General features: G+C 41.4%; 1 protein-coding gene and 2 long non-coding RNA genes across 4 annotated transcripts in view; 2 read left to right on the forward strand and 1 right to left on the reverse strand.

The window, feature by feature from the left end:
- Nucleotides 1-29,898: 29,898 nt before the first annotated feature.
- On the reverse strand, nt 29,899-35,913 carry LOC143482025 (uncharacterized). Its single transcript, XR_013122124.1, has 4 exons — nt 35,077-35,913; nt 33,277-33,406; nt 32,235-32,528; nt 29,899-31,471 (listed from the first exon to the last, which is right to left on the reverse strand). It is a non-coding gene; the product is annotated as an uncharacterized LOC143482025 (long non-coding RNA).
- A 73-nt stretch (nt 35,914-35,986) lies between these two features.
- Nucleotides 35,987-44,162, forward strand: LOC143482024 (uncharacterized). 2 transcript variants are annotated; one of them, XR_013122123.1, is made up of 5 exons: nt 35,987-36,797; nt 38,359-38,488; nt 41,957-42,250; nt 43,206-43,345; nt 43,718-44,158. It is a non-coding gene; the product is annotated as an uncharacterized LOC143482024 (long non-coding RNA). The 2 variants fall into 2 exon arrangements; XR_013122122.1 differs by having other exon boundaries at nt 35,989-36,797; nt 43,206-44,162.
- A 20,570-nt stretch (nt 44,163-64,732) lies between these two features.
- Nucleotides 64,733-72,089, forward strand: part of odf2a (outer dense fiber of sperm tails 2a) — an 8,622-nt gene continuing 1,265 nt past the window's right edge. The window contains exons 1-19 of the mRNA XM_076980289.1: nt 64,733-65,054; nt 65,752-65,871; nt 66,059-66,163; nt 66,296-66,463; nt 67,281-67,468; nt 67,631-67,763; nt 67,952-68,083; nt 68,181-68,255; nt 68,370-68,441; nt 68,543-68,659; nt 68,819-69,004; nt 69,213-69,322; nt 69,481-69,616; nt 69,793-69,903; nt 70,123-70,386; nt 70,484-70,584; nt 71,153-71,315; nt 71,415-71,540; nt 72,058-72,089. The exon at nt 72,058-72,089 is cut by the window's right edge and continues 1,265 nt beyond it. Coding sequence (XP_076836404.1) covers nt 65,052-65,054; nt 65,752-65,871; nt 66,059-66,163; nt 66,296-66,463; nt 67,281-67,468; nt 67,631-67,763; nt 67,952-68,083; nt 68,181-68,255; nt 68,370-68,441; nt 68,543-68,659; nt 68,819-69,004; nt 69,213-69,322; nt 69,481-69,616; nt 69,793-69,903; nt 70,123-70,386; nt 70,484-70,584; nt 71,153-71,315; nt 71,415-71,540; nt 72,058-72,089 — 2,342 coding nt within the window. The 5' untranslated portion in view covers nt 64,733-65,051. The remainder of the gene's footprint in view (nt 65,055-65,751; nt 65,872-66,058; nt 66,164-66,295; nt 66,464-67,280; nt 67,469-67,630; nt 67,764-67,951; nt 68,084-68,180; nt 68,256-68,369; nt 68,442-68,542; nt 68,660-68,818; nt 69,005-69,212; nt 69,323-69,480; nt 69,617-69,792; nt 69,904-70,122; nt 70,387-70,483; nt 70,585-71,152; nt 71,316-71,414; nt 71,541-72,057) is intronic.

The following is a 72,089-nucleotide window of genomic DNA, read 5'->3' on the forward strand; positions in this document are numbered from 1 at the left end:
CTTACCTTCTGCACCAACAGCCGATGCAACATCCCATGCGTTGTCTTTCATTTTTTACATTCTTATAATTAGTCTGGTCTGAGAATCATATTAGTTGATCAAGTTTAAAAGGGCACGATTTAACCGAAAGGCTGCCTTCTACCTGTTCTTGGGTAATACTTAACTGAGAATGTTGGTGGAGAACTTTTCACTTCCCTTTTGAGGACCAAAATGCCGCAAGCGCACTGACAATATCTGCTCTTTAATTATAATTAAACACGGAGGTCTGTAAACTGTGATTTTCATGTTTTAGCTGAGCCATTTGTATAAGACAAATACTGAACATTCAATGATTAAACTATCATTCTGGGTTCGACATTCAGCATGAAAAAGAAACTGAGCATAATATAAATGTTTGTATTAATTTTTTGTATATAAATTTTATATAATCATATATAAAAATTATAAGAGGGAAGACTTGAGTGTGCCTGACCAGTATTACGGTTTAAAGTGTTACATATTTTTCTTCACAGACACTTCTGAAGAAATAGAGGACATTCTAGGTGCAGGGAAAAGGATTCGGGTTCCAAAGTTACTGGAGAGAAATCCTGTGGAGAGCCAGAGAAACTCAGAAAGGAAAGAAATTGAAGATACTGCTGTAAGTATATATGTGCATGCATATATATATATATATATATATATATATATATATATATATATATATATATATATATATGATAAGAGCAAGTGAGATGTTATGTGCTATTATTATTTGCAGATGTCACAAAAGGCAAGCATTATTGAGGGAAAGCGGGCCTCACTAATAGAAATTTTAAAAGAGCGGCAAAGCCAGAAAAGAATCCAGCCACTGTGTGCCTCTAATAGTCAATCAAAGAGGCAGAGGATTCTGCTGGATGATGAAACATCTAGTGGCAGTGATGATGAATTAATTGCCAAATCTGAATTTGATGAATTAAAGAAGAAGCACACAGTACTTGGGCATAAATATCAAGAAGCCATTAGTGAACTGGAACAACTGAGAAAATTGAACACTGAACTCCAAAAGTGTTTGGTCTCCAAAATCCTTCCTGGTAAGTTTGTAACACTCACCCTTCTTTCCTAAAAGGCTGCCTCACAAAACACAAAACAATCGTTATCATTTTATCTAAACTGGAATTTAAAGCTGTACTATTTATTGAATGTAATGACAGTGAATTACATTTAAGGTCTCATTTATGTTATAGAGAATAACAGCCTTCCTGATTTTATGGACACCCCTCAAACAATTAGTAAGACCTTTCAGTTATACTGCTATTACTATTACTGTTGTTATTATATTTTGAACATTATCTGTTTTGCTTGAGAAGGTGTTTGTGGTTTTGTTGCATATAACACTAACAGCTTGTTGCGTCTACCTATTGTCTAATAAAAAAGCCCTAGTTAATGTTCATTTAATCTGTGATACAAACTTGTACTGAAGATTTATTATCATTATATTATACATTTCAGGGCAATCCAACTTGTCACCCCCATTAAACACTTCTCAAGCAACAGTTGGTAAGTATATTGCTAATAAAACATGAATGACTTGGTTACACTTATACATTCATCCTATCTCTGATAAGAGATAAGAGACATGCACAATAATATTGTACTATTTAATCATTCTACAACTGTCATTTACCAAAAGTAAGGTAATAATTATTAAATTATTTTATATTTGCAGTAGAAATAAGTCAACAGAAAGAGCAAGCTTCAGAAGAAGAAAGGGTATTTTAGATTTAATTATAAATGTACAGTAACGGTGGTATTGTCTTTGATTATACTGATATGATTTACATATAATCATGAAATAAAATAAAATTTCACACAGACGCACATTGGTGAAGGAATTTACATCAATACAAATCAGTGGAAGAGAGTCCAAGGAAACAGCAAGGACAGCTTGTTTGTGAAGGAGCTGGCAGTGTGCATTTGGGGCACAAACATTTTGGCCAACCGGAGTCTGGAGGGTAAAAGTTGTCCAACAACAAAGACAACCCCCAGGCCCCCTCTAACCCCTCACAAATTAAGAGCACTAAAAAGTAAGTAAGAATGTTGATAAAGAATACTAATCTGAAAATGATGGAGGATATTACTGCTGCATGAAATATTACATGTGTCTCTTTTGGACCAGGACACTTGAATTTTATTAAAATTTCTCAATGACCTGCTAATAATCTTATACATATCTTCTGTGCAAAATGTTGACATTTAATAAAACTGTTCATAATAATAGTCATGTGGCCTTTGAGCAGGTTATCTAGTCTTCATATAGGCTAGAAGTTTATACCTCACATTTAGGAGTTTAGCTCCTCTGAGAAGGCCTATACATGCAAGTAAATGATTTGTACTTTGTTTCAAGTAAATAGTTTTTGAAGTCTTTAGAAAACTATATGATTTTATTGTTGTGCAGTAACATGCATATTTTATGCATATTAAAGTTTTCTCATGACATTTTGCTTTATTTTGTTTTGTTAAAGATTGCTTCCAAAAGTGGCTCGAGACAAAAAACCTGGAAGAGTTCGAGCTAAGGACCAGGGGTGGGTTTCCCGAAATGTTCGTAGCGCTAAGTACTTCTTAACCTCGTACGTTTCATACGAGGTTACGAAGTACTTGGCGCTACGAACGTTTCGGGAAACCCACCCCAGAGCAGGAAAATTTGGACGTTATGTTACAGAAAAAATCCAAGACATCAACAAAAAACAAAAAAAACAAAATCAATAAGTACATGATTTGTTATTTGATAAAATTATATTACTTGTTTAAAATGTCGTTTGTACAAATAGCATTTTATTAAAGCAGCTGTTATAATAATTTCTCAGTAAATTAAGAAAAATAAATATTTTTGAGTTGTCTTTTAAAATTGTCTTTGTTTCTTGCCTATTTTGCAAACTGGTCTATTAACAGTAAAGCATAGGTGTTAGGGCAGGTGTGCACATGTTTAAACATTCCCTGCTTGTTTTAGTGTTGCTCTCCTCCAGCATGCCTAATTTAATTGTCATTTAGGAAAACATCAAAATGTTCCAGACAGAAAATCCACGACCATGGTTGAGGCACATTGTATAATATTCTGGTCACTTGACAGTTCTGCAACAAGCTATCAAAGGTTAATTGTAAATTTAAAATACTAGTTATTTTACAGAATACCAGGTACAAGCTGGTTTTGGACAGTAAAACCACCCACCAGCAACAAGATGGTTTAAGATGGTGTAACCAGCTATAAACCAGCTACCACCTATGAACCAGCTAACAGCTGGTTTTGAATGGTTTAACCAGCTACCAGCTACAAACCAGCTACCAGGTTCCAAAACACAGCTTAAGCTGGTCAAGCTGGTTAACCAGCTTGACCAGCTTAAGATGGTATGAGCTGGTTTTTCCAGCAGGGCAGACTTTAAGCTGGTTTATACTTGAAGCCTGGTTTATACTTGACGCGCCGCGAGCGGCGCGAGGGTCCGCGCGGCGAAAATGACGTAATCGCTGAGGCTCCGCCCGTGCGCGTGTGCCTCGCGCGCTGTCGCTGCACGAGGTCGTGCACCTCTCGAATTTTTCAACTTCGCGCGCGCGCCGCGCTTCAGCGCGATCGACAAAGTCATGTTTGCAGGGTTCATACACCTATACAAGGTGGAATTAAAGCACTTGTACGGCACTTTCAAGGTCCATTTCAATATTTTCCAGCATGATAAACATAATTAAGTTAAATATTGACACGCCGCGAGCGGCGCGAGGGTCCGCGCGGCGAAAATTACGTAATCGCTGAGGCTCCGCCCGTGCGCGAGTGCCTCGCGCGGTCGTGCACCTCTAGAATTTTGTAACTTCGCGCGCGCTGCGCTTCAGCGCGATCGACAAAGTCATGTTTGCAGGGTTCATACACCTATACAAGGTGGAATTAAAGCACTTGTACGGCACTTTCAAGGTCCATTTCAATATTTTCCAGCATGATAAACATAATTAAGTTAAATATTGACGCGCCGCGAGCGGCGAGGGTCCGCGCGGCGAAAATGACGTAATTGCTGAGGCTCCGCCCGTGCGCGAGTGCCTCGCGCGCTGTCGCTGCGCGAGGTCGTGCACCTCTCTAATTTTGCAACTTCGCGCGCGCCGCGCTTCAGCGCCATCGACAAAGTCATGTTTGCAGGGTTCATACACCTATACAAGGTGGAATTAAAGCATTTGTACGGCACTTTCCCACTGCGCAAAGATACGTTGAAACGACGTCTTTTCCAAGTCATTTTTGCACGTCGGATTTTGGTCCCCTGAAGGTGCAGACTGTGACGCCAGATGACGTCTTTTTTCCGACGTCTTCTGCACGTCGTGTATCGACGACCCCGGGACGTCCGGATAAGGGCCATTTCTAGTCCAAATGAAGTCTTGTGTAGGTCTTTTTTGCGTAAAACGTTGACTCCTTTTAGACATCGTTTTTATAAGCCTACCAACAGCTATTTCTAAATAGAGCTGTAATATCGAAGGAAATGCTTTCTTAAAACACAATTTCCATGGGGATTCATAGTTTCTGTGCACAACTAGTGCCATTTTAGAAGGTAGCATTTTGTCCTGGTAAATTTTCCTAGCTTCCTTTCCGTCGCAGCAGATAACTGGAAACGTATACAAAAGTGTAAGGTTCAAATCTGCTGAGCCTAACGAACTTCAGAAAGATGAACGGGAACAATAAACAGGTCCGCCACCTTCTGGCACCAGTTACACACGTTACAATTGTATATGCTTTACAAATAAATCACATGAATGGCATTTCCAATTTCTTTCCACCTTCATTTTTATTGATCACTGGCCAAAACGCCAACTTATAAAAGTAGTAATGTCTGTGGTAAATTCCATCCAATACGTGAGTAGCTAGCTAGCCTTTTGGCTAACGTTAAAACGTAACAAACCTTACAAAAATCCATTACAAAAGTACAAGGTAATGTGATTATATCTATTGATCTGTTACTACAACATATAAACATTTTAGGTTAATATTTTGAGGTTTGTTAAAGACCAGTTGTTAATGTTACCTTGAAATCGCCAGTAAATAACTGTAAAAAGTAACGGATTTCTTTTTAATTTAAACTCCTAAATGCGCGAGGCAACTCGCTCGAGCTTTTTATGTAGGCTCACTTTTGTATCATAGTCAATTGATTGTATTTAACATAATAGTTATACATAAATATTATATATAAACAAATATTTTGATAATACATACATTTTCTTATACGTGTCTACATTAAATAATGTATAATAATATGGATTTATTACAGTTCACAGGCTGCACCATTGAGGACATGGAGTTTTAGGTTGACGGAGTCGAGCAAAAGTGTTTATCGCCCAAAAGACAAATTTTCTCATACCGCTTTACTCAACATTTAGAAATGTTCATTAATATAAAAAAAACAAATATTATGTATCATGTACATTTCTGTACCCTTCTTAGACGTCTCCGTGACGTTGAAATTCCGACGTTCAAGTGTTTAACTGCATATCGACGTCCAAGTGGGGTCATAGTTAGACGTCCAAATAACGGACCTAGTTTGCACGTCGAGTAGAAGTCCAGAATTGGTCTTGGACCGACGGACGCAATATAGACTTGATCTGCACGTCCATAAGACGTCTAATGTTTAGTGGGTTCAAGGTCCATTTCAATATTTTCCAGCTTGATAAACATAATTCAGTTAAATATTGACACGCCGCGAGCGGCGCGAGGGTCCGCGCGGCGAAAATTACGTAATCGCTGAGGCTCCGCCCGTGCGCGAGTGCCTCGCGCGGTCGTGCACCTGTCGAATTTTGTAACTTCGCGCGTGCGCTGCGCTTCAGCGCGATCGACAAAGTCATGTTTGCAGGGTTCATACACCTATACAAGGTGGAATTAAAGCACTTGTACGGCACTTTCAAGGTCCATTTCAATATTTTCCAGCATGATAAACATAATTAAGTTAAATATTAATACATATACTCGAAATGATTCAAAATAATTCGCTTTTTTATCACATTATTTGATGGTTGTTTATTTTCAAAACGCTCAATCTTAACGTCTTCACGTTCTCTCATGTTTCGTCCTGGAATTACAAGAGGCTCGTATTTGTTAACGTAATTTCAACATTTTAATGTACTTTAGCCTAAATTCCAGCACTTTTCAAACCTGAAACACAAAGCAACATTAAAATGCGTCAGGTAAATGTTCATGAATATATATACAGATAAAAACGGTCTGCAAGCGAGTTAAATTTAATTAGTGGTCGGCCGTTATCGGCGTTAACGGCCCACCACTAATATATATACACATATTCACACGCACGCACACACACACAGCATAATTATATATGTATGTGTCTGTGTGTCCTCATTATTGCTGGCTATAAAATCGCATCACCGTGTCATACTTTAATGTCCTGCACTGATGAGCTGCGCGAGCCTCAGAATTGTTCGAATGGAGGCTGCGTTCGAATACCATTACAAGTTTGTTAGCCACCTAGCTCTCTCATATTTTTCCTTGTTCTTTCCTTAAGATTTTTTCGCATTAATAAAATGTTTGCCTACGTACAATACATCGAAGACGGAGTAAAAAATATTGTACATATTAAAGACATCAAAAACTTTGACCCAAAAAATACAGAAGACTATTCTGCAGTACACGCATACTGGATTCTGTGGAAAGGGGAGTTATTCGCTGGCCAAATCTTGATGCTAAAAGGTAAGTAGCTAACGTTTTTATAATACAGAATAATAGTATATCGTATAATAATAACAATTCAACATTTTGTTTGACGTACGACGTGAGTTAAACTTGTCGCTATCTGATACAATTTGGCTACAAGTTACCCGAACCGGGATCTACAAAACATTACCTGTCGCAGCGATCAAAATCGTCCGTGGTCTGTTCATTAAATGTTACTTTGATCTGTCTGTATGAAGCTGTCTACACTGTCAAGACTGGATATTAGTTAGCAGGTTGTGCTACTCGTGTTACCATTAAGAGGGTTACTCAGCAACATCATCTACGAACCTAATAAGACCTAATAAGCCTTTATATAGTTAGTTGTGTCGCGTGCGGTAGCCTGGCGACCATGGACCACCTTGCTCGTTAAAATATATTTATAAAACAAAAGACTTACCTTCTGCACCAACAGCCGATGCAACATCCCATGCGTTGTCTTTCATTTTTTACATTCTTATAATTAGTCTGGTCTGAGAATCATATTAGTTGATCAAGTTTAAAAGGGCACGATTTAACCGAAAGGCTGCCTTCTACCTGTTCTTGGGTAATACTTAACTGAGAATGTTGGTGGAGAACTTTTCACTTCCCTTTTGAGGACCAAAATGCCGCAAGCGCACTGACAATATCTGCTCTTTAATTATAATTAAACACGGAGGTCTGTAAACTGTGATTTTCATGTTTTAGCTGAGCCATTTGTATAAGACAAATACTGAACATTCAATGATTAAACTATCATTCTGGGTTCGACACTCAGCATGAAAAAGAAACTGAGCATAATATAAATGTTTGTATTAATTTTTTGTATATAAATTTTATATAATCATATATAAAAATTATAAGAGGGAAGACTTGAGTGTGCCTGACCAGTATTACGGTTTAAAGTGTTACATATTTTTCTTCACAGACACTTCTGAAGAAATAGAGGACATTCTAGGTGCAGGGAAAAGGATTCGGGTTCCAAAGTTACTGGAGAGAAATCCTGTGGAGAGCCAGAGAAACTCAGAAAGGAAAGAAATTGAAGATACTGCTGTAAGTATATATGTGCATGCATATATATATATATATATATATATATATATATATATATATATATATATATATATATATATATGATAAGAGCAAGTGAGATGTTATGTGCTATTATTATTTGCAGATGTCACAAAAGGCAAGCATTATTGAGGGAAAGCGGGCCTCACTAATAGAAATTTTAAAAGAGCGGCAAAGCCAGAAAAGAATCCAGCCACTGTGTGCCTCTAATAGTCAATCAAAGAGGCAGAGGATTCTGCTGGATGATGAAACATCTAGTGGCAGTGATGATGAATTAATTGCCAAATCTGAATTTGATGAATTAAAGAAGAAGCACACAGTACTTGGGCATAAATATCAAGAAGCCATTAGTGAACTGGAACAACTGAGAAAATTGAACACTGAACTCCAAAAGTGTTTGGTCTCCAAAATCCTTCCTGGTAAGTTTGTAACACTCACCCTTCTTTCCTAAAAGGCTGCCTCACAAAACACAAAACAATCGTTATCATTTTATCTAAACTGGAATTTAAAGCTGTACTATTTATTGAATGTAATGACAGTGAATTACATTTAAAGTCTCATTTATGTTATAGAGAATAACAGCCTTCCTGATTTTATGGACACCCCTCAAACAATTAGTAAGACCTTTCAGTTATACTGCTATTACTATTACTGTTGTTATTATATTTTGAACATTATCTGTTTTGCTTGAGAAGGTGTTTGTGGTTTTGTTGCATATAACACTAACAGCTTGTTGCGTCTACCTATTGTCTAATAAAAAAGCCCTAGTTAATGTTCATTTAATCTGTGATACAAACTTGTACTGAAGATTTATTATCATTATATTATACATTTCAGGGCAATCCAACTTGTCACCCCCATTAAACACTTCTCAAGCAACAGTTGGTAAGTATATTGCTAATAAAACATGAATGACTTGGTTACACTTATACATTCATCCTATCTCTGATAAGAGATAAGAGACATGCACAATAATATTGTACTATTTAATCATTCTACAACTGTCATTTACCAAAAGTAAGGTAATAATTATTAAATTATTTTATATTTGCAGTAGAAATAAGTCAACAGAAAGAGCAAGCTTCAGAAGAAGAAAGGGTATTTTAGATTTAATTATAAATGTACAGTAACGGTGGTATTGTCTTTGATTATACTGATATGATTTACATATAATCATGAAATAAAATAAAATTTCACACAGACGCACATTGGTGAAGGAATTTACATCAATACAAATCAGTGGAAGAGAGTCCAAGGAAACAGCAAGGACAGCTTGTTTGTGAAGGAGCTGGCAGTGTGCATTTGGGGCACAAACATTTTGGCCAACCGGAGTCTGGAGGGTAAAAGTTGTCCAACAACAAAGACAACCCCCAGGCCCCCTCTAACCCCTCACAAATTAAGAGCACTAAAAAGTAAGTAAGAATGTTGATAAAGAATACTAATCTGAAAATGATGGAGGATATTACTGCTGCATGAAATATTACATGTGTCTCTTTTGGACCAGGACACTTGAATTTTATTAAAATTTCTCAATGACCTGCTAATAATCTTATACATATCTTCTGTGCAAAATGTTGACATTTAATAAAACTGTTCATAATAATAGTCATGTGGCCTTTGAGCAGGTTATCTAGTCTTCATATAGGCTAGAAGTTTATACCTCACATTTAGGAGTTTAGCTCCTCTGAGAAGGCCTATACATGCAAGTAAATGATTTGTACTTTGTTTCAAGTAAATAGTTTTTGAAGTCTTTAGAAAACTATATGATTTTATTGTTGTGCAGTAACATGCATATTTTATGCATATTAAAGTTTTCTCATGACATTTTGCTTTATTTTGTTTTGTTAAAGATTGCTTCCAAAAGTGGCTCGAGACAAAAAACCTGGAAGAGTTCGAGCTAAGGACCAGGGGTGGGTTTCCCGAAATGTTCGTAGCGCTAAGTACTTCTTAACCTCGTACGTTTCATACGAGGTTACGAAGTACTTGGCGCTACGAACGTTTCGGGAAACCCACCCCAGAGCAGGAAAATTTGGACGTTATGTTACAGAAAAAATCCAAGACATCAACAAAAAACAAAAAAAACAAAATCAATAAGTACATGATTTGTTATTTGATAAAATTATATTACTTGTTTAAAATGTCGTTTGTACAAATAGCATTTTATTAAAGCAGCTGTTATAATAATTTCTCAGTAAATTAAGAAAAATAAATATTTTTGAGTTGTCTTTTAAAATTGTCTTTGTTTCTTGCCTATTTTGCAAACTGGTCTATTAACAGTAAAGCATAGGTGTTAGGGCAGGTGATATATAAAATAGGATGGGGTACATGTAACTTTGTTATCAAAGCCGTCTTGACAGGTTTATTGCCCCCCAATAAAACTTTATGACCCCAATAAATTTTTATGGCCCCTCCCCCTTATCGTGTTCTGTACATAGTGGGGATGAGATCTAATAGTAATTGTTTTTTATCAGGAGTCCCTAAATGCTCCTCTTTGAAGTAGTGTGTGTGTGTGTGTGTGTGTGTGTGTGTGTGTGTGTGTGTGTGTGTGTGTGTGTGTGTGAGGGCACGTGTCTATGTGTGTGTGTGTGAGGGCCTGTGTGGGATGCCGGAGCGTCTGAGTGGGGCAGCGTGGCAAGGAGGGTGTTGTGAATGGGGAGATCACCGTCTCCATTGTGCTTTAAACTATGTTTGTGTGTGATAGGTAAGAGCGTGGATAGCCCCCCCTAAACAATTGACTCCCACCAATCTAATGTATTAGGGATCATCCTGTGTCTGTAACCAGATAGTGATCCTGTCTTTGATGCGTGTGTTTGTGTCCAGGTGTGTGTGTGAGTGAGGGCGCGTGCCTAGGTATGTGAGGGCACGTGCCTATGTGTGTGTGTGTGTGTGTGTGAGAGCATGTGCCTAGGTGTGTGTGCTATCCAAAATCATATGGTCTTTTGAAGTATGAGCTGTGTGTCCCAAACCAGAGTGTCTCTAATTTAAATTAGTTGATTTTTATCAGAAACATATGGCTGTAGAGAGTCGTTTGATCAGGACCATCGTGAGACCCCTTTATCTAAATTAGTTTAGATGGTCTGAGCCATCTAACGCAATTACCATTTCAATCACCTGTCTGCACCGACTTCACACAGATAGTGTCTTCCATGGAAAATATTTTAGAGAAATAAAAAGTTTAATTACCTTAAAATATTTACAGCCTAAAACGTCCTGTGGTTCATAGCTGATATGGGTGTAGAGAGCCGTTTGATCAGGACCTTAGTGAGACCCCTTTATCTAAATTAGTTTAGATGGTCTGAGTCATCTTAACGCAATTACCGTTGCAATCACCTGTCTGCATCAACTTCACACAGATAGTGTCTTCCATGGAAAATAAATATATTTTAGATAAGTAAAAAGTTTAATTGTCTTAAAATATTTACAACCTAGAAAAGTCTCGTGGATCGGCCGTTATCTTAATCAACTGAGTTCATGCAGATACTCGTTTAATTCATGGGGGAGTGGCTTCTCGCGAACAAAGCAGATTTTTTTACGCGGGATTTCCCCCGTAAAACCTGCGTGGCTTTTCTGTATAAATTCGTTACTAAAAAGCAAAGAGAAGTGTATCTTTTTTTCTGCGTTGCCGAGAACGAAAAAGCGCAAGAAAACTATGGCATCTAACAGCGTTAACGGTAAGAAAGATTTTCACTATTTACTTTTATTTTCATTGTAGATGGTCTGATTAATCTTTTTTAAATTTGCAAACAACATTTTATTTATCAATAACCAACCTCTTCCTAAATGCTATGTTTCTCACTGTTGTAATATATTGTTGCAGGGGGCGATGATCGTATGGTGTCAGAAGTTGCTCGCGATGCAGCGGGTGAAAGTAAGTATTTTATTTAGCATTTACTTTTTAAACGTTTACTTTAAAAAAAGATTTTAAACGTTTCCTTTTAAAAAGATTTTAGAAGTTCTTTTCAACTTTTCAACTGTTCGTGAAGGGGGTAGTGGGGGGGGTGTGGCGTGTGTATCGCCCCAGAATGCAATGCGGGGGGCTGGGTGATAGGCGGGGTTTTGGGGGGTGCCTTAGTGTGATTTAAACTCGACGCGCGTTTCTCTTCAAAACAGCTCTATGCAATTGCCCGTGTTCCTGCGGACCGCTTTCAAGACGTCGTAAGTTAATTTACACATCGCAAAAAATGTACTTAGTTTTTTCGATTACTGAGAGCATCTTGTATTTTATTTACAGCTATAGTGTTTGGAGAATCTAGCGTGGTGAGGCCGGTGGCAATAGTGACGCCCAGAATTCGTTTAACCCTGCAAGTACCTAGTAAGTAAAGAGAAAATAATTATTTTTAATTATCAGTGATTTGTGTTGTTAACTGTAATGAACATTTTACATATTTTCTTCATTAGATACGCCTGTTGAAGAAGAACCATCCGACGAGGGTAATATTTCGGATATTAATATCGATCCCGAGCAGGAGGGTTACGGGGCTCCGGATAATATCGAGGAATACGACGCAGGGTACACGCCTCCCGGTAAGATTAAAAAAAAAACAAAAAACTAATTTTATTTTACCTTTTACGTGGAATAATCGAAACTCATTTCTTTTATGTTTTGTTTTCAGCATCGGACTCCGAAGACGGATATACTGACGAAGAAACCGAGTCACCCTACGTGATTCTTTTGGGGAGTGTAGAGGAGTACCCTACCGAACTTTTTATTCAATTCATGCAAGCCAAGGACGCAGTGGTTTTCGCTTTGGAGGACCTGGGTTTTAGTGAACGGAACGGACCATCTGAAGCGTTATCGGGGGAGCTACACCGCAGTTTGTTCGCAACTATACGCCTTGTTCAGGAGTTTTGGCGCATCATTGATCACATTCACACGCGGTAGGCTCGAGCTTATTACCTCTTGTGTTTGTTTTTTCTGAGTTTTTTTATTTTAATCTTATCCTTGTTAGCAACATGTCTGAAGAATCCAACTATGTAAATACCGATTTAATCAATGTTGTAAATGAATTACCGAATGTAATACTGCCTGCTACAAACCACCGGGGTTTTGATGAGCCGCGTAGCGTGCCTGATGAGTTGGATCTAATCAACCAGAGTTTGCTCAGTTTACAGAATAGTGTTGTAAATGCACCGTTTGATGTCTTTGACGAAATAAATCAGAATTTGATGACGATGGATGTTGAGAATAATATTGTTTCTAGTTGTGATTTTTCTTTGGGTCAAAGTTTAAATGTTGACGCTGGTGAGGGTTGTTCTAATTGGACCGCAACCAGGTCTTTGCATGGTACACTAAATGAGCCCGCTAGCTGCACAGAAATATTGTCGGATACACCCGTAGCTATTAGCCCCAGTTATAATGAGGCAGATTCCTTCGTCGAGGAGTTGTCAGATATTTTAAATGATATTGACGGGGGTACCGGCTGATATCTCCAGCGATAACAGCTTGTTTGACCAAATTGAGCGCATGTTTGACGGTATTGAGGAGGCCGAGTTGATTAGCAACGAGCCTAACGCTCAGCAGAGTGGGTGTGGCTCTAGTTCAGCAGATTCTGACACCCGTATGGTGAAGAGACCGCGTTTTAATAACACCGAGCTTCGTAGAGCTATAAATTTTTCGGCTCTGCTACAAAACGTTGATAGCTTTGCTGAATTTTTTGTAATGGTTTTGGAACAGCTAGAGGGGTTGTTGGCCGAAGCTAACCCCTTAATTTCTGCCGGTGATGCGATTACTGTAGCAATACGTGGTGATACGATCGATGTGGGGTCACGTGTACCTGTAGTCAATGGCAGGGTAGAAATGGATCATTTTCTGGCATTATTTGAAAATGCAATTCAAAGTAAAGTTGAAATATTATCGGATGATACATTAGAAATCGTTATTCAAATTGTTCATGCCCCCAGAGGCGGAGCCGGAAGGAAGCGTAAATTAGCTGATCTGCTGGAATCAGAAATTGTTTGTAAAAAGTTAAAAGAGTTGTATGTTTTCCATAACCGGAATAACTTGTGTTTTGCATTATGTGTAGTGCAGTTATTGAATCCAGAAATGAACATTGTAGACGTGGAGGCGTCGGCTAACAATTTACAGCGTGATGTTGGTCTAACTGCTGAGCATATGGTTAGTTTTGCTGATATACCTTTGTTTGAACAGCATCTGGGGTGTAAAATTGTGGTTCTGTATCGTGACAGGTCAAAGAAAGGATACAGTTTTTTTCAAACCAGCGAGTTACCTCATGATAGAACGATCTTCATATATCTGCAAAATAATCATTATTACGGTGTAAAGAATGTCAAGGCCTTGTTGGGTAGTGAATATTTTTGTAAATTCTGCTATGCTACATACAGTCGTAAAATAGGTCATAAATGTGTTTACCACTGTAATGTTTGTCTTGACGCTGAATGCTACAAACGTAGTGAGGATAAGTTAACTCGATGCATGGACTGTCAAAGGTTGTGTAGGTCACGTTATTGTTATGACGCGCACAAACGACAGACGGGTTCTGTGGAGGGTAGTAGCTTGTGTAGCAGAGCGTTTTACTGCCGTAACTGTAACAAGGTGTTTGACATACCATTATCAGGCCGCATGAAACATAAGTGTGCGGAGCCGCGTTGTAAGCTCTGTGGCGAGACAATTGATTCGTCACATGATCACCAGTGCTTCATTCAACCACTGCCTGTGAAAGAGCCTTGTGAAAAGCTCATCTTTTATGATTTCGAATGCCACCAAGAAACGGGTAAACATGTCGCTAACTTCATCTGCTGTATGGATTTTAAAGGAGATACGTGGACTGCTGCTGGAGAGGATTGTGTGAAGCATTTCTTCACTAGGTTTAGAAATAAGAAATTTTCAGGGTACACGTTCGTAGCTCATAATGCTAAAGGGTACGACTCGTATTTGTTGCTCAACTATCTCGTCAAGCAGGGGGTTACTCCCACCATCATTGCGCAGGGCAGCAAGGTGATGTGCTTTACCGATGATGCATTCAATCAGAGGTTTATTGACAGCCTGTGTTTTCTGCCTATGAGGCTGTCAGCCATGCCGCGTGCGATGGGGTTCGCGACAGAAATCAAAGGGCATTTTCCCCACAGATTTAATATTCCTGAAAATCAAGGGTATGTGGGGCCTTACCCCGCCCCCAAATTCTACGATGTTGACAACATGATGAGGAAAGACAGAGACGAGTTTTACCGCTGGTATGAGACTGTAAAAGATGGTGTCTTTGATTTTGCTAAAGAGATAGAATTGTACTGTGTAAACGACGTGAAGATTTTGAGAAATGCATGCATGATCTTCAGACGGGAAATCTTAGACAACTCAAACGTTGATCCGTTTAGCTGCATCACTATAGCTAGCGTGTGTTTAAAAATTTTCAGAACTCTCTTTTTAGCTAGGAACACCGTAGCCATTCCTCCTTTGGACCTGTATATAAATAGACAGAAGACGTTTTCTACACCCGCTATTCAGTGGCTAGAATTCTTAATGCGTAGCCAGAACATTCACATACAACACGCTCTCAATGGCGGTGAAGTATGGTTCGGCAGATACGCGGTAGATGGTTATTATGAGGCGGGAGATGGGTCAGGAAATGTATTTGAATTCTTAGGATGTTTTTATCACGGATGTTCAAAGTGTTTCGCGCCACACGCCCAACATCCCTTATACAAAGACATGTCTTACGGGGAGGTGAGAGAGAGAACACAGGACAGAATCCAATACCTGAAACACACCCATAAGGTACAGGTGACTGTATTGTGGGAGCATGAGTGGTTGGAAATGAGAAAATCTGATGATGATGTGAAATGCTTTCTGAAATCATTCGACATGCCAGAACGGCTGAACCCACGTGATGCGCTGTTTGGTGGGAGGACGAACGCACTCCACCTCCACTATGTGGCACAGCCGGGCGAGAAGATCGAGTATTACGATTTCACCTCACTTTATCCGTTTGTGAATAAGACAAAAACATATCCCGTGGGGCACCCAACGATCATTTTTAAAGACTTTGAACCGTTGGAGAATTACTTTGGCATTTTCAGAATCAAAGTGCTTCCCCCTAGAGGTCTGTGGATGCCTGTCCTGCCATTCCGTGTGGGGGGGAAGTTGTTGTTTCCTCTCTGTAGAGAATGCGCGATCGCAGGGATGTCAAATTGCCAGCACAGTGATGCTGAACGGGCTCTAACCGGTACGTGGTCGAGCATAGAAGTTTTGAAAGCTCTGGAGCTGGGGTATACAGTTATCAGAATTTTTGAAGTGTGGCACTTCCCAGCAAGCTCTTCAGAACTCTTTTCGGGGTACATCAAGATGTTTTTAAAAACAAAACAGGAGAGCTCAGGCTACCCGGCATGGGTCAAGAACGGTGATGACGAACGCGAGTACATACGTCTGTACAGCCAGCGTGAAGGCATCGTGTTGCAGCCTGAAAATATTACCCAAAACCCTGCTAAGAGATCTGTGGCGAAGCTGGCTCTGAATTCTCTTTGGGGTAAGCTATGCCAGAGAGCTGACAGATTAAACACTACCCTTGTTTCAGAGCCTGAAGCATTTTTACAGTTCATGTTCTCTGAAATGTATAATGTCAGCAACTTCACATTTGTGACAGACGATGTGGCGATGGTTCAGTGGCGATATGCCGATCAGAGATGTTTGGATCCTGGTAATTCAAATGTTTTTATAGGTCTTTTTACCACTGCCTATGCCCGGTTGGAGCTCTATAATGTAATGGAGAAGCTTCAGAGGCGCGTGCTGTACACAGACACTGACTCTATCGTTTTTGTCTCTCGCGATGGTGACTGTAAACCTATGCTCGGAGATTTCTTAGGCGATCTTACTAGCGAGTTGGCAGATGGTGATCATATTGTGGAGTTTGTGAGCGGCGGTCCAAAGACCTACGGGTACCGCACGGCTCAAGGCCAGACGGTGTTGAAAGTTAAGGGGATCACATTAAATTACAACACTAGTAAAATAGTTAACCTGAAATCTCTTACGGATCTGGTTGATGCGCATGTTAAAGATCCGAGTCAATCAAAAGAGCTCATGACATCACGAAACCAGATATGGCGAGATAAAAACGGTTTTCACTTAAGAAATAAACCATTATTGAAAAGATTCAGAGTCGTGTATGATAAGCGCGTGCTTCTGTCTGATTTCTCCACTGTGCCTTATGGTTTTTGACATCTCTAGCGGTCCTCAGTGTGTGGTAGGCGTGTTTTAACTATTTAAGGCAGGTGGTAGGGAGAAACCCCGGTGTGTTTAATATATTTTTATTTTTTATTTTAATTATTTTTAATTGTTATTGTTTTGTTCTCTTTTCTGTACATTATTGTGTATATCTGTAAATATGAATCACTGTGATGGTTTTGATGTTAGGTTACAACATCCTTTTTCATGCATTGTAAGTGGGCCTAGCAATAGCGGGAAATCTTTTTTTATTAAAACATTGTTAGATAATTGTGCTGTGACATGTACACATGTTCCTGATAACATTGTTTGGTGTTACAGTTGCTGGCAGCCGCTGTATGATGATTTGCTGAAAAAATTAAATATTAATTTCATCGAAGGTATTCCAGCATCTCTGTGTGACGATGCGCTATTCCCTGTTGAGAAGATTAACTGGTTAATTATTGATGATCTGATGGAAACGGCGTCGAAAACTCCTGAGATTCAGAGGGCGTTTACAAAGTATATTCATCACAGGAATTTAAGTGTACTTTATCTGGTGCAAAATTTGTTTTATCAAGGAAAGGCGACAAGAACTATTAGTTTAAACACTAATTATATGGTTCTTTTTAAAAATCCGAGGGATAAACTCCAAATTAGTATACTGGCGCGACAGATGTACCCGAATAACACCAAATATTTTATGGAATGTTTTCTTGACGCCACGTGCCGACCATACGGGTATTTATTTATCGATCTCAAAGCGCCAACCCCAGAAGAGCTACGTCTCAGATCCGGTTTGTTCTCCTGGGAGAACCCCGCCGTTTATATCGCTAAGAAAAAAAACATCTAAGATCTAAATCATGTCTGCTAGATTAAGGAAGCAACTCCCTGCGCTAAAAACCCTTTATCACGCGACGCAGAAGCAGAGACGCGATATTCTTCACTCGGCATCCGACGAGCTCATTTTATGCCTATGCGAAATAGCTTTCAATCTCTTGAAGGGGAAGATTCCTCTAACATCTCAACAGTATAGAAAATTTAAAACCAAGAAAAAGATTATTAAACTATTTGCTAATAAAAAAGGATCAATTATCAACAAGCGCCGGGCCGTTAACCAGACTGGGGGTTTTCTTCTGCCGCTATTAAGCGTCGCCATTCCGTTCATAAGTAGTTTACTGACATCCCATGGTTAAATAATGGAGACCGCGGAAAAAATGTATCTGGTATCTTCGCAGCAGATTGAGAAAATTAAAAATGCATCCTCAGGAAAAGAAGGTATCAAGCAGGCGGTTGAAAATGAGATTGATGTTGCTATTCGCCGTATTCTAACGAGAACAGATCTTGACGGGTATGAAAAAGCGAAATTATATGCCTCCACGCTTCAAAGATATCTAAATATCGCTAAGCAAAACGATTCAGAGACCTTACGTCTAACATTGATCAAACCTCAGGAGACGAGCGGTGCTGATGTGCATACCGTCGCCGCCCCAGTTAGCGAGGATCGTGGCGGTGAGGGTTTGGTAGCAGAGATTATTAATAACGTGTCCGGCAGGAATAAACAAAAGGCTGCATACGTTATGGATAAATTTTCAAAGTCAGCGGGTCTCACTGCATGGAATGAAAATGGCGAGTTTATTTTCAAGGGCAATACCGTTGAGGGGTCGCATATGCTAGACCTGATAAAGAATTTAACCTCTTCACATAGCGTTGCGGATGAAAAGAGACCTCTAGGATGGGGCGAGTTTCTACAAGCCGCAGCGATCTTAAATCTCCCTGTTTCAGCCATCCCTAATGTTGAAGTGCGGCGTAAAATTTCTATATTAAAGACTAAAAATAGACGTGGTACACCAGCATTTACAATCACCACTCCTCCGCCTAAGCGCCCGACAACGTCTGAGATTTTTAAACCGCCATCTTTAGACAGTTCATCGTGGCTTTCTTATTAATTCATGTAAAGAATGACTCTGTAATGTTTTATTATGCTTTTTATTCTAATAAAATTCATTTATTACATAATCAGTTGAGTATTTTTTTATAATTGGTACACATATTACGTGAGTTAACACCTTGTATGCATGCGGTTGTACATGTCTTTTTGTTTAATCGGGGGTAAATTTTTTTCACATAAGAGACAACCATGGCATCATTTCTTTTCAAATCATCATTATACATAGATACAATTTCAGTAAACGATTTTCCTTTAGCTCTGTTAAGTAAGAAAAACACGCAGTGTTGCCCACAACACATAGAATCATCACTCTGAACCTGCACAGAGTTATATTTGACCTCATCGCAGTTTTTATGCAGAAAACTGTTAATGCTGCGAGGGAAAAGCGGGTAGCTTGGAGAGTTACCGTATGAATCAAAAAATTCTCCAGAATGATCCTCATTCAGGTAAATGGCTAGCCAATGCTCGCCAGGCATATGACTCGGGTGTGTGTTGACTATAATTAAACATGGGAAAATACTAAGCTTATAGGTCGGTAATTGATCAGCGGGTACAACACCGTAAAAACTTCTGCTCACGCCGCGACAGCTTCTCATGAGAAGCGTTAGTTGATTTGTATTCATCACTGATAATCAATTAGCACATTCCTACGGTTATTAATTTCAATAACGGCGTCGAATGCAGCGTAAACTATCAGCGTCACGGTACGGGGCAGCGGCTGACGGAACCTAAGTTCCAGACGTAAATTTCCAGATTTTATCAATGACAGATGAGATCCGCAGTTCTCATCAGGAGCCAGATTAAATGCGAATAGTGTATACCCGTTGGCATATTCTTGTCTATTTATAGCCAAAGCCTGATCTTTCAAATGCTTGCCAGAAGCCTGTACAAGCGAGTGATATTCTCGGGCAATATTACCGTTAAGGAAATTCGGCTGGAAAGGTTTTGATGGGATTTGTACACCATCGATATACAGAGCAGCAAACTCTGTGTCATAATGTTTAAAATTAAATGGGTTTTTCACATAACTCCCGCTAAAGGCGTCATTGTCACACATAGCAAAAATTATACTTTTAGGTAAAGGACCTAGGAACAGATTTTCTTGGGCACATACACGGCTTCCTACAGGTAGGCTAAATGACTTCATACATACACGCTCTATAGGGAATTTTGCGGTGGTGTTTAAAAGAGCACGTGCGTGTCCCAGTTTTACAGCGGGTGAAACGGCCACTTTCTTCACAAAAAGAGATGCTGATAAAAGTTTTATGGTATAATTCATATTCCCTTCTCTCATGAGACAGAATTCATCTTTACTACGAATCATTTTAACCCTGATATCCACCCCATTCAGTAAAAGCTTCTCCTGGAAGAAAATATCTGAATGTATGGGCCCTATCATATCGAATGTATTGCTACGAGCGCTAAACTCAGCTCTTTCTTTAAGTCCCTCATTACGACCGCTCGGTGCTGAAACATCTAATTGTCCACGTGTGTCTTTTGCAAACAAGCCGGCTGTGAACTGTGTACGTAGAGCTCCCATACCGTAATTCAACAGACACTCAAACATTGCTCTGTATGGATATGTGTTGCTAGACTGTGTTATTAGTCTATCGCCGAGCATAACGTCCACTTGCGAAAATAAGGATGCCACCGGGTAGTTAACGCAGCCTACCTCAGCGCCCGGATCAATATCTGAGCCGTCATCGTTAGTGATCTTGCATCTCAAATAAATGTATGAATTATTTAGATCAATGTAATCAGAGCCATTCCCGGCGATAAAAAATTCTATAGGTGTGGAATCCGTCAACGCTGACAGAGGGGGTATCTCTACAATGGTGTATTTTTCAATGCTTGTTTGTGTGTACGGTAGCGCGAAAATATCTAGCTCACTCTTCACACACTCGGCTGAAAGACCATGTAAAAACGCCATATTTTAAAATATATCACCCCTCTTTCTCTTCTTCTGTCCCGATGATGATGATGATGATGAGCAGCGGTTCTTACTCCTGCGCCTACATGAATTAGTACTGGCATTCGGTTTAGAAGCCGCGCGTTTTTTAATCTGGGGGGCGTGTCGTCGTCCAGGAGGTCTTTTCCTCTTCGAAAGAGATGCGAGTCCTGACCCCTCCTGACTAGGGGGGCGTGTCTGATAGTTCATGACGTTAGAAACTACATCACCCACAATGCCTTTCGCCGCAGTTTTAAGGTGTGGTTTTGCAATATCGAATCCGCATTTAATAATGGGTAGTGCTCTTCTGAATAATCCTCTAAGCACGCCCCCTAGCCCTTTCCCGTACATGACTGGACTTCCGCTAAAGCCTGGCAGGCCACTACCTGCCTGCTGAGCATAATAATCGATATAGCTTTGCGCGTCAGCGTAGTCGTTATCGTACATTCTCACAGACCAAAAGAATGTTTAACAGGTCTAAAATGAAGTTTAACTACAAACTTCCCGTATCTGAACTGTATATGAACGTTTTGATCGTTTTTAACTTCAACAATTATGTCACTTATCAGATGTTTGCTGACAGCTACGTAGTGTGGCCTGTCAAACGTGAATGTGACGATCTCGTTATTATCCCCCGTTATATGTACCATCCTCAGAAGAGGCACGAAGCTATCGCCCACTCTCTGGTATTGCACCACGTCTGAATACACAAATAGACTGTACAGCCCTGCACGAATATCTGCAGGAAATGGAGCTTCAGGTTTTTGAAAAGAATACCTAACATTCGGGCCAGCTTACCCGCAGTATTAATAAAATATGGTTTCTCAGTAGCCATAGTTATTTTCCCCCTCATCGAGCTACATTTTAAAACCACTGCTATGTCGTGTTTCTTCATAGCTCTGTTCATTTCGTGGATGAGTGTTTCTATTTTACCATAATATCCTGAAGGGATTTGACACTTGAAATAAGCGCTGTCAGACGCGACATCTTGCGATCTTAATTCCACATTAAACGTGTTTTCATGCTCCCCCAACGAAGCCCAGGTGTGCGGGTACTGCACCTCAACCATTGCTACCTCCCACGCGCCCGAAAGTTCCAACGGCATAGCGAACTTGGTCGTGTAACGTGAAATCATATTATCCGGATAAACGCTAGCAGACGCGTTACTCGGGAGAGTGACATAAAATCCTTGCTCGAGCATGTTTGATTAAAAATGAGCCCGATGCACGCGTATAACGGTCTTTATCGCCGTGTGATATCCAACACGTCCTTAGCAGGAACCCAAGAATTAAATTTATCAGGCCAACCGACCCATTTGATAAGACAGTATTTAATCCCCTTACGTCTGCGCGTTTGTAATATTCGCTCTACTTTAAAAGCCTTATCCTTATTAAAAATAATCTTCTGTATCTCCGGCTCGTAAAATACCCCTTCCAAAATTTCTCCGTCATAATCCTTTAACCTATATACATGGGGGTCTCTAGGTAATCTCTCGTAAATAGTGAATATTTCGTCTGTATATGTTTGTTCATACCCCTTTTCAAACGGATGTTTAACTCGCGAAATTCTAACGGTGTCACCCACGTTAAAAGCGAAAGCACGTCTTTTTTTACCTTTAGGAAAACAATACAGCGTTTTAAACACACTGAATGCGTTGGTTTCGTTCACGTCGGATGGTTTCATCTTAATACTCGAATGATAAGTATTATTATAGGAATGAACCAGATCCTGAATAACGTCGATGTATTTTCGCGTGTTAAAACTTGTGAAATATCTCCACATACGCGTTTTCAGTGTACGGTTAAACCGCTCACACACGCTGGCTTTCACCCCAGTACCGGTTGCAAAGTGCGTAATTTTAAACTTTGTCATCAGAGCTTCAAAGTTTTTATTAAAAAATTCTTTACCACGGTCAGTTTGAAGCTTTCCCGGTTTTCTTCCTTCGTTTAAAATTGAATTGAATGCCTTGGTTACCTCGACAGCACTCTTATTTTTAATTACGCGAACCCACGCATATTTTGATAAGATGTCGATGCATGTTATCATGAATTTCATACCGTTATTATGCTCAGATAAAGCAGCCATATCGACCAGATCGGTCTGCCATTGCGCATCGATATCGAGAACAAACACTCTGTTTGTTTTAAATTTAGTCTTAACCGGCTTATGTAGCGTGTAAGAATCCTGTTCCATTAACCATCTTTTAACTCGCTTACCGTCAACGCGTTTACCAATTTTAGCAATAACGGATCTTCTCAGATTTTCAACCCCCCCATAAGACCCGGGCAAAGCGGGTTCGTAGTATATTTTTTTAAACACCCGCTCAGTCATGGTGCTTATCTAAATAGACAATGACCACAATGTTGCCAAAATCATTCATTTATTGAAATCACACACGTAGAAAATACACATTTAAAAATCACACACGTAGAAAATACACATTTTTAAAATTCACTCAAATTTCTGGTCGTATTAACATTAGCGATTTTAGGCAGAGAGCTCCAGACATGGTTACCGGGGTTATTCAGAGTCTCGTGAACCCGCCAAAAGTCAGTTATGTCTGCATAAAATTCTGCAGTACAGATCGCGTGATTTTTTTCGCGAACGTCTCTCAACGAGTCGGAAATGTTTCTCTCGCCGCTCAGGTCAGCAACAAAAGTTTCCGCAGCTCCACGTAGCTTCTGCGCTGACGGGATCGCTTTCACCCCGCAAAGCTTCAGCGCGCGAGCGATGACTTTTTCGAACCATGGTTTAAAGAGCCGGGTGAATAGCTTTGGCGCGTTGTTTGCCAGGTAGTAGTCCTCTGGATCTTGCAGGCATGCATGTTGACGCTGGCTAGGATGGTCTATCGCGCAGCCGTGGCAGGTTTCTTTCAGGTCAGTTGCAATAATCTGACCCAGCAGTTCCCCGGTTACGGCACGAACGATGTTCAGGATCGGAGCGGTGATGCAGCCGTCTGTGCAGTCAGCGACTCCAGAATCGTTCAAAGACAGCCGCTCGTACGCGTCCACGAGCGCAGCCATTTCAGCATCATCTTTTGGGTCAAAGTCCTGGGATTGCGCCTTAAAAATGTTGAAAGCCATAGCGAAAATAAGCGATGAGAGCGTAGCCTTTAGCAATGCCTTTAGCGACGCTCGGGGTGCCGTTTTTAAAACCCTGCGCGAGGGAGAGTTCGTAGGCGGAGCTGTGGGTGGGTCGGGGCGGAGTAAGCGTTCATTGGTCGTCTTCGGTAGAGGGGCGTGGTATGTTCGCTTCAAACACGTCAGAAAGATTTCTCCGAATATCGCCGAAATTATTAATATTTTCTGCATAACAAAAAAGACTGTGTACTTTGTAGAAAAAACTTTGCAGGTCATACCAATTACACACCCCGTAATCAACCATTATAGCATCTCCTTCAGAACTCTCAGCCGCATAGCAACGTAAATTCATTTCTACGCCGCAAACCGATGTGGCTTTAATTGTGAATGTCCGTCCTTCACTTACCCAGCAATGCGTCGAATCGCAGTGATTTGGCAAATTATAATTTTCATAAGCATACTCATGTTGAGAACACCATTTTCTAAAAAAATGCCAACTAGCCTGGTCAAAAGTTAACATTTGATCCACATGAGTCCACATCAGATCGTCCTGCGACGTTGCTATGAAAAGCTTCACACAGCGCGTCTCATTATCCACTATTGAGCCAGCCACACGTCCGTCAGACAGAGTCCAGATCACAGTTATCGACGAATCAATTCTTGAGATAAATTCGACAGATTTTCGCGGTGCTCCTGGACAGCATGCCATTTTTAACTCTCTGGTTGTAATAGCGTACACTCTGCATTCTCCGAGTCCCCTTTAAATACGTTTAAAGCGGTTTGGAGGGGGGGTGGTCTACCCGCATGAACTCAGTTGATTAAGATAACGGCCGATTCACGAGACTTTTCTAGGTTGTAAATATTTTAAGACAATTAAACTTTTTACTTATCTAAAATATATTTATTTTCCATGGAAGACACTATCTGTGTGAAGTTGCAGACAGGTGATTGCAACGGTAATTGCGTTAAGATGACTCAGACCATCTAAACTAATTTAGATAAAGGGGTCTCACTAAGGTCCTGATCAAACGGCTCTCTACACCCATATCAGCTATGAACCACAGGACGTTTTAGGCTGTAAATATTTTAAGGTAATTAAACTTTTTATTTCTCTAAAATATTTTCCATGGAAGACACTATCTGTGTGAAGTCGGTGCAGACAGGTGATTGAAATGGTAATTGCGTTAGATGGCTCAGACCATCTAAACTAATTTAGATAAAGGGGTCTCACGATGGTCCTGATCAAACGACTCTCTACAGCCATATGTTTCTGATAAAAATCAACTAATTTAAATTAGACACTCTGGTTTGGGACACACAGCTCATACTTCAAAAGACCATATGATTTTGGATAGCACACACACCTAGGCACATGCTCTCACACACACACACACACACACACATAGGCACGTGCCCTCACATACCTAGGCACGCGCCCTCACTCACACACACACCTGGACACACACACACGCATCAAAGACAGGATCACTATCTGGTTACAGACACAGGATGATCCCTAATACATTAGATTGGTGGGAGTCAATTGTTTAGGGGGGGCTATCCACGCTCTTACCTATCACACACAAACATAGTTTAAAGCACAATGGAGACAGTGATCTCCCCATTCACAACACCCTCCTTGCCACGCTGCCCCACTCAGACGCTCCGGCATCCCACACAGGCCCTCACACACACACACATAGACACGTGCCCTCACACACACACACACACACACACACACACACACACACACACACACACACACACACACACTACTTCAAAGAGGAGCATTTAGGGACTCCTGATAAAAAACAATTACTATTAGATCTCATCCCCACTATGTACAGAACACGATAAGGGGGAGGGGCCATAAAAATTTATTGGGGTCATAAAGTTTTATTGGGGGGCAATAAACCTGTCAAGACGGCTTTGATAACAAAGTTACATGTACCCCATCCTATTTTATATATCAGGTGTGCACATGTTTAAACATTCCCTGCTTGTTTTAGTGTTGCTCTCCTCCAGCATGCCTAATTTAATTGTCATTTAGGAAAACATCAAAATGTTCCAGACAGAAAATCCACGACCATGGTTGAGGCACATTGTATAATATTCTGGTCACTTGACAGTTCTGCAACAAGCTATCAAAGGTTAATTGTAAATTTAAAATACTAGTTATTTTACAGAATACCAGGTACAAGCTGGTTTTGGACAGTAAAACCACCCACCAGCAACAAGATGGTTTAAGATGGTGTAACCAGCTATAAACCAGCTACCACCTATGAACCAGCTAACAGCTGGTTTTGAATGGTTTAACCAGCTACCAGCTACAAACCAGCTACCAGGTTCCAAAACACAGCTTAAGCTGGTCAAGCTGGTTAACCAGCTTGACCAGCTTAAGATGGTATGAGCTGGTTTTTCCAGCAGGGCAGGCTTTAAGCTGGTTTATACTTGAAGCCTGGTTTATACTTGACGCGCCGCGAGCGGCGCGAGGGTCCGCGCGGCGAAAATGACGTAATCGCTGAGGCTCCGCCCGTGCGCGAGTGCCTCGCGCGCTGTCGCTGCACGAGGTCGTGCACCTCTCGAATTTTGCAACTTTGCGCGCGCGCCGCGCTTCAGCGCGATCGACAAAGTCATGTTTGCAGGGTTCATACACCTATACAAGGTGGAATTAAAGCACTTGTACGGCACTTTCAAGGTCCATTTCAATATTTTCCAGCTTGATAAACATAATTCAGTTAAATATTGACACGCCGCGAGCGGCGCGAGGGTCCGCGCGGCGAAAATTACGTAATCGCTGAGGCTCCGCCCGTGCGCGAGTGCCTCGCGCGGTCGTGCACCTCTAGAATTTTGTAACTTCGCGCGCGCTGCGCTTCAGCGCGATCGACAAAGTCATGTTTGCAGGGTTCATACACCTATACAAGGTGGAATTAAAGCACTTGTACGGCACTTTCAAGGTCCATTTCAATATTTTCCAGCATGATAAACATAATTAAGTTAAATATTGACGCGCCGCGAGCGGCGAGGGTCCGCGCGGCGAAAATGACGTAATTGCTGAGGCTCCGCCCGTGCGCGAGTGCCTCGCGCGCTGTCGCTGCACGAGGTCGTGCACCTCTCGAATTTTGCAACTTCCGCGCGCGCGCCGCGCTTCAACGCCATCGACAAAGTCATGTTTGCAGGGTTCATACACCTATACAAGGTGGAATTAAAGCATTTGTACGGCACTTTCCCACTGCGCAAAGATACGTTGAAACGACGTCTTTTCCAAGTCATTTTTGCACGTCGGATTTTGGTCCCCTGAAGGTGCAGACTGTGACGCCAGATGACGTCTTTTTTCTATGGAACGCCATTTGGCTCAAAACGTCTAGAATGACGTCCGTGTTAACACGTCAAATTTGGACGTCTTAAGACGTACAAAAATGCCGTGTTAAGACGTCACTTTTTGACGTCTTAAGACGTTTTAACGTCTTAACACGACGTTTAAAATTGGGTGCTACCACTTCATCAATTGCTGAGGGGAGAAATCCAAACACTGCCAAAAAGCCCCGCCCCCATTGTGAAAGCAGCAAATAGAGCAAAGAGGACACAGAACCCCTTCTCTTTAACCCCTTCAGACCCGAATTATGTTCCAGTAATGAAAGAATATATACAAATGCAATTTTCTGTCTGTAATGAACTCCAAAACAAGACTCAGTAAAAAAAATTAAATATAATACTTTTATAGTAATTTTTTTATGTCCACTGCAGTGGATGGTGGGTCTTAACTGTTGTAAAGCAATGCTATACAATATGTATAATTTTATGGTTTGTTTGTTTTTCCCTTTTTGAACATAAACCTGATCAATAGACTAAAAATGCTATCCAAGTTTTGGGAACATCTCTTATTATGAAAAAGTAATATATATAACAAGGAGAAATTAGTTGAAATTATGGATGCATGTACGATTCCCAGTACATTCGCAAACCTCAGAACTCCCATTGCAATGTGCAAGCCTACAAGGGCTTCTATTTCATGCACTGATGCACTGCCATCTTCAGAAGTTTTCTGATGACTCTGCAATAGTTGGTTGTATCAGCAGGGGTGAAGAGGATGAGTACAGGACAACGGTGAAGGACTTTGTCACATGGTGTGAGCTGAACCATCTACAGCTCAATGTGATAAAGACAAAAGAACTAGTGGTGGATCTAAGGAGGAACAAGGCACCAGTGACCCCTGTGTCCATCAATGGGGTCAGTGTAGACACTGTTGAGGAATATACATATCTAGGGGTCCACATCGATAATAAACTGAACTGGGCTAAGAACACTGACGCCCTTTACAAAAAGGGACAAAGTCGTCTGTACTTTTTGAGGCACCTGAGGTCCTTTAACATCTGTCAGGTCATGCTAAAAGTCTTTTATGAGTCTGTGGTGGCGAGTGCTATCCTCTATGCCGTCACATGCTGGGGTAGCAGACTGAGGAGGGAGGACGCCAACAGATTCAATAAATTAATACGCAGGGCCGGTGATGTAGTGGGTGTGGAGCTGGACTCTTTGGATGCAGTCTCTGATAGAAGGACGCTGTCTAGACTGCATGCCATTATGGACAATGTCTCCCATCTACTACACAATCTAGTGATGAGACATAGGAGCACATTCACCGCTCGTCTCATCACACCAAAATGTACCACAGAGCGTCACAGGAGGTCATTCCTACCTGTGGCCATGAAGCTCTATAACTCCTCCCTCAATACATGACACAATACAGGACACTACTGTTTATTTTCAGTTTTTTTTTTATTTTATTGTTAATTTAATTTTATTTTATTACATATTATGTGCAATACCTACTTATTTTACATTTTATTTTAAATTCAATATTAGGATGTTTATTCTTTATTATTTTGTACATATTTTTATATTTTATAGAGGTGTTTTATTAAAATAATATGCAAATGGTTGCACTGTAACAAAAGCAATTTCCCCCTGGGATTAATAAAGTATTCTGATTCTGATTCTGATGCATGTTTGTAGCCCCTCACAGCAGTTTTTTCAGCATAGACATTTGTCATGGTGGTCATCAGCTCAAACATCTCTTGTGGAACATATCATTTGAAGTAAGCATATGGAGTTAATGGTTCAGTGATGTTTGTGATAGGATCTTCCCAAGTAGACGCCACTGGACGTTTGTTCTTTGTCAGGCTAGCATAAGGATCACCTTCACAATATAAAACAATCTCTTCCTAATTTTCCTGCCCTGATCCTTCCTCATCATGTAGTATCTCAAGAACAACGTCTTGTCCTATCACTGGTACTTCCTCATCTCCTGGAATAAATAATAAAAGTAGCTATATGTTCATACATTGTTTTATGGACAACAATGGGAGTGTTGGAGTACCAGTATTTAACAGATAGCTACACTTATCTACTCTTGAGAGACATGCACTCTACATCTTCACCATCATTACTATCCAAACTTTCAATTTCTGATATATTTCTGCTGTCAAATAACTGAAATATTCATGAATTTTTTAATGGTTCTGATATTCCAAAATTTGTTTTATTTCTTATTTACAGAATGCTTTTGAAGTTTATGTATTCAACTGTAGTTTATTTGTTCATTTGTAATAAACATCAAGTGACTGAGACTGCTTGCTTATTCTAAAACTTAGTGTAATGACATTAATTCAAAGTTGTATGTGTGTATGACCTCACTGTCTCAACCAATATTTTTACATTAGCTTCCTATAGCCATATACAAAGAATTAACATGACAATCATAGATTTAATATCAATTTGTTCTGTATCACTACCCTGGTATCGTGAAATAACTTACACCATTAACAGTTTAGAACATATTTGGTAAAAGTTATACTTCATCAAGATGTGAGCTAGTAGCAGTTTAATCACAACCATGGGTATTGTCTTCTGTTTAGCAAGAATCGTTGGTTTCTTCAAGAAACAGGAGTGGGGATTTCCAAGAATGAAGTTTATTTGTATGTGCTTTTTATCCATTTATCAATCTGACAGTCTACCAACACATAGGTTACATACAGAAAAAACCACACCCCTTGAGGTGTTATTACATACAGACATACATTGAGCACAGGTTCAGAGTGTGATGAAATTTTGTTCCTCCGGAACCATGGTGCAACACAAATCGACAGTACAACAGACAACAAAGTGCGGCAGGGTAACAAAACAATGTGCAAAATGTGCAGCATAGTGCAATCTCACCACAAGACATTACAATAAATACAACAGGCCAGAGACAATTGAGACATGGTGTAAAGTGCTGGTGCAGTGCAATGTGGTATGAGAAGTGATGTACTGTGTCATATGGAACATACATGAACACAGTGGTTCTGAGGTAGTTATTAGGTCCTGTGGGAGAGCAGCAAATATTTCTGGTGGGGGGTTTCAGTGCGTGTGTGGGGACAGATCAGTGTTGGTGTGTGTCAGTTCCGTGTATGGGAGTTGAGGAGCCTGATTGCCTGGTGAACGAAGCTATTACAGAGTCTGGAGGTGGAGGCTTGGATGCTCCTGTATCTTTTGCCGGACGGCATCAGAGTGAAGAGACCGTGTGATGGGTGGGTTGGGTCTTCCACAATGCTGGTGGCTTTGCGGATGCAGCATGTGGTATAGATGTCACTGATCGAGGGGAGAGAGACACCAATGATAGATGCAATCAAGATTAACACAATAGGTAAATAGAACAAAGAGAGGTCTCGCGGGAGATCAGTATAACTGGCATATGTATCATATTTAAGAGAGGAAGTATCAGTATCAAAAATATCAGTTCCCAAACTGTCTCTTGCACTCCCCAAAGGATTTATGTTTTGCCTGAGGTGTCCCAATTGTTCTTCAGTAGGTATAAACTGATTAACAGGGACATCAATTGTTTGAGGCCAGTCAAAGGCAGGCACTCTAGCCCCGTGGTCCTCCGCTGCGGCCGCCCCTGCCCCGTGGCCCTCCGCTGCCCTCAATCCAACTGTTGCAAACGGGTTCCTGACCAGCCCCTGGCACTGTCTGTTCATCTGCATCTGTTCATCTGCAAACACACCTTGAATGCCAGTGTGATGTTGCAAATGTTGTGACAGACAACCTTGCACAAAAATCTGATACTGTGACATGTGTTGAGCAGTTCTTAACTTGTGGTGGTTCCACTGACTAACAAACAACCTGAGATCACGGTTTATCCGAGGGAGATAAACAAAGTGAAGAGCCCAGATGTGTATTTCATTACTGGATTCCAATTTTCCTTCATTCTCCAGATATACAAACAACAAATGGTAGACGTTTGTAACACCTCTCCACACATCGCCTCACAGTCTCTCAATGCGCTGGTTATGAGTGCTCCTCCCTTGTAAAGCACTTCCCCTGCTTGAGCCTCGGAAGACATCCATAAAGAGACACATCCCATTGTTTTCCCCTCCATGGTCACATCTGACCCTTGAAGGGACACCATACTGGCTGACCACTCCAATGAACAGGTCCATTACAGTGTCACTTCTGTTGTTGTTCGACGCATGAAGGAACACCACAAGTCTGCTGTCCATCAATACCTCCATGAATCACAATTCTCCACCTAAAAAATATGGAAAAAGATCAGGGAGTGACAGAAGAAGAAAAAACACATTAAATTAAAAGCTATTCACACAAATAGTTTGAATGTAGCTACAACGAGGACTACGCCCCTATGCTATGGTTGGGCTTTCATAGTGGTGGGGGGGGGGGGAGAGAATCACTGCTGCATTCAAATGAATTCACACTTAATATAATGTCATTATTATTAAATAACAGTTATTATAAAGAGTACAGCAACCATCTTTTATAGCCTTGAATTAGAGGTTGGGTGACTGCTGCCCCTACTTTTTTAATATTCCATTCTTGCAGTTTGACCTGATTAGGTCCCAAATGAGCCTCCACCTGTTACTATATGGATATAAGTGGTACGCAGTTCAGTAGTTGTTGCTTTTAAAGACTTGACACCTGTTGAATTTATGATTCAACAGTTACATTTAGAGCTGTTCCCATCCATTTCTAATACCATCTTGTTCCATTAACCCTGTTCCCATCCATTTTCTAATGTCTTTGGCAAAAACTGCATTTTCTTTGCAACAGATGTACTCTGTTCCTTCCTAGACACACAGTCCTGACCTGAACTAACCTAGACACAGACTTTGGACATTTTCCCCATTTACATTTATATTGTTGTCATTCCCTAAGATTATACAAGATTGAACTTAACAATACCAACTTCATAATCAAAGAGTTAGCTTTACATTGGCTATTGACACAGTTGGTGCAAATAAATCAACTTAAGTAAAACAGTTTCTATTGCTACTTACTTAATGAGTTTATGGTTTCCATCTATATGCCACAGTGAATTTGGTCCTGCCACTCTGTATGTTCTTCTGTGAAGCCTGTGGGACATAGTCCGGAGAGCAGCACCTTTAGGATTAGTCCTGATTACACTTTGACGAACACGTCGTCTCTGGACTAGGACGCCTTCACCAGCAAACCGAGCCCCAACAGCTTCAGGTCCTATTTCGTCATTGGCAGAGACAATCTCCAGCACACGGTTGTCAAGTGCTTCATCTGATAGAGCTGTGTAACGGCCCCTGAAAGATAGATTGTACTGTCTAGAAACACAAAGTGTATAAGAATGCGGATTAGTTTTACGATAAGGGAAAGACATATTTTAATACTGTGCTACAGTAGTAAAATACAGTCAATACAGTCAACTGCTTTACAGTGAACAAATCATAAATCAGATACTAAAACAAACAGAACTCATTCACATATTTTAAGTGCAATTCCAAAAATGTGGCTAGTAAATTAGAATTTTCAACTGCTGTGTTATATGAATACAAAAGGACTACACTAATACACGAATCATGTATGTTTTTTTCAAAACTGATTTTATGCAAATAATTTAAATCAATCCAAGCTGCACTATACCGTATCTTGAAGTAGTTACTCCACCCCCTTACTTGATATATAAATTTAATGTGTTTCCACTTAGAAATTCCTATTTAAATGTCCAAAATACACAAAAATTTGGATGGAGGGGGCCACAACTTTTAATCACAGATCATGCTCCATCATGCACTCTACTCCAGATAAGAGCTAATTAGCACAGGTTTCTGTTAGCTAATGGATCAGAGCTAAGCAGTGTTCTACTGCGAGCATATTAGCTTCCTTGTGATGCTGCATCAGTGTTAGTTCAAGACAGTGTCTTCACATATATCATGTGTTATTCTACATCCTACTGGTGTGCAATTAGATTTGCAGTTCCAAAATTTCGTGTTCATTATTCAATTTGTAGACAGAACAATTCACAAATGTTTCATAGAAGGGCTTAAAAAAAAAAGACCTATCAACACATACCTTAACCGTCATTTCACTGTGCTTCTTGATACACAGTTAAATTATAACATCTGCAACTGTTGTTGTGTTACTTGACACACTGATCTCCCCACGTGTCCTGCCCTTCGTGGTACAGTGAAACCAGGAAAAGCTATAGTCCAAGAGAAAGTAGCATAGAATTAATAAAAATAACAGAAAATGGAAAAAACAAATCAACTTCAGATTTGAAATAGAAAAACCAATGAGCCCAAGTAAAATGATTTGCTTTGGAATTTCATATGTTGGTTATACAGTTTATACAGAAATATTTTTGCAAACATTCAATTGCAGTTGTTACTGCTAAGGGTGTCACAATCAGTTAATAAGCTTAAATAACCTTTTCACATTCTATACATTTTAACTACATTTTTATCTATGATAAACGTATTTATGAAATCAGCTGGAGAGCATTTGAACACAACACTGTTACAAAGCTAACTAGAACAATGCATTTCCTGAACGAAATACTATAGGGCTTGAAAAGGTGTGCCCGTTATTAAGTTAGTTACTGTTGACAATTCAACCCTAAGCTAAAATTAAGGGTTGCAGATGTCTGCTTGGTGTATGTGTGTGTTAGTGTGTGGACTGGGTATGAGATATGTATGTGTGTGTGGTGTATATCTGTGCGTGTGCGTGTTTGTGGAGTGGGAATTAAAGGTGTGTGTCTTTGTAGTGTTTATGTGTATGTGGAGTGGGTATGAGAGACCGGTCTTTATGTGTGTATGTGGAGTGGGTATGAGAGATGTATGTATGTGTGTGTGGTGTATATGTGTAGTGGGTATGAGAGATGTATGTATGTGTGTGTGGTGTGTATGTGCAGTGGGTTTGAGAGATGTATGTATGTATGGTGTATATGTGCAGTGGGTATGAGAGATGTATGTATGTATGGTGTATATGTGTAGTGGGTATGAGAGATGTATGCATGTGTGTGTCTGTGTGGTGTATATGGAGTGGCTATGAGAGATGTATGCATGTGTGTGTCTGTGTGGTGTATATGGAGTGGCTATGAGAGAGAGATGTAGTGTAATATTATTGGGTTACTGTTTCTTTAAGTTGTGTGTGTGTGTGTGTGTGTGTGAGAAAGAGTGCGCGAGGAGCGAGAATGAGAGAGGAAATTTACTTCTGTTGAGTGAATTCGCTTGTATTAACGTTAAAATAAAAGAGAAGAGTTGTCAACAGTGTGTGCGAGAGATGTGCGTGTGTGCACGTGCGTGTGTGGGGGGAGGGGGAGAGACATTCCTCACACTAACTAATCTCTGTTACTGTGAGTGGAGAAGGCTTGTTTAATGTGATTTGCACACTCCTGACAAACGGTCGTAGTTCGGGACATATTTAACTTATCACTTAACCGAAGAGATTGTATGAGAGAGGACCCCTTGGTGATGATTTTGGTGTAATTGTTTGACCCCAAAATGACAATTCGGATTTTGAGAAATTAACATGGGAGCTAATGGAGCAGTTTTCTGTGCCTAGTGCCAAACAAATGCTCATAACTCTAAAACGAATCGATCAAATGATTAGATATCCCGGCGTGCCAGAAAGGACAAGTTTCTCTCCCATTTAAAATTTAAATGGAGCTTCTAGGTGAAGGTGTAAGGATTGTACAGCAGTTTATCCAGGAGAGTTTTGATAATTTTTCATGCCTGCACACCCTGTAATTTGAAACCTCCATTCATTTCAATGGGGGGCTTAAACATTTTAAAACTTAAATTCATTCAAATCTATACATCCTATCGACTCAAAAATTACATAGCGGCTGTTTTATTTGACAAGCAAACTTACCATGTTGTTGTTGATTGCTAGCTTCCTGAATTAATTCACTGATGAGTCAAAGCATTATCAGCCACTTCGGCTTCAACCAGTCGGCCACTGGCCCAGCGAATGCTCGAGGCCATAGTCTCCAATCAGTTTCAGTCACATAAAACGTGATATAAATTCACTGTCGTAACATGACCCGTGTTCTCTACTTTCTACTACAAATATGTTGATGAACTCGGTTCAGAATGAAATACAATTCACTTTAAAATATCACGAAGCCACAACTACATTTATGTGAAGAAACCAGAGTATATCAAATAACTTTTGTACACTGTACTAATTGATAGCATACCTAGTTATAACAGGTTGTACATTATCAAGTTGCTGATCATCCGACGATAAAACTCGTGTACATTCTAAAAATGTTCTACGGCAGTCGTTCAAAAAATTCCTGGAAGCCATCGCGTTCTCTACTCGACCAAATTACCTGCGCAAATAAACCCACATGGACTATTCCAAACACACCTTCACCGCCTCATCTAAGTCACGTGATAGATACGTAGCCCCAGAACCAGCCCACGTAAGGCCCATGTGACCACAACGTAAAGCCCATGTAACCACAACGTAGAGGCCATGTCACCGCAACGTAGAGCCCATGTGACTAAAACGTAAGCCCTACGTCAACAAGGGGTGGGTATATTGGCGGCCACCAATAGTATGGAAGTCTAAACATCTAAACGTCTTAAGACGTCCAAAAGTTACGTGTTAACACGGCACATTTTGTCGTGTTAAGACGTTAAAACGTCTTAAGACGTCAAAAAGTGACGTCTTAACACGGCATTTTTGTATGGAACGCCATTTGGCTCAAAACGTCTAGAATGACGTCCGTGTTAACACGTCAAATTTGGACGTCTTAAGACGTACAAAAATGCCGTGTTAAGACGTTACTTTTTGACGTCTTAAGACGTTTTAACGTCTTAACACGACAAAATGTGCCGTGTTAACACGTAACTTTTGGACGTCTTAAGACGTTTAGATGTTTAGACTTCCATACTATTGGTGGCCGCCAATATACCCACCCCTTGTTGACGTAGGGCTTACGTTTTAGTCACATGGGCTCTACGTTGCGGTGACATGGCCTCTACGTTGTGGTTACATGGGCTTTACGTTGTGGTCACATGGGCCTTACGTGGGCTGGTTCTGGGGCTACGTATCTATCACGTGACTTAGATGAGGCGGTGAAGGTGTGTTTGGAATAGTCCATGTGGGTTTATTTGCGCAGGTAATTTGGTCGAGTAGAGAACGCGATGGCTTCCAGGAATTTTTTGAACGACTGCCGTAGAACATTTTTAGAATGTACACGAGTTTTATCGTCGGATGATCAGCAACTTGATAATGTACAACCTGTTATAACTAGGTATGCTATCAATTAGTACAGTGTACAAAAGTTATTTGATATACTCTGGTTTCTTCACATAAATGTAGTTGTGGCTTCGTGATATTTTAAAGTGAATTGTATTTCATTCTGAACCGAGTTCATCAACATATTTGTAGTAGAAAGTAGAGAACACGGGTCATGTTACGACAGTGAATTTATATCACGTTTTATGTGACTGAAACTGATTGGAGACTATGGCCTCGAGCATTCGCTGGGCCAGTGGCCGACTGGTTGAAGCCGAAGTGGCTGATAATGCTTTGACTCATCAGTGAATTAATTCAGGAAGCTAGCAATCAACAACAACATGGTAAGTTTGCTTGTCAAATAAAACAGCCGCTATGTAATTTTTGAGTCGATAGGATGTATAGATTTGAATGAATTTAAGTTTTAAAATGTTTAAGCCCCCCATTGAAATGAATGGAGGTTTCAAATTACAGGGTGTGCAGGCATGAAAAATTATCAAAACTCTCCTGGATAAACTGCTGTACAATCCTTACACCTTCACCTAGAAGCTCCATTTAAATTTTAAATGGGAGAGAAACTTGTCCTTTCTGGCACGCCGGGATATCTAATCATTTGATCGATTCGTTTTAGAGTTATGAGCATTTGTTTGGCACTAGGCACAGAAAACTGCTCCATTAGCTCCCATGTTAATTTCTCAAAATCCGAATTGTCATTTTGGGGTCAAACAATTACACCAAAATCATCACCAAGGGGTCCTCTCTCATACAATCTCTTCGGTTAAGTGATAAGTTAAATATGTCCCGAACTACGACCGTTTGTCAGGAGTGTGCAAATCACATTAAACAAGCCTTCTCCACTCACAGTAACAGAGATTAGTGCGAGGAATGTCTCTCCCCCTCCCCCCACACACGCACATCTCTCGCACACACTGTTGACAACTCTTCTCTTTTATTTTAACATTAATACAAGCGAATTCACTCAACAGAAGTAAATTTCCTCTCTCATTCTCGCTCCTCGCGCACTCTTTCTCACACACACACAACTTAAAGAAACAGTAACCCAATAATATTACACTACATCTCTCTCTCATAGCCACTCCATATACACCACACAGACACACACATGCATACATCTCTCATACCCACTACACATATACACCATACATACATACATCTCTCATACCCACTGCACATACACACCACACACACACACATACATCTCTCATACCCACTACACATACACACATATACACCACACACACATACATACATCTCTCATACCCACTCCACATACACACATAAAGACCGGTCTCTCATACCCACTCCACATACACATAAACACTACAAAGACACACACCTTTCATTCCCACTCCACAAACACACACGCACACACAGATATACACCACACACACACATACATATCTCATACCCAGTCCACACACTAACACACACATACACCAAGCAGACATCTGCAACCCTTATTTTAGCTTAGGGTTGAATTGTCAACAGTAACTAACTTAATAACGGGCACACCTTTTCAAGCCCTATAGTATTTCGTTCAGGAAATGCATTGTTCTAGTTAGCTTTGTAACAGTGTTGTGTTCAAATGCTCTCCAGCTGATTTCATAAATACGTTTATCATAGATAAAAATGTAGTTAAAATGTATAGAATGTGAAAAGGTTATTTAAGCTTATTAACTGATTGTGACACCCTTAGCAGTAACAACTGCAATTGAATGTTTGCAAAAATATTTCTGTATAAACTGTATAACCAACATATGAAATTCCAAAGCAAATCATTTTACTTGGGCTCATTGGTTTTTCTATTTCAAATCTGAAGTTGATTTGTTTTTTCCATTTTCTGTTATTTTTATTAATTCTGTGCTACTTTCTCTTGGACTATAGCTTTTCCTGGTTTCACTGTACCACGAAGGGCAGGACACGTGGGGAGATCAGTGTGTCAAGTAACACAACAACAGTTGCAGATGTTATAATTTAACTGTGTATCAAGAAGCACAGTGAAATGACGGTTAAGGTATGTGTTGATAGGTCTTTTTTTTTTAAGCCCTTCTATGAAACATTTGTGAATTGTTCTGTCTACAAATTGAATAATGAACACGAAATTTTGGAACTGCAAATCTAATTGCACACCAGTAGGATGTAGAATAACACATGATATATGTGAAGACACTGTCTTGAACTAACACTGATGCAGCATCACAAGGAAGCTAATATGCTCGCAGTAGAACACTGCTTAGCTCTGATCCATTAGCTAACAGAAACCTGTGCTAATTAGCTCTTATCTGGAGTAGAGTGCATGATGGAGCATGATCTGTGATTAAAAGTGGTGGCCCCCTCCATCAGGGCCGGCGCTAGGGGGGGGCAGAGGGGGGCATTGCCCCCCCAAATTGTGTCTTTGCCCCCCCAAGCACAATGCAAGCAACGGCTTTTTTTATTATCTCTGAACCAATCACAAAAATGCATTTTACTTTACAGCGTGAAGATATTTCCTAGCTTATTCCTGATTGGCTCTTTGAGTCATATAAAAATCGGCAGACCGCCCCAAACGGTTCAGTTCGGCAGTATATGTTCTGTTAGTGTGAGTGAAAGACAGGTATACTGGTAAACACTCTTCTGAGTTTAAACTGACTTCCACATGGTAATATTTGCTTAACTGTGGTTTTTCGTTGCTTTAATGTTACTCACCTCTTACATAGGTGTTGCTTAAATTATTTTATTAGCCGTTAGCGGTTAGGCTAATTTGGTTCTCCTAAACCTGCGCGAACGGCGGAAGCGTTTAAATACTTGCCGCGCAGTGTTGTCCGAAACGATATGTGGTAATAAAAAACAGGGGAATGAACATTTACCTGACGAATTTTAATGTTGCTTTTTCAGATTTGAAAAGTGCTGGAATTTAGGCTAAAGTACTTGAAAATGTTGAAATTGTAACTACTTCGTTTCACAACAAATATCTGTCTGACTGAACTGTTCTCTTGTCTTAGGTTAACAAATACGAGCCTCTTGTAATTCCAGGATGAAACATGAGAGAACGTGAAGACGTTAAGATTGGGCGTTTTGAAAGTGTGATTAAAAAAGCGAATTATTTTGAGTATATGTATAAATATTTAACTTAATTAAGTTTAACGTGCTGAGAAATATTGAACTGGACCTTTAAAGTGAGGTACAAGTGCTTTAATTCCACCTTGTATAGGTGTATGAACCCGGCAAACATGACATTGTTCATTGCGCTGAGGCGCGGCGCGCGCGAAGTTACAAAATTCGAGAGGTGCACGACACCGCGCGAGGCTGCTCTTTCCCCCGTGCAAGCCGTCGCGGCTCATGGTTTAAACCACATATGTCAAAGTCAAGGCCCGCGAGCCAGATCCGACCCGCGAATTGATTATCTATGGCCCCCTGGATGATATTGAATTACTATTAGAACCGGCCCGCAGGCCACAGCCGCCCGATGGTGTTTTGTACGCACAAACACTACATTCCCCACAATGCAACGGTAGCCCGCGAAGTCACTGCAGCGCGAAGCGTCGCGAGGGTCCGCGCGGCGAAAATGACGTAATCGCAGTGGCTCCGCCAGCGCAATGAACAAAGTCATGTTTGCAGGGTTCATACACCTTTATAAGGTGGAATTCAAGCACTTGTACGTCACTTTAAAGGTCCATTTCAATATTTTCCAGCACGTTAAACTTAAATATGTTAAATATTTATACATATACTCGAAATGATTCGAAATAATTCGCTTTTTATTCACATTATTTAATGGTTGTTTATTTTCCCCCAATCTTAACGTCTTCACGTTCTCTCATGTTTCGTCCTGGAATTACAAGAGGCTCGTATTTGTTAATGTAATACAAGAGAACTGTTCAGTTAGACAGATATTTGTTGTGAAACGAAGTAGTTGCAGTTTAAAACATTTTCAAGTACTTTAGCCTAAATTGCAGCACTTTTCAAACCTGCAACACAAAGCAACATTAAAATTCGGAGTCGCGCACTATGGTCACTCGCGAAAGTATAAACCTAAATCAGCAGTCAGAGCAGACATCAACGTTCAGCTATCCCCCTTCTCAAAAATGACTAAACGTAAGGTGGACACTGAGAACGGGTTTCAAGCCAGGTGGGAGGCAGAGTACATGTTCACGGAGGTAAAAGGTAAACCTGTGTGTCTTCATGTGATTTTTCTTTGAAGGAAGTTTGCTTTTATCTGTTTGCCTGTTGAAAAATGTTTTCACTTGAAATTACTGACAGATCCATAAGAAAATAGTGCTTTATTCATTTAAACATTAAATAATATACACTGTGTTAGGTCTTGGTTCAATAGGCTATGTGCAATCATTTCAATATGTTTTAATAAACATTGAATCAGTCCGGCCCTCGGCTTGTAGCAAATTTGTTTTTTTGGCCCTCTGTGTTTTTGACTTTGACATCCCTGGTTTAAACGATTCCTCGCCATCACAGCCAGTATTGTTATACTGTGCATAAATACCGCATTGTACCAGTACGTTTCATAACATCAATAAAAACTTCAATACTTTACCAGATTTTTACCATTAAAGTGCAGTAGATAGATTTCTTATTTTATGTACTTTCATATTTTTTTCTTTTTCAAAATAGAAATGTGACGAATACTCCCTTTTATAACAGAATTTGTATTCTTTTGTTTTCTTTATATTTTAATTTCCCAGTAATATAAATATTCTCACTCATTCCTATTTCCATGTTTGAATATTCTCAGTCTGTGTATAGGTACATTTGTCAGCCTTTCAAGAAATAGAGTTGTTCTATTAGTAATGGCAGTATTGAAATGAAATACAATTAGATAATCTTTGTTCTCCATTTACATAATCAACATGTATTTTTTAATCATTGTGTTTTAAGTTTGAAAATGTGCATTTTTATTTCTTTACCTAATACATCACTTTAAGCCAGTATCAATAGTCATCATTCATGCACAAATCAAGCCTTGAATATATTTCTGGCTTCATAAACATGACTATCAACATGCCCCCTCATTATGTTTTACTGCCCCCCCAAGCAAAGCAGTCCAGAACCGGGGCTGCCCTCCATCCAAATTTTTGTGTATTTTGGACATTTAAATAGGAATTTCTAAGTGGAAACACATTAAATTTATATATCAAGTAAGGGGGTGGAGTAACTACTTCAAGATACGGTATAGTACAGCTTGGATTGATTTAAATTATTTGCATAAAATCACAGTTTTGAAAAAAACATACATGATTCGTGTATTAGTGTAGTCCTTTTGTATTCATATAACACAGCAGTTGAAAATTCTAATTTACTAGCCACATTTTTGGAATTGCACTTAAAATATGTGAATGAGTTCTGTTTGTTTTAGTATCTGATTTATGATTTGTTCACTGTAAAGCAGTTGACTGTATTGACTGTATTTTACTACTGTAGCACAGTATTAAAATATGTCTTTCCCTTATCGTAAAACTAATCCGCATTCTTATACACTTTGTGTTTCTAGACAGTACAATCTATCTTTCCGGGACCGTTACACAGCTCTATCAGATGAAGCACTTGACAACCGTGTGCTGGAGATTGTCTCTGCCAATGACGAAATAGGACCTGAAGCTGTTGGGGCTCGGTTTGCTGGTGAAGGCGTCCTAGTCCAGAGACGACGTGTTCGTCAAAGTGTAATCAGGACTAATCCTAAAGGTGCTGCTCTCCGGACTATGTCCCACAGGCTTCACAGAAGAACATACAGAGTGGCAGGACCAAATTCACTGTGGCATATAGATGGAAACCATAAACTCATTAAGTAAGTAGCAATAGAAACTGTTTTACTTAAGTTGATTTATTTGCACCAACTGTGTCAATAGCCAATGTAAAGCTAACTCTTTGATTATGAAGTTGGTATTGTTAAGTTCAATCTTGTATAATCTTAGGGAATGACAACAATATAAATGTAAATGGGGAAAATGTCCAAAGTCTGTGTCTAGGTTAGTTCAGGTCAGGACTGTGTGTCTAGGAAGGAACAGAGTACATCTGTTGCAAAGAAAATGCAGTTTTTGCCAAAGACATTAGAAAATGGATGGGAACAGGGTTAATGGAACAAGATGGTATTAGAAATGGATGGGAACAGCTCTAAATGTAACTGTTGAATCATAAATTCAATAGGTGTCAAGTCTTTAAAAGCAACAACTACTGAACTGCGTACCACTTATATCCATATAGTAACAGGTGGAGGCTCATTTGGGACCTAATCAGGCCAAACTGCAAGAATGGAATATTAAAAAAGTAGGGGCAGCAGTCACCCAACCTCCAATTCAAGGCTATAAAAGATGGTTGCTGTACTCTTTATGATAACTGTTATTTAAGAGTCTGGTGTAATGGATTGGAATATTTATACTATTACAAAAATAATCATCATCATCCCAACTATCATTTAAGATTTTTGGTTATGTGTTAAAACAGGAGAATAAAAACACTACTGTTTACCTCTTGCACATACAATGCTTGCCCAAGTTGGTTGGATATAAAGATGTCTGTTAGTTATAAGTGGGGGATATTGGGGGACTAATAATGACATTATATTAAGTGTGAATTCATTTGAATGCAGCAGTGATCCCCCCCCCCCCACTATGAAAGCCCAACCATAGCATAGAGGCGTAGTCCTCGTTGTAGCTACATTCAAACTATTTGTGTGAATAGCTTTTAATTTAATGTGTTTTTTCTTCTTCTGTCACTCCCTGATCTTTTTCCATATTTTTTAGGTGGAGAATTGTGATCCATGGAGGTATTGATGGTTACAGCAGACTTGTGGTGTTCCTTCATGCGTCGAACAACAACAGAAGTGACACTCTAATGGATCTGTTCATTGGAGCGGTCAGCCAGTATGGTGTCCCATCAAAGGGTCAGAATTAATGTCATTACACTAAGTTTTAGAATAAGCAAGCAGTCTCAGTCACTTGATGTTTATTACAAATGAACAAATAAATTACAGTTGAATACATAAACTTCAAAAGCATTCTGTAAATAAGAAATAAAACAAATTTTGGAATATCAGAACCATTTAAAAAATTCATTAATATTTCAGTTATTTGACAGCAGAAATATATCAGAAATTGAAAGTTTGGATAGTAATGATGGTGAAGATTGCATGAGAGTGCATGTCTCTCAAGAGTAGATAAGTGTAGCTATCTGTTAAATACTGGTACTCCAACACTCCCATTGTTGTCCATAAAACAATGTATGAACATATAGCTACTTTTATTATTTATTCCAGGAGATGAGGAAGTACCAGTGATAGGACAAGACGTTGTTCTTGAGATACTACATGATGAGGAAGGATCAGGGCAGGAAAATTAGGAAGAGATTGTTTTATATTGTGAAGGTGATCCTTATGCTAGCCTGACAAAGAACAAACGTCCAGTGGCGTCTACTTGGGAAGATCCTATCACAAACATCACTGAACCATTAACTCCATATGCTTACTTCAAATGATACATTCCACAAGAGATGTTTGAGCTGATGACCACCATGACAAATGTCTATGCTGAAAAAACTGCTGTGAGGGGCTACAAACATGCATCAGAATCAGAATCAGAATACTTTATTAATCCCAGGGGGAAATTGCTTTTGTTACAGTGCAACCATTTGCATATTATTTTAATAAAACACCTCTATAAAATATAAAAATATGTACAAAATAATAAAGAATAAACATCCTAATATTGAATTTAAAATAAAATGTAAAATAAGTAGGTATTGCACATATGTAATAAAATTAAATTAAATTAACAATAAAATAAAAATAAACTGAAAATAAACAGTAGTGTCCTGTATTGTGTCATGTATTGAGGGAGGAGTTATAGAGCTTCATGTCCACAGGTAGGAATGACCTCCTGTGACGCTCTGTGGTACATTTTGGTGTGATGAGACGAGCACTGAATGTGCTCCTATGTGTCATCACTAGATTGTGTAGTGGATGGGAGACATTGTCCATAATGGCATGCAGTCTAGACAGCGTCCTTCTATCAGAGACTGCATCCAAAGAGTCCAGCTCCACACCCACTACATCACCGGCCCTGCGTATTAATTTATTGAGTCTGTTGGCGTCCTCCCTCCTCAGTCTGCTACCCCAGCATGTGACGGCATAGAGGATAGCACTCGCCACCACAGACTCATAAAAGACTTTTAGCATGACCTGACAGATGTTAAAGGACCTCAGGCGCCTCAAAAAGTAGAGACAACTTTGTCCCTTTTTGTAAAGGGCGTCAGTGTTCTTAGCCCAGTCCAGTTTATTATCGATGTGGACCCCTAGATATTTATATTCCTCAACAGTGTCTACACTGACCCCATTGATGGACACAGGGGTCACTGGTGCCTTGTTCCTCCTTAGATCCACCACTAGTTCTTTTGTCTTTATCACATTGAGCTGTAGATGGTTCAGCTCACACCATGTGACTTCACCGTTGTCCTGTACTCATCCTCTTCACCCCTGCTGATACAACCAACTATTGCAGAGTCATCAGAAAACTTCTGAAGATGGCAGTGCATCAGTGCATGAAATAGAAGCCCTTGTAGGCTTGCACATTGCAATGGGAGTTCTGAGGTTTGCGAATGTACTGGGAATCGTACATGCATCCATAATTTCAACTAATTTCTCCTTGTTATATATATTACTTTTTCATAATAAGAGATGTTCCCAAAACTTGGATAGTAACATAAAACAGGAAGATGATAAATCCTGCACCTAACATCCGGAGTCATGCAACAGGCTTGGCTAGGATGTATTAACCAACCAACAACCATGATCTAATAATACCTACACAATACTACTGGACAAGATAGATTTCACACACCCTATGCACACACTAGTTGCTTGAACAGAACACAGCAGCAGCTACAATCTGATACTGGCTCGACAAGGATCCAGAAGCACAGCGCACTATGTTCATGGTCCATTGCCTCAACTGCCAAGTACTCAGACCACCAAACAAACCTGGACTGACCTTCAAAACAAAGTGACATGGACACACACAATACCTTGCAAGCTTTTCCTTGGGGTCATCAGGAAGGCACCTCCCTTCGTTGGTGTTTCGATGAATTGAGCCCCCAACACCTCCAGAAGGCTCATCAGTGGAGTCTGGCATCCCAGACCCACCCCCCTCCAAGCTCACAATGTAGTCCATCGCAAAATTACCAACAACCCTGCTACCTGACGGCTATCGGAAAATATAGCATTTTTAGTCTATTGATCAGGTTTATGTTCAAAAAGGGAAAAACAAACAAACCATAAAATTATACATATTGTATAGCATTGCTTTACAACAGTTAAGACCCACCATCCACTGCAGTGGACATTAAAAAAATTACTATAAAAGTATTATATTTAATTTTTTTTACTGAGTCTTGTTTTGGAGTTCATTACAGACAGAAAATTGCATTTGTATATATTCTTTCATTACTGGAACATAATTCGGGTCTGAAGGGGTTAAAGAGAAGGGGTTCTGTGTACTCTTTGCTCTATTTGCTGCTTTCACAATGGGGGCGGGGCTTTTTGGCAGTGTTTGGATTTCTCCCCTCAGCAATTGATGAAGTGGTAGCACCCAATTTTAAACGTCGTGTTAAGACGTTAAAACGTCTTAAGACGTCAAAAAGTGACGTCTTAACACGGCATTTTTGTACGTCTTAAGACGTCCAAATTTGACGTGTTAACACGGACGTCATTCTAGACGTTTTGACCCAAACGGCGTTCGATAACCGCTCGCGCAGGGTCGCGCGCTACGGTCGCTCGCGAGATTTTAGCTCACGCACGGGCCTCCTCATTGCCTCCTTGCGGTGGGGCCCCAGAATTTTGCGCTACGCCTCTGGTGGCCCCCACATGGGTTTGAAATGAGCTGGCATATGGGCCCTTTTTGGGCAACCCAGCTGGGGCCCACAAAGATTTGTGTGTTAGCCGATGTGGGCCAATATTGGGGTCAATGTGGGTCTCAGGTGAGCCCCGTATGAGCAATGATCCACTGGCCCTACATGGGCCCCTTGTTTGTGTGGGATAATGATGGGGCCAGGGTGGGCAATAAGTAGGGCCCTTATGATTAATTGCAGACACCCGCTTCATTCCCATTAGGGGCCCATATGGGTCCCATGGGAAAATCTTTATAGGGCCCATATGGGTTGTCATGGAGGGCTTCAGGTGAGGTCTCTGCTGTACATACCTAAAGCAATATTCAGTTGCTTTTCTTACTTTGCAAAACTGGTGTATAAGAGCACAGCACTGAAGACTGTATTATCATAAGTAATTTCAATCAGAGATTAAAAACAGCTAATAATATTTACATGTAAATGACAAATACTTGATCAAGCCTAATAAAAAATTTTTTTTGAAAACACCAATTAATCAATTCATTAATAATTTAAACTAGAGGTGTGCCAAAAAAAAAAAAAAATCGCCGCAGCAAAATAAAACCCTTCCCAAAAATAAAGGCAAAACGGATAGGAAGAAATACAGCATTGGGAAAACTTGAGATGGGTCAGGAAGCGACGCAGGAGATAGATACTCGAATAAGTAAAGAGAAAGCATAACAGAGAGAGGTGGCGAGACACCTTCAAATGAGAAGCAATCAGAGAAAGCAGAGACTGGCTGAGAACGTATGGTTATGCCGGTTTAGTCTGGGACTGACTCTGGTGCCCCTAGCAACGGCTGGGGGAACAGCATCCGAGCCAGCCCTGTCAGCTTGCAAAATGAAGCTCAAGAATTTTGGTAACACAACAAAAAGCATTTTATTTTACCAAATGACTTTATTTTTGTTAATTAAATGTGAAAGACACTTTGTTTTCTGTATTTGTCATTCTGTCTTGCAAAGCAGACTGTAGTAGATCATGCAGATTTTATAGACAAGCAGAAATTTTTATAAATCAAATCGTTATTGAATCGAAAATCGTTTTGAATTTTTTATTGTGGCCCCCAAAATTGGAATCAAATCGAATCGTGAGATAGTCAACAAATCCCACCCCTAATTTTAACTTAAATCCAAAAATGTCCATAAAACTTATGTTAAGAGTCTTGAGAATCCTTTACTGCTTGTTGCTGGGTTGTGTAGTTTCTCATCTTGTAGAGAGAGAGAGAGAGAGAGAAGAGGGGAGGGAGAGACAGACAACAGTATTAATTAAAGCACACAACAGTAAAACTGCAGATTATCTAAACCACTTTCAGCAATGATAAACATCCTTCTCTGTGAATTTAAAACATGGTAAAGCATAGAAATCCTGTTTGTACTATTGAATTAGCACACTAGGCCTGTTTAATGGGGATGCATTTTCTGCACCACCTGGGTCCTGACCATAATACACTGTACAGATCTCTATGAAGGCTCATGCCAGCTTCTAGTTTGCACAGGATAATAAAATCCTGACCAGTACTCCCTCAAATATACCTAGGGTAAACACCCCCATTAAGCTCACCCAAATCTAAAATTTGATATATTTAAAGCAAAAGTCATTCTGTTTAGCAGGAGATGTTAAGTTAAAATAAAAGATTAATCTCTCATGTAACAATGTTAATTTTAATGTTAGTAGTTTTACAATTTATAATAAAGTTATTAAAGTTTAAAAGTCAAAAGTCTGAGCTGTGCTTAATGGGTACATTCTGTACCCTTTAAGCACACCCCTGTTCCAATTAAGCTCACAAGAATATTTTACATTTAAAATTATTGTTAATTTAAATAATTTCAATTATTTTTTATTTAAAATTGAATTTAGACATGGAAAGTTGTTTGATCTCACTGAAAACATATGCAAAAGTGACACGATTATGTTCTGGAAAACCACAAAAATAATAATATGAGAGGAAAGTGATAGTAAATGAAATATTTATTAAAATTCATGTACCCATAACCAGATGCCCTAAAACAGGGGTCGGCAACCTTTGAGACGCGGAGTGCCAACTTTAACATGTCTAGTCAATGAGTGTGCTGAGTAGCGAGCGAACGTAAGGGGGGGTGGCGTCGAATGTAACCGGGGGGTAAATGGAATTATACAATTATATCGCGATCCGCTTAGCAGAGCGTTGAGGAGCAATTTCGATTGGAGGATCGTGCTCTCTGTCTTGATATTTTTTATTACTAATTTTTTTTGCTGATGCTGGTACAGCGTGTCGCGTGCCACTGATTATGCCTCCGTGTGCCAACGGTGGCACGCGTGCCATAGGTTGACGACCCCTGCCCTAAAAGATATAAGCCAACACACAAAAACGTAGTTTTGTCTTGGTTTTGTCATCTTAACTCTGTAAAAATAAGATATTGCTAATTATTTTACCATAATTTACACAGAAAACTGACAGTGATTGTTTTTAGACCATAAATGAACTATTCACATAGGCAGTCTATGTAAGTGAGCTTAAAGGGAGCACCCTGAGCTTAATAGGGACAGCAATACTTTCGCATTTAAAATATAATGGACTTTATTTTAACATCAGTATTTTGTCACAAAAATGTTCTTTACCATGTATATAATCATATACTGTTTGAAGTGAAGCAAGAAATACTGATTACATGTGTAAGCCCCGCTACCAGCTGGGCCACATACACACTCCTTTACTTACGTAGGATAAGCTAGAAATCAGTCGCTGTTAGCCCAGATCACCCTCCTACCGCGGCCAACCACTAGCCGATCCCACCAATTCCCACCCAGGCCTGATATATGAATATCAGAGGAGAATGGAGATAATGACGTTCAAAAGGTTTTATTACAGAATCCAATCATATAAAAACATTTCACAGCAAATATTTATCAGGACACAATATCAGTACAACCCCAGATATTAATTATCTACTCGATTGGGTGTAGTTAGATCGTCTCACCATGACGTATACTTCATGAAGTACTCCAGCTTAAAAGGGCCCAACCAAAGTAAATAAAACACACACACACCAAAAAGAATATCCAATAAATAAGTATACACTACAAACTTCACTACAACACCAGCAAATAAATCACACGTGAACCATACCATCAAAAGAAAGGGCCCCAAAGCTGGTCACTCACTCTAGGCAACGTCATAGACGAAGCACACGTCCTTACGGGTTGAGCACTGAAATGACTTGTTACATTATACCACAGTTAGTTCCGACCCTACAATGTGATTGGCTGAGAGGCGATCTAGGAGTGCCAATATTACGTGTTATAGCACTGTAACCGAAGCTCTCCATGTATTACTCCGCCACAAACAGGTAACCTAGCAACGAAGCAGCGTTTACAAGCCAAACAGCGCAACTACAAACAAGCAGCAACATTATCAAAATTATCACAGGGAGTTCGTTAAATCTATTGGCTTCGAAAGCATTTGTTTCGATCTGAAACTGGAGGATGAAGCTATAAATGACCAGCCTGATTCCTCCAATGAGCCAAGGTTTGTCACGCTTACAAACAATGATTTGGATGAGTTGGAAATTCAGAGAAACGAAGTTAATACCGTAAAACAAACGTCCTGGGCTCTTAATATATTTACATCCTGGTTAAAAAGCAATGACATTGCAGTCGATTTTAGTATTATCAACAAAAATGAAATGAATCAGCTTTTACGACGTTTTTATGGATCCGTCAGAAACGTGAAGGGAGAGTTATATAGCATCAGCAGCTTCGTTGGTTTAAGAGCTGGACTGAACAGATACCTGAACGAACCTCCAATCAGCCGTGGATGGTCAATAATTGTTGTACTTTATTTTTAATAAATTCAACTTTATCAATAGTTGTTTTTGTGTATATTTACCTCTATAATATTTATTGGGTAAGGCTGTTCCAGTGTTGTGCAAGTTTAGCAGCGAGCCATTGAATGGAACTATTTTAACTGGCGGAGTATTTTACCAAACAGGTCGTATTTTCTCGTCCTCTTTTACTCAAAATCTTTCAATAAACAGCGATAATGGAACGGTGGTATAATCGCAATAATACACGAGAGGGAGTGCTATAACGGGTAATATCGGCACTGCTGTGCTGATCTTACCGCAGCACAGCAGTGCCGATATTACCCGTTATAGCACTCCCTCTCGTGTATGATTGCGTCAACAATAGATGTACACGCTGAATTAACACTCGACTAAGACAAAATAAAAACTGGTTTGTAAAATTTTAAACGGGAAGGAAAGAACAGTGAATGCTTCAACTGGTAGGGAAAACCATGCCTGTAAAACAAAAACATGACATTAACACCTGTCTGCTAAATGCCATAAATGTAAATGTAACACCTTTCATTTACAATCCCGCGACACTTTTAAAGTCCTGCCTACCCACGCAGCGTGTCTCCTAGCACCACCCTCCATACCAGGTAAGTCCCAAAAAGGTGTATCCACTCGTTTAACCTGGTATTCTTAGTAGGGGGTCACACATGTTTATACTTAAGCTTTTCTCCGATGTGCTCACACTGATGCACTCCAGTTTTTATGCTGCTGTACCCTTTAAGCTCATGTAAAAATGATACAAAATCTTTTAAAAACCCTGCAATCTACAAATATTATTTCTCATCCATTTGGAAATAAATGATGTGCTATATAGTAAAACACAAGAAATTATCATCTGTGATTTACTATATTGGTGTCTGTAGCAATCTCATATGACAAGCATGCTAAGAAGGAATTGCCGCATTTGCTAAAATGCTGTAAAACTGTATTTTGAATTAACTGTAACTTTCACTTACATCCAAGTTCCAACTTGTGCTAGGTTGTGTTAAAATTATTAATCTCTTAAATTTGTAAAAATTGGGGATGCTTACCCAAATTAAAATTTGCTGTATATTAAAATTTTCTAAATCTGAGGGGTCTCTCCAGATGTTTTCATGTGGCTTTCAAAATGGCTGCCAGGAAGAGGGAACACTGACAGGATGTTGTTAAAATATGTAACAGTATGATTGGCTTTAAATTGCATGGGATATTTTAAAAAACAACTACATGTCTTGATTTAGTTATCAAGCAGGATAACTTTTTTGTATTAAAATTTGTGTTCAAAGTTGCAAGTGTGCTTACTGGGTACGTGAGCTTAATGGGGGCGGTTACCCTATACAATTAATTAATTTGAGCTGCTGCAGTTACTCAAAATTTCCAAAGTGATGTGTTAGGTGTACATAAAACATTTAAAAACTCCAATATAGGAGCCATCAGGGTTTTGTAAAGTAAAAATGACAATGATTTTCACATGCCTTCAGTCACATTATCACAAATGTGTAGCTCACTATTGATTACTTACATCTGTTCTGCGTTCCTTTTTTGAAAGTCTCTCTGCGCTCTCAATGCACGGTTTCCATCACAGTCACGAGCATTGGTAAACCACTTTGAGAAATCTCTCGCAACATCTTTTTAGTTATATTCTGAAGAAAAGCATTTTGCTTTAGGCCACCTACAAAACAAAACTTAAAATTCAGCTAGAATAAACTGAGGCAAAAACAACCACCACGTTACTTTCCAGATCAAAGAGCACCAAAACGAGAAAACAGCTATCTAACTTGGACCCATTATAAGAATGATTAGTAGCTGTTTATCCATAAGACAATACTCTAGCTACTTGGACATTTTTTTTCAAAATTATTTATCACATTTTATTAGATACAGCACAATATAACTAAAAAAAAGATTGTTCGATTGCCTCAATTGTCAAATTTGATCAAGCCAGTCCAAAGATATTCACATTTAAATCGACCCTATTTTTTATGCAATTAACCTAAAACGAAAGGACATCTTGTGATCAAGAAATGTGCGCTAGTTTTAGCATGTGACCATAGTTGCCAGGTTCGCGGTATTCACGCCAAATTGGGCTAGTTTGAAAATCCAGCCGCGGGTAAAAAATCTGGTGTCGCGGGGTGCGATTTTTGGGCTACTTTTGAGTTGGGCCACCGCGGGAGTTACAAGTCAACACAAAGAATCGATCGCGATATAATACTTAATTTGTCTCCATTTTAAACATGGTTCATCAGACCAACACGTTGTCTTGGGAGCCTTAAAAAACTACCTTAAACTGTACAGACTGGGATAAAACTTCAGGAAACAATAAACAAGAATATAATGTAACGGTCCACGTATCTATTAATATCTTCTGAACAGTCCCACAAAGAAACAGGAGCGCGAAATGCGAATTCTTCTAACGGTATGAGAGAAAGTGGACATTCATATGTCATATTACCAAAACTCTGGGAAGAACCTCCTACAAACCGATGAAAACAGCGATTTTTTTTACCGCGCGCTTGTGACCACCGATTTCGCTTAGACAGCGCGACCGGAGAAAAATGGCCGCGGCTCAATCATTATCATGCGGGGATATCCAAGTACTCTTTTCTGCTATACACAAGATTTTTTTATGGTAGGTTAGGACTACTATCATTTCTTTTTCCCCCTCATACTGGGACTAATACTACAGCTCTACCTTAGAAATGCAGTCATTTTTTGTATTTGGTATATTTAATGCCTGTTCTGTTCAGGACACGACTTACTATTAACTGTAAAGGTTTATCACTTAATTAATAACTAACGGGACAATTATCTTTCCTACAAAAACGTTAAGCAAACATTCTCTAAACCTAACTAGTTAACCAAGGTGACCACTTAGTTCTAGTGTTTGCTAAGATAGGTTAACTCACTATCTTAGGTTAGCTAGGCTAGCAACATCGAAAATTCGAAAATCTTAGTTCATCTAGGAAAATTCATTAACTTAGTCTAGGTGGGTTACGTCGAAAATGTGTAAACATAGTGTTTAAAATGTTTATTTTTCCCACAGATTATTCTTTTTAGCCATAACAAATGAACGGCTTGCTTTCTACCTTTCAACACTAACGGCTAACGCTTAGAACTAGCATATAACAACAATATACTTTGCTTACCATTAACATAATATAGTAATTAAATATAACTACTGCATTAGATGTGTTTAAGCTGTGAACCCTAAGAAGGGCCTTAGGAAATCATGATGTGTAAGGAGTTTAAAAGAGAAGATGACCCGGTCAACAGGAAGTTGAGGACCGCAGTGTTAGACTGATAAAGATGTGTAGACAGATTAGAGGGGGAACTTACGAATATGTTGAAACAAATGGATAAGTCATGTCTGCTTGAACAGCAAAATCATGTTTGCTCAAACAACAACACCATGTAAGGCAGTGGTTCCCAAAGTGGGAGGCGCGCCCCCTAGGTGGGGCGCGGAGCTATTGCAGGGGGGGCGCGGAGCTTGAAAGTAAAACGTGCACATGTGTCAGGGATGCACCGATTCCGATATTAATATCTGAAAAAATTCTAGATCGGGTATCGGGGACAATGTGACCGATCCATAAAAACAGATCTATTCAGTCTAATTCTATGCTTGTATTGCTTGCTTTTCGGAGTTAGTTCAACCCTAATACTCGCGCTGGTGGTATTCCACTTAGTCCGTTTATTTGCTGGTTGACCAAAATAAACCTGGGCTCCAGCAATACTTCACTGTTCATACATGAACTGGTGAGTTGTCCAAAGCTCATTTAATGCGTTACTTACAGAAATAAATTAAAGAGCAGTGGTCTGACTCGGTCTACGGCGGAAAGCTAAAAAAACAATATTCCATACGCACGCTCAACTCGCTCCCTTAAAGAGACAGTACACATATTTCTGGCCGTTACATGCTTTGTGCTCTGCGTGATGTCTGCGCTTGCAAACTAGCCGCATATGTATTGCTGTTTCTCTTATTTCATCTCCTTATTTATTTTAAATTACATTTAGAATTCTTGAACCATTTAAAATGTTTCTTGCAGTTAATTTTTTTCATGTTTGACCAAAGTTGTGAACCTATTGTTTTTGTAAGTTTTCAACACATCCCTAGTCAATATGGGGGGGGGGGGGGGTGTAGGGGGGGCGCAAAAATATTCTCATCTACTAAAGGGGGGCACGGCAAAAAAAGTTTGGGAACCACTGATGTAAGGTATGAAAGAAGATCTGAGCGTTTTGGGGGTGGGGTAATAGACTGCTTGTACCAACGCTTGTCGGGTCTCTGATATAAATGTTAGGATGTGAGATCCCCAGAGATATCTCTGTTTTAATAAAGGCCTTTTTGGTATTGCTATAATTTTGGTATGGTTGTTCCTGCTATCTCTTTCCCATCAAACGAACGCGCTGGGCTAAAGTAGACAGAAGTTTAAAGCCCCAACACTAGCTAACTTAGCTATGTTTGAATTAAAGATAATGTCAGGCATTATATCTTCAGGTAATTTTCTTTCTTTGTATATTTGTTCTTTTACACATTTATAACAAAATTAAAGAAACCGGATAAAAAATTTATTTCTTACCTCAGTGATTGATATCTCCAACATATAAAAAAAATTGCTGTTATTTTTAACGGCATTATTCGCAACACTGGGTATGACGCTGTGGAAATGACAAAAAAAAGGCTCCCAAATCAATCTGTGATGGGGTCAGAGACTTGACCCATCACATGGACTGCACTCTAGAATATATACATATGTATGCAGATTAATAACTCACCAGCTGTCCTGTGTCTTCAGGGGAGGAGGACCGTCTTCCAGGGCTTCCCTGGTGCTGGCCGGTAGAGCCCACGGTCGGCAGTAGAGGGGGGGAGACGGGTCCTACTGATCCTGTAGGAGGAGGACAGGGGAAGACAGATCATAACCATGTAGAATGTGATGTTCAACAAATAATAGCATACCATGTTCACGCATATGATAGATGTTCCAACAGGCGACGCGTGTGGTCCCGCTCCAAGGTGTTGGTACGGTCTAACAAGGTTGGGGGCGGGGCTACCCGTTTAAAAGGCCGAACTGAAGACCTATCGAGAGGACTTCCCGGAGGGGTAGCGAGTGTGCCCCGACATATTGCCAGAGACTTTTTATTGCACAGCATTTTACTGATGTTTTACTGGATCCAAGGGGTTATGTTCACATTTGTTGCACTAATTAAAATCTCGGGTGAAGTCTACTACGGAGTCAAGCCTGATCTTTTCGGGGAGAACCCTGGTCTCTCAGAGTGTAGATCGTGGAGTCGCGTCTACCCCAAGGCACATCCCCACAAATGGTGGCAGCGAAGAAGTCTTGTAAGTTTGTAGAAATAAGGAGCAGGGGACGGCTCGTATAAGTAACAAATTCAAGACAACCCCGTCATTGAAAGGATGGCTCCAAAGCGACCTCCCGTAGTGCACAGCACAGACCAAAGCGACCCAAGGACGGAAGAAGACGATACGACGAGTCGACAAGTGGAGATAACGCCAAGCGACTCGGGCAAAGACATTGAGCGCGTATGCAGTATGCTACAAAGTTTCATCACGGAGCAGAGGGCTAAAGATGAACACATGCGAAGCGAAACAGCAAAAAATGAACAACGGTGGCGCACAATGCAGCATCAGTTTAACTTAATACAGGAAGAAGTGCAAAGAAGGCATATAGAAAGCGGACATGAAGCCGGGGAAAGTGGTGAGCTATACGAAGCGACACAGTCCCAAATTCTCCGGAGTTCTTATGCTGCTGGTGGAGGACGGAGAGGAGTTTCAGAATTCCCGCACCAGCATCAACCTTGCACGAGCGAGAGATGGCCAACTCCAAGGATGCCAATGCTCAAAGATACAGATGATATAGAACATTTTATGACAACGTTCGAGCGGATGGCTCAGGCAGCCAAATGGCCGATAGGAAGCTGGGCCATACACCTAGTCCCACTGTTAGATGGCAAAGCCCGAGCAGCCTACGTCGCCATGGACGCTGACGACACAGGCGACTATAGTAAAATCAAACAGGCAATCCTAAAGAAGTACGAAATAAACAAGGAGACCTACCGCCAAAGGTTCAGAGATTGTATGGTCCAGGATGACGAAACTCCGAGAGAACTATTCACCAGGCTTAAATCGCTATACGAAAAGTGGATGACACCAAGTGAAAAAACGAAAGGAGAGATCGGAGAAACGATTATCTTGGAACAATACCTGAGCATGGTGAGTCCCGAGTTAAGACGCTGGATTGTCGAGAGGAGCCCATCGTCTGCAGAAGACGCGGTGGAAATGGCGGAAGCATTCGCGGCGGCGAGACTGGCTGACGGAGATTTCAAGCTGGGGAATCCCAACAAACAACGCCACCGCTTCGAGCCAGGTAGGCCTGAAGGTATGGCTAGGGGTGGTCCAAATGGGCAGAGTAGCAAAGCTGCCGTGCACAGGCATTGGCGTGATACCAATAGGAAGCCAGAGAGGGACAGAAACGCGATTGTAAACCGTACGGACAGAGTTTTTAAATGTTTCAATTGCAATCAGCTCGGACATAAGATAAACGTATGCCCGTTATTGCAGAGTTCAGCTCGGTTGTGTTATTCCCCTAGAAGAGAGCATAGCTTTAAACCGGTAACGGATACGAAGGAGAGTCTGATAGACGTAAAAATAAACAACAAAACGGTTAAAGCCCTGATAGATACAGGCGCTAGTCAGACATTAGTGTCGGCGAAATGTGTGCCAAACCTTCACATAAAACGAGAGCTTAAGCTCAGAGTGAAATGCATACACGGGGAAGAACAAACCTACCCGACAGCGGAGGTTGACATTGAAATAAACGGGCAAATGTACCGATTAAATGTCGGCATCCTAGATCAAATACCGTATACTGTGGTTCTGGGGAGAGATTTACCAATTCTGATAGACTTATTAACATCGAGTCAAAAAACGGCAGAAGCGTTTGTGGTTACCAGAAGACAAGCAAAACAAAACGAGGCAGATAACATTAAGTTAATGCAGGAAATGCCATTTAATGTAGCTCCTAAAATTAAGAAGTCTCGCAGAGAACGTCGATATGACAAGGTGAAGGGCACAGTCATTTCAGAACCGTTAACAGTTCCAGGCACTAGTACAGGAGAATTACCAGGAAATATACGGGAACTTCAAAAGCAGGATGTGTCTCTTAAACCCCTATATCAGAAATGTAATCAGGGGAACAGTCTGGGTAGGAATGAGCTCCAGTTTAAACTACGAGATAACATTTTGTATAGAGTAAAGGGCGAGGTTGAGCAGTTGGTGGTACCCACATGTATGAGACAAACAGTACTTAAAATGGCACATTCTGAGCCATGGGCAGGCCACTTAGGACAGGCTAAGACACTGTCTAGAATTGCAAGCCGGTTTTTTTGGCCTAGGGTACATTTGGATGTGGCAGAGTGGTGTAGAACATGTCCTGAGTGTCAGTTGTCAGCGCCTCAACAGAGAACAGATAGAGTTCCTATGATCAATATGCCCATCATAGAGGAACCATTTGCCCGCATAGCCATGGACGTGGTCGGACCCCTGCCGAAAAGTCGGGGGGGGAACCGTTACATTTTGGTGGTTTGTGATTATGCAACACGGTATCCTGAGTGTTTTGCACTCAGGAAAGTTAAAACACGCCAAATAGTTAACGCATTGATCCAGTTAATATCTAGGGTGGGTATCCCAAGAGAGGTCTTAACAGACCAGGGAACAAACTTTACATCTAAACTGCTCAGAGACGTTTTCACGCTGTTAGGCATTAAGGGTATAACGACCACCCCATACCATCCTCAGACCGACGGGCTCGTTGAGCGCTTTAATAAAACACTTAAAAGCATGCTCAAGAAGTTTGTTTCAGAGACTGGTGCAGATTGGGACCAGTGGCTGCCATATCTCCTCTTTGCCTATAGAGAGGTACCCCAAGCCTCTACAGGATTTTCACCATTCCAGCTTTTATATTCCAGAGAAGTGAGGGGCCCAATGGATGTCCTGAAAGAAGCTTGGGAAGGACACGATGGAGAGCAGAAGATCAATGTGCTCTCGCACGTGCTTAAGATGAGAGACAAGATGGTTCAGCTGACTGAGATGGCCAGAGACAACATGGAGGGAGCCCAGCGACACCAAAAACAGTGGTATGATATGGTCGCAAAGGACAGAGAATTGCAACCAGGCAATAAAGCACTTGTTCTTCTCCCCACATCTGACACAGGTCTGTTGGCTAAATGGCAGGGACCATACGAAGTACTGCGGAGGATAGGTAAGACTACCTATGAACTACTTCTCCCTGAGAGGAAGAAATCAAGACAAACCTTTCACATTAACATGCTAAGAGTGTGGCGAGAGGGCCAGCTGAATCCAGCGGAACAGTTATGGGTGAGAGCAGTTGGAGAGGAGGAAGAGCATGAAGAGCAGTATTTTCCTAGTATAGGAGTGGCCAGTACCCCTCTTGATCTGTCACACCTCAACACTCAACAACAAGAACAGCTTACGAGCATAATTCCACCAAACCTCTTTAAAGACGAGCCGGGCAGAACAAGCATCATGCAACACAACATCCGTCTGCTGAAACCGGATCCACTCAGACAGACGAACTGCAGAGTGCCAGCACGCCTGATTCCAGACTTAATGAGGGAAGTACAAAGTATGCTAGAGTTGGGAGTGATAGAACCGTCAAAGAGCGAATGGTGTAGTCCTGTGGTGCTGGTACCCAAGAAAGACGGGGGCCTGCGATTCTGCATAGACCTCTCTAAGCTCAACGCCGTGTCTGCTTTTGATCCGTACCCAATGCCAAGAGCAGATGAACTGATTGAAAGGCTAGGGAGAGCAAAATTCCTTACAACACTGGACTTGTGCAAGGGATACTGGCAAGTGCCACTCAGCGATGCAGCCCGTGAACTGACTGCCTTTCGAGTGCCGTCTGGTCTGTACCACTTCGTGGTGATGCCATTCGGTCTGCATGGGGCGGGCGCTACGTTTCAACGCCTCATGGATGAAGTGCTGAAGGGCACCGAAGGGTTTGCGGCTGCCTACATTGATGATGTTGTGATATACAGTACTAGCTGGGACGAGCATGTGCAACATATGCAGGTGGTCCTACAGAAGATTGCAGAGGCAGGTCTGACAGTCAATCCATCTAAGTGCTGTCTAGCAAGAGACACTGTTTCATACCTGGGTTATGTCCTAGGGGGTGGTGTAATACGTCCACAGGTTGACAAGGTGGAGGCGGTCAGGAGTACGCCGGTTCCAACCACAAAGAGGCGGGTGAGATCCTTTTTAGGTCTGGTGGGCTGGTACCGGAGATTCATCCCGGATTTCTCCAATAGGGCGGCGCCACTGACCAACTTGACCAAGAAGGACATGCCTCAGAAGGTAAAATGGACAAAGGAATGTGATATTGCTTTTAACAATCTCAAACAGTGTTTGTGTGCAGAACCAGTTCTGTGCAGCCCCGACTTCGAGAAGCAGTTCGTGGTCCAGACAGATGCATCGGGTCATGGCCTGGGGGCAGTGCTGCTTCAAGGCGATGCTGATGCACGGAGACCAATTCTGTTCATTAGTAGGAAGCTGTTTCCGAGGGAGATGAACTACTCGACAGTGGAGAAAGAGGCTCTAGCCGTGAAGTGGGCCCTCGATTCTCTGAAATACTACCTGATGGGGTCTGATTTCATCTTAGAGACTGATCATCGTGCACTGCAGTGGATGCAGAGGATGAAAGACACCAATGCACGGATTACCCGGTGGTATTTGTCTCTACAACCTTTTAAGTTTCAGGTGCGGTACCGGAAGGGGACTCAAAATGTGCCTGCAGACTTCCTCTCACGTCCCTCTACCGAGTGACTAGCTGAAGGGGGGGGGTGTGTGATGGGGTCAGAGACTTGACCCATCACATGGACTGCACTCTAGAATATATACATATGTATGCAGATTAATAACTCACCAGCTGTCCTGTGTCTTCAGGGGAGGAGGACCGTCTTCCAGGGCTTCCCTGGTGCTGGCCGGTAGAGCCCACGGTCGGCAGTAGAGGGGGGGAGACGGGTCCTACTGATCCTGTAGGAGGAGGACAGGGGAAGACAGATCATAACCATGTAGAATGTGATGTTCAACAAATAATAGCATACCATGTTCACGCATATGATAGATGTTCCAACAGGCGACGCGTGTGGTCCCGCTCCAAGGTGTTGGTACGGTCTAACAAGGTTGGGGGCGGGGCTACCCGTTTAAAAGGCCGAACTGAAGACCTATCGAGAGGACTTCCCGGAGGGGTAGCGAGTGTGCCCCGACATATTGCCAGAGACTTTTTATTGCACAGCATTTTACTGATGTTTTACTGGATCCAAGGGGTTATGTTCACATTTGTTGCACTAATTAAAATCTCGGGTGAAGTCTACTACGGAGTCAAGCCTGATCTTTTCGGGGAGAACCCTGGTCTCTCAGAGTGTAGATCGTGGAGTCGCGTCTACCCCAAGGCACATCCCCACACAATCCCTTAACAGTTACCTTCCTTGGGGAGCCTGGGATCGTTGAATTCCTGACTGGTGAGAATTACTGTTTAATCTAGCACAATACAGCTAAATTGTTTGGAAGTGACAGTGGTAAAATATAAAATAGCATACATTTTTGGTGTGTTCTTAAAGGTCATGTGAAATTTTGTTTTAGGGATGATTTCCAGCATATAAGACAGGCCATTATAGTTTGATGTAATTAAGGCCTTTTTAAACAGTACATAGTGTATATTAACATGCACCTCATAAAAGAATGAGGTCAGAATCAGAATCAGTGTAGAAAAAGAGAGCAGAGAAGAGAGAATTCCAACCAGTTTTCAACATGTTTTCTTTTCAAACTGGCTCTGCAATCTGGCACCGTGATGAAGTGCTCACGGTGGCTCAGGTTCAGCAGAAGAGGAGGAGACGGCTGATGAAACAGGAGCAGAAGATACAGGTGTGGGAGGCTCGCTGGAGAAAGTGGGAGGAGAAAAGAGCAGAAAAGAAAGCTAAGAAGGAGAAGACAGAACAAATGGGGAGAGCAGTAGGCTTCCAGACCTGCAAGAGAGGGTCAGAAAAGCAACAGCCCTCCACTGCTGTAGAAAGTGGGAGAGGCAAAGGCCCTGCAGAGCTGGAAGAAAGTGGGAACTGCCAAACTCCTCTATTACTGGTAGGAGGTGGAAGGAGCAAAACCTGTAGTACAGGTTGAAGATGGGAAGAGCCAAAGACATCCACTGCCTGACAGACTGAGAGGAGTTAAAGTGTGCTGGGCATGAAGACACACTGAGATCACACTGACCCCAGTGACCATCTTTGATTAGGGCTGCGAATCTTTGGGAATCCCACGATTCGATTCAGAATCGATTCTTGGGATCACAATTTTTTCCCGATTCTTTCAGATCCCAACGATTCGATTCAAAAATGATTCTCAATTCAAAACGAGCTACTTCGGTCTGCTGGCATGAAAGCAGAGTACATTTATAAAGATATTATAATTGTAAAGGTTTTATCAACATATTGCAATAATGTAAACACACAAAGGTAAATCAAAGACAACATGTCTGAGGCTGACAGTCAGAACACTACATTAAACTAATAAAACTGTAGTAAAGTAAATAAAATTGGTAGGCTTAGGCTAGCTGCCAGAACTGGCCACTACTCAAAAATTTTATTATACAAAAATACTGCTCTTTCTGTAAAAACAACAAATTGCTTCATACAAGAATTAGGCTTAGGCTAGCTGCCTATTTCTGAGAACATGCCACTTCCAAAAACAAAATTACACGTTTTTCCTTAACAAATCACAAAAATAAAAAAATATATGAAAGTGCTTCCAAAAATAAAAGTGCTGTTACATTAATAAAATGGGTAGGCTTACGTTAGCTGCCAGAACTTCCACTTCACAGATGAAAAAATATATATATATACCGTATTTTCTAAAAGCCGCATATATCTACTGAACTGAACACATTTAACTGAACTGATCAGTTTCTGACGCTACAGAATATGTTGTTGATTTACGTTTCTATGCATAAATAAGAGCTAGACTTTAATTATCCATCACAGCAAACGGCATTACCTATGTCCAAAGACACACTGGCTTACACACAGGCTATACCGAAGTTCACCTCTGACCACGACTTTGCAGTATTACAGCAGTATTATGTCTAAATATCTAGTTAGGACAAAACTAGAGTGCTCAATGAAATATTTTTTATTTTACCAGGAGTTATAATCACTGTAACTCCCGAATATCATCTGTAGCGTCTTTATGCGTGTGCAAACGATCAAGCCCATTCTTACCCGGGCCAAGTTGAGGGTAAAATCTAAAGTGTTGCTTTCAAAGACTGCGGAGCCATTTGGACTTCATACTTTAGCGGCGCAACAACAAATACCGTACACTACACAACCCTCTGTAGCTTTATTAGCATGCCTGCACATAGTCAAAGCTGTTTTCTTGTTTTGCCTAGCACTACGGTGACTGAGAAGGCACACACGCACCCGGGAAAAAAATTGATTTTTTAAAAATGAGAATCGATTCTGAATCGTTCAATGTTAGAAACGCGATTCGAGCTCGAATAGATTTTTCCTGCACCCCTATCTTTGATGACCTCCTGTCCTGAGAGCTCCTGCTATCTGGCTTCACTGACCAGCTGTGTGAGAATGGATGTGGAGGTCATGGGTGAACTGTGACACTCTTTTGCATTTCCTGGTTTCTGAAGAACTTCTTTGGTGTTTGGTTTATCCTCCATTTCATTTGTCTGCTGTGATGACTGGACCACCCTGAGTAAAGATTCCTTCTTCTCCATTACATCTTCTAGACTGGTTTGGAGATTCTTTACCCTTCTTCAATGATGACTAATAAACCATGTTTGAATTATGTAAATTAATCATATTGTTTGCTGCCATGTTCTTCAGTAACTCAATAATTTACATTTATAATAAATAAAGTATCTAATGTGTGTACAGAATAAACAAATCATGAATAAATGCAAATTATACCAAAGCAAAGTCCCACATCAGTATGCATGAAGGTGACATGACAGTCCTGAGTATGTGAATGCAGACAGGTTAAATAGATACTTAATAATAATATTAATAATAATACTTAGATAATTAAGAGCAGGTGTAGTCTCTTCAATAATCATGGAGGAACACAGGAGTTGGCCCTGATTGGTTGAGAGTGATGGAGTGACAGGTCGGTTGGGAGCATGTGACTAATGGGGAAATGGAAACAGGTACAGGGGGCGTGACAACCACTCACTGAGTTTAAATCACACAGGTAATCTTTATGCTAAAAGGAGCCTGCAGCTGAGGACACTTTATGTCCACTCAGAAATCAAGCAACACTCATATGTAAAATGAGAGGACCAGACTGTCGGTGTGAGATTCACTTCTTACAGCAGGTAGGGGTGTGTAATGGAGGGGAGTGTGATGGCATCCCTAATAATGTAGGCAGTGTATGCACAGTCATGGCCAAAAGTTTCTCTTTCTCTCTCACTGGCTTGCTGTGTGACCATATGGCAGAAAAGAAGAGCATCGACAGAAATAAAACAAAGAAAAAGAGAAATTGACCAAAATATGAGCTTGGCCTTTAGGACCAAGATGTTTCCACATATAGGCCTAGTTTTACAGATACAAAACAAGAGACCAATAAATAAATAGATAAATGAATAAAATCTTGTTTTTTTTAGTAGAAAATGACAGAAGATTTATGATCTGTATTGTTGGAAAAAAGAAATTTAAAGGTGAATAACTTAATGTTTAAACTTATTGTTTTCCTGAAAGGCTGTGGAAGAGCAGAAGTGAGAAGGCCTCAGTGGCCTTGAGGAGAATAGAATGGGCCTATTCAGTGTAAGCTGCAAAACAAGCAGTTTGAGATAAGGAGATGGACGGCTAGAGAGGAGCAGGGGGGGCTCTAAGGAAGAGTAGCAAAGGTGGGGGCAGATATCGAAACTTAGAGAAGAGGTATGAAAGGGAGGACATCGCCCAGCACGAGGACTTTTTGCTTGGACGCTGCTGAGATCCACTTGGGTTAGGTAGACTTCTAGGCAACTAGCACCAGTGCACTGGAGAGTTTGTACCATGTATACTTTGACTATATTGTATTCAATTATATTCCATATAAATTAATCTAAAAGAACTTTTGGTGTTAAGACTTTGCTTGGGTAATTCAGTCAAAACCAATCGGTTCATCGGGGCAGTGTTGGGGCCTATCTGAGTCAAGGAAAAAATATCCCAACAGTATGTGGTATGTCTGCATTGACACATACTGTCCCAACAGTATGTGTTTTTCATTTTGCTGTTTCCCTATTCCAACATTTTTTTGGCATGATAATAAGCAATATAGTTTTTTTAAGAGAAATAGATGGAAATGTATTTCCACACAATGTACCTATGTGCAGCTAAGTCAATGAAAGTTATAATATTTTTTGGACGACCTACAGGCTGGGTCACAGTTAGGGTCAACTATGAAATCAGATAGCAAATTGAATGTTAGCATATAGAATATCCTGTACACTGCAAATTACTGAAGTCAGATACACAAACAGCCCCGATGGTAGCCCCGATGGTAACCCCGGTGGCCATGCCAACCTGTAGCTTTCTTGGCTCCCTGTTAGTCTTGGTTTCTATGGGCACCGTTACTATTGCAAACGTAAACTGGAGCCTGACGCCAGCCAAAGTGACATCCACCAATAGCGAGTCAGATCGGACCTTGGAACCTTTTGAAACAGCCAATAGGAAGACAGATTGTGGCAAGCGGAAGAGAGGCTTTCCAGGGTTTTGGGATGATAAGGGAGAGAATTAGCTAGCTAACTATATGTTTTTTTCAAATCGAGAGCGTATTATTAAACATATTAAGCTACCCATATATTTGGAATTTCGATTTTTTTTGCCTTTTTAATGGTAAGAAAGACATTTGCTCGCCCTCGAGGCGTATCAGCAAACCAGTGACCCATTCCTAAGGACCAAATAGCTGTGTTGGTTAGTTAGTTAGCTAGTTAGCATAGACGTGTGTAACGTAGCTGACCCAGCTGGGCTATTGTTGACCAGATAAACAGACTACTAACCAGCTGCATACACGTTTGGTACAGTTCTGTGCTGTCATGACTTTGATTAGCCTGGTTTTGCAGCGTTGCTGATGTAGCTAACGGTTGTGCAGTCAGCTGAGGTTGTGTGCAGTCAGATATCCGGCTGCTAGTTTATTACAGGCTGACATGGAGAACAACGTTATAACAGGAGGTTACACTATATATCTAAAGCCAAGGGGTAATTTTTATGGTACTGGCGTTAAACTTGGCATAGAGTCTAATAATGTTAGCTAGCTATCTCACAAGTCTTGGGTAACGTTAGTCTCAGTGTTTTGAAACACGATCTTAAAGAGAATGTAAATATCAGAGTAAATTGATATTTCTACCATATTTGCTGAAACATGAATATGAAATTGCAATAAACTTTGATGTTTGGGTCTCTCGGCATATATCTGAGCAGCCCAAATATTATATTGTAAGGTATTACACTGATGGCCAGTGTTTCATGTAGTCACATGCCTTTCCATGTAATTGGACATAGTTGCATTTTTTTTTTTTTTTTTTTTTTGCAGAATAAAGCAATGAGAGCTAGTTCTTCATCACCACCACTCCATGTGCACGTGAACGATAGTACGCCTGTGCATGTGCACGTGAAGAAGGGAATGAAGAAGAACCCCACAAAAGCAGCCCAGGTCTGACATGCTGCCCAGTTTGTGTCTATCTTTAAAACAACAACTTTAATGCCCTAAGTTAATATAATGTTGACTAGAAAAAGGGATGTTTTTCTTTGATAGTGCTCCAGACAGCAAGGGCTGCTTTTTAAATTACTTGGAACATTAGAAAAGAGTAACTACAAATAATGTTCTCTTAAACTTACAGGCTAAAACAAAAGGTGGCTTACGTCCTACAGCTAGAGTGAAAACAAGGGTACCGTGGATTCCTCCAGGGAAGGGCTCGACACGAGAGGCTTCGTATAAGTGGGAGGTCAGCAAAAACAAAAGCCTCTTTGATTTATCAGTTTGTTTTATTCAAGACCTCTGAAAACTGTGTAGGTCTTTTTTTTATCTTTGGAGCAAGAAAGGCTTTTTTAATCTTAGACTGTGTTAAATGTTGTAGGGGCCCACTCACCGCTTGGAGATCACCCCACTCCCCGAGCCAGAACCATCGGCTCTCCGTGTGGAAGACCTCTCTACTGATGATGAGGTGGCCCTGCACGGCCGAATCAATCAGTACGAGAGGAAAATTGACAGCTTGATGACGGAAGTCAGCTCACTGAAGAATGAGGCAAGTTCCCCATCTGGTATTCTCAGTGTTTTGAATAACAAATGTATTGCTTATTATATTTTAAATTAGGAATCTATTTACTTCAAAAATCACAGATATATATTTATCATAGAAACCAATGAACATGCTATCTGAACTTGCAGGACATTCCCACAAGATGGTGCAAGTTTCTTGTAAACCCAAATTTTTGAGACCTGTGCCATCGCACTCAGTCTAATTTTCAGAGCTTGAAGTTTAGTTAATAGCGTAAGGGATGGAGTTGGCTGTATAAATGATGGATAAGACAAAGGTCTTTCCCAAACGAAGGTCAGTCATTCCATCTGTGAATGGATCCACAACTTCCTAACTAACCTGAAGCAGCAGCATGTTCAAGCCTGCCTGACAGAATGTGAATCTGTCCACACAGGTGCACCTCAGCGCCGCACGAGGTCACCTCTCCTCTACTCCGCACAGAGATTCACATCCAGCCACGTCCATCTCACTATAATGACTTACAGTTTATGGATGACGCCATGCTTATAGGTGTAACCACAAACGGTGACGAGAGTTAGAGTAATAGTAGACCTGGGCCTCAACTAAACCTGTGAAGATGGTGATATTCTCACTGTAAATCATTGTTTTCATCTCTTATTCTCTCATTGGGGGTGTAAATGTTTCTACCACAAGCAAAGCACAAAATCACTTGTACCTGTTTTGACTGCTCAGGAAAATCTGTAGTTGTGTTGTTGAAAATGTGATTACTTCTTATGTTGTACGGTTCCACCCTGCCGCTGCAGGAAGCTGTCTAAACGTCGGCGTTGGTGTGTGGTCTGTGCAGGTGGAGCTGCGTAAGAAGGAACAGCTTCTAGAGCGTCAGTGCGAGCGGCTCAGCGCCTCCCAGCGTGTCATTGCCGAGCAGGAGGAGGAGCTTGCTGAGGTTGCCAAGGAGCTGGAGATCACCGAGCGGGAGAACACCCTCCTCCGGGAGTCCATGGAGAAGATGCTGGAGGAAAACGACTTGGGCAGGTATGAGGCTCAGAGGTTTATTTATCTGGGGAAGCAAGCCCTCACCCTCCCTCCCTGTGGAGGCTTCAGTGGTGAGGGCATGCTTACATGCTGTAACGTTGCATGGTGATGGAGAGCATCACCTGCTTGTGCCCCGTCTCTCCCCTCATGGATGGCGGTCAGGCTGGAGAGGGAGAGCCTGCAGCAGGAGAAGGATGTCCTCCTGCGGAAGCTGCTGGAGGCCGAGCTGGACGGCACGGCGGCCGCCAAGCAGGTGTCGGCCCTGCGAGACACCGTCGGCAGGATGTCCAGGAGCGTGAGTACCAGACCCTCGCCGCTCTCTTTATCAGCGCAGAGTTGATGACTCTTGTTCCAGTTCCAGAAAGATAATGTTTTCCTGTTATTTTCATGTGAAAGTTATTTATTAATTAAATTTTAAAGATACCTGCGATTGTTTTCAGGGTTTGACTATACTGCATATTATTCTCTTCTCTTCCTTTTCAGGAGAAAAGGATATCGGGGTCGGATTCATCATTGCTTGCCCAGCAGAAGGATCTCCTACTGCAAAAGCTGGAGACGTTTGAGAGGACTAACCGAACACTCCGGCGACTTTTGAGGGAGCAACATAACCGTGAGGTGCTGGTTTTCTTCCAGCAGGGGGCGCTTGAGAGCAGAGGTGAACTTTTGCTTTGCTGCCGTAGTTATGGTGCTTCCATTACTTTTTATCTGATAGATGGACTCACTTCAGTTGTTGGAGCAGAAAGATTCTCTCCTGAAGAGGCTCACTGATGCTGAGGCTGAGAACTCGGTTTGTGTCTGCAGTTTCTCCTATATTCTCCTATACTATGTCTTTGAACTCATTACTGCATACAGACACTTGGATGTAGCCAGGCATAACCCGGAGAACCTCTGTCTCATATAGTGTCTTCAGATGAAGCTTCAGGACAAAGAGAAAGAACTCGGTCAGCTCTCTGTCCTTTTAGAGAATGAAAAGGTAATCTGAGCACCTAAATCTCAGCACATTCAGAGATGCTGATGTAAATACCATGTTATTGTACCACGTTATTATTAAATGCAGCACAATTACTGTGGCAGGACAATTCAAGGACCACAAGTGAGCTGTCCAAAGTGCTAGAGTCAACCAGAGCTCACCTGCAGGGTCAGCTACGCAACAAGGAAGCCGAAAACAACCGCCTTACCGTCCAGATTAGGGTGCGCTGCTGTTTCCTGTAGTACTCAATCAATGTCTTCGTTTTTGTTTATATATCGCATTCAAAACATACTTTTCTCAAACTCAGCCCATACACCACATGGTATCTGTCCCAAGCTCATATTAATGACACCTCTCTGTATTCTCACTGATTGGTCCAGAACCTGGAGCGATCAGCCAATCAGCAGCATGGAGAGCTGGAGCGTGTGCAGGAGCAGCTGCGGGAGTTGAAGCAGCGGGTGGAGGCGGATAAGGAGGCCCTGAAGAAGGCCACCCGGGCCCAGAAACACCGGGCAGAACGCAGCGAGGACACGGCAGGACAGCTCAGCGCACAGCTGGCAGAAATGGTGAGCGTGAGCGACCTGGAGGGACGCCTTAGAGGAAACGGCTGTCTAACTGTCTAAATAGGGCCCGTGTCTGAGGCTTCCAACATCACCTAGGTTAAATCCATTTTTTCAATTGCGTGAATGTATCTGACTAGGGTGTAGGTGCTATAGTATGCGCAGAGGTGTTGATGAACGCAGGTTACCTGTCTCCTTCAAACCTGACTGCTAGGAAGCTCAGCTGGCAGATGCGGTGTCCGCTGCAGAGAACTGGAACAGTCGGCATGCCAGGGAGATGAAGGACAAGGGGCAGCTGGAGACAGAGATCACCCTCCTCAACAAGTGAGCACTGCCCCTGTTCCCTTCAGGGCACGACAGGGAGTAAGATGTTCTCCCCAACAACGTCAAAATCATACACAGCGCTTCACACATTCAGCACAGACTAAATAAGCGGTATCTTGGAATTTCCCTCGGGATTGATAATGTATTTCTTTCTTCAGCCGAATCACAGACCTGACGGAGCAGCTGCACACGCAGGAGGAGAAAGCCCGTGCCGAGCGTGATGGTCTTGTCGACCGCCTGCACAGCCTCACCACAGAGAGCACCACAGCCAGGCTGGAGAACCAGAGCCTAAAGGTGAGCCTCCTGCGTTGAGCTCCTACACCCTGGTGCCTGCACGGCTCGGACTAATGCGCATGGTTCAGACTCCAACCCGGCCCTTGTACCGTCTGCCTAAGGGCCAGTCGGCCTGCCTGTATGAGATATGGTCGGTGTGGCTTCTTGGGCGAGACTTTAAGGCTGTGTTTCTCCAGGCCACTCTGTCTGCGCTGGAGGAGAAGCTGTCCTTGTCTCGGTCCGAGGTGGAGCAGGTCAAAGCCTCCGTAAAGCAGTATGAAAATCTGGTGGAGAGCTACAAGACACAGGTGTGCTCACGGACGTCCTGCACACTTACACATCTGCATAATCACATCATCTGATGAACTGATTCATGAGCCAAATGACAATAAATCTATTTAGATCGGTAGAGAAGTATGCAAAGAAAGTGTGTGTGTGTGTGTGTGTGTGTGTGTGTGTGTGTGTGTGTGTGTGTGTGTGTGTGTGTGTGTGTGTGTGTGTGTGTGTGTGTGTGTGTGTGACTTCAGGTGCAGAAGACACGTGCCGAAGCGGATGAGTACAGCCTGCGGGTGCAGCAGGCGGAGAGGGAGGCGCGGGTGGTGAGGGAGCAGCTGGACCAGGAGGTGGAGAAGGTGAGGAGACAGATGCACGGCCGCCTGACGGAGCTGGAGTCTCTGCCCGACGCTCTGAGACGTGCCGAGCTCCACCTTCAGGACGCACAGGACAAGGAGCGCCTTCAGGACAGGAAGAGCGCCGAGCTCTCGGCTACGCTCTCAGACCTCCGCTTGAAGGTGTGTCCGTGCGCAGGGATCTTTGGGGCGGGGGGGGGGGGGGGGGCATCTTCATGAACGTGCAAAATCAGGGGTACAGTCAGAGTTTGTTGTGCAGGTGGAGCAGCAGGGCACTCAGGTGGAGGTGACTCAGCACAAAAACATGGTGCTACTGGAAGAAAACAAGCAGCTCCAGCACAAGGTGGAGACGCTCGACAGGTGAGACGCCGCGTTTTACGGGCCGACCACGCAGCGCACCCGACAACGCGAGCTTTGCGTCGTTAAATATGTCGTGTATTCGTGGATAACGTGGGTTTGGGACTGCGACGGAACGGAAGATAAACATAGATGCAGACAGAGGAGACGACGTAGGACGAGGACAAGTCCTGGAGGCGTGTTTGGACAGATGTCCAGTTGAGGGAAAGAGGAGCTGCTCGGCTGAGGGAGTCCAGGGTGCCTGCGTTGAGTAGTACTCACTGCAGAGTTGTTCAAATCAGTCGGCTACATGGCGCACTTCACCTCTACAGAGGTGCTGGTGCACTGCAATGAGCTGAAAGGTAGGCCCGCGGTGCTGGAGGGTAGGCCCCCTGTCCGGGAGGGGAGCACAGGGCTGCAGGGATGGGGCAGGGAAGGAGTGTGTTGGGCCAGCATTCTTTAGGGATCTAGTCAGGTTTGTGATCTGTGATTCTGTGTAGAAGTCCCTCAAAATGCAATTGCAATGTCACATCTGCTGAATTTGTTGTTGTTGATTTTTAAGCTTTGACTCCATGTTCACTCTTGTAAACAGAAAGCTGGAGGAGGCCAACTCCCAAAATAAAGACCTGATGCAGGTCATTGCCAAACGAGAGGAGACCATTCTCCACAGCCAGGTGCGTCTGGAGGAGAAGTCTCGGGAGTGCGCTACGCTCACCCGGCAGCTGGACGAGGCCATGGAAGAGGCCAGACGACAGGTCTGTGTGTGCGGCACGCACAAGATGTCTCCTAACATCCTAACGGGTCTCCTAACGTGTCTCCTTCCCCGTGATTGGCTGCAATATGGCGTTTGGCAGGTGTCCCAGACCAGGGAACGAGCAACATCTAAGGAGCGCGCCACGCAGTCCAAGCTGCAGGACCTCGAGACCAAGCTGAGCAGGACCACCTCGGAGCTCCACCAGGCTCGCAGAGCCAAAGACGAGGTGAGCGCCACGCGTGAGTGAACGCAGCCGTGCGTCTCCAAACGGACGCATCACGCTCTTCTGTGGGAAACGGACCCAGCAGTGCCCAGCTTTTTAGATCAGGAACTGGAGAGTCTTTCATTATGAGCCATTAATCGCCGGTAATAAAGTGGATCCATGCTGCGTTCACAAACCATCAGAATGATTCTTACAAGAATCTGTAAACTTGTCTACTGATTACTGCTTTGTTTAATATTAAAAATACGTTTTAACTAGAGTTTTAATTATAATTTTTGAAATAGAGTAGATTTTTGAGTTTTGTAGAGTTTAGAGTTTTGAATTTGGACATTCTCAACAGTTCTCGGAATTGAGATCATGGATTGTGATTGGGTGTTGAAAGGATTGTCATCTGTTTTTTTTTGGGGGGGGGGGGGGATCACTCTCTCCTAGTGTAACATACCAATAATATGCCCTCCTCAAAAATATATTGAATTGCCACTGTGTTTACTGCACTGTATTACTGCATCTGCTGTCCAAGGTGGAGAGGACGTATCAGAGACGTTTGCAGGA

This window comes from Brachyhypopomus gauderio, chromosome 18 (genome assembly GCF_052324685.1).
Source record: "Brachyhypopomus gauderio isolate BG-103 chromosome 18, BGAUD_0.2, whole genome shotgun sequence".
In the NCBI taxonomy this organism is placed as follows: Eukaryota; Metazoa; Chordata; class Actinopteri; order Gymnotiformes; family Hypopomidae; genus Brachyhypopomus; species Brachyhypopomus gauderio.